The sequence below is a fragment of the Glycine soja genome, chromosome 9, assembly GCF_004193775.1.
Source record: "Glycine soja cultivar W05 chromosome 9, ASM419377v2, whole genome shotgun sequence".
Lineage (NCBI taxonomy): Eukaryota > Viridiplantae > Streptophyta > Magnoliopsida > Fabales > Fabaceae > Glycine > Glycine soja.
Window position 1 is genome coordinate 38,643,398 of NC_041010.1, and position 72,089 is coordinate 38,715,486.

The following is a 72,089-nucleotide window of genomic DNA, read 5'->3' on the forward strand; positions in this document are numbered from 1 at the left end:
ATAGTGTTATTCTTCTAATTAATCAATTGTTCCCTTAGCTGGGCTTTGAAATGATGCTTTAGAGACTCTAGTTTCAGTCTTAATTATGAAATTGGCTGCTCTGCTTAAACTTTCAATGGAGGCTACGGTGCTAAAGATAAACAAGTTTTGCACAGTTCGAAAGTTTTTATAATCTAAGATTTTTAATTAATGACTAAAATTCATTTATTTTTCTCTTTTTCATTTTTTTTCTTCACTTCCCCAATTTGACCTTCAACCTTTCCTCTGTCAGGCAACCAAACTTTCACTTCCCCTCTCGACCTTTAATATATTTTCTCTGGTGTGCCTTTTTAAGGTGTGTTTTTATAAAAAAATGATGTTGCATAATATTTAATGATGATTCAATTTTAAAAATTATGAAAATTATATTATTTTTAAAGGACAACACAGAGTAACTTAAAAAGGGACAACGAATTTAACTTCTGTGTTGTCCATTTCTTCCTATGTTGTCCATGTGTGATTGTCCTATAAAAATAACACTTATATTAATATTTAATGATAATATTTTAATTTTAAAAATTATCAAACTGTATAATTTTAAAGGAGGAACAATAAAAAAGTCTAATCCAAAGACAAAAAAAAGTCTAATCCAAAGACAATAGAGAAGTCAGATTCCTCAACCTTCCACATCGTAATGTAGTGGTTACCTTCCTAGTGCGACTAAACCTTCACTCTCTTTCTCTCTCTATTTTTTAGCTTTCGTTGTTTTCTCTAACCTCTTCCTTCACTCTCTTTCTCTCTCTATTTTTTAGCTTTCGTTGTTTTCTCTAACCTCTTGTAGGTTAACCTCTTATTCTTTGGTTTTAAGGGTCTCTAGATGTGAATGAGATTGAGGGTGTGTTAAAGTTTCACATTGCCGGAAACATGTTGGCACCACTCTCTCATGGTTTGAGCATTCATGTCCATCTCCTTCGCTGTGAAAATGTGTGAGAGCTAACCAGTTATAATTGAACCTCATCCATTCTTAGCAAGGTTTTATTTCGTCGTCGATGGCGGACATGAATGTGGCATTGACGGAGGCAGCGGAGGTACCGAGGAAGACATTCAATAGTGTGAGGCAAAAAAGAGAAAAGAAAAAGAATAAAAATATCTAACGACACATAGAAACTGGCGCACTGTGCAAGATCGCAAGCTAGTTTCCATCATCCAAAGTCTCTGTATTCTTGTATACTTGGTCATTATCCAAACTTCTGAGCCACTATTGCGATCATCAAAGCTAATAGTCTAGTCATTTTCAAAAGCTCCAAAGGGTTTAAGCTCTTGCCATTCCTAGCTGCTGTATGGGAATTTGAATCATTTAGGTCAAGTTTCTTTATATATTAATGATTAATATTGGTTCAAATTTTTAATAGGCTCATTTATTTTAATTATATTTTTATTTATTTATAAAACTCAAATATAAATGTTTTACATAAAAGTTTTGAGTCAGATTCCACTCAAATTAACATAATATAATATTGATAACAAAAATGTTAAAATTAGGGTGGTGTCATATTATGAACAATTGTAAACAATCGATTCACGTCAAACCTATAGGGTGTAACGGTAAACAAACCAATCTACATAGAGTCACGTTTAAAATATAAGTCTTCATAAGCTTGTAATAACATGAGTTTGTCTGCAAATCATTAGTATATATGTATAGAGAAAAATATATATTAGTGGTCTAATTAATTAGTCATATTTTTTAAAAATTATATTATTAATATAAAATATTCATCAACTTTGTTTAAAATATTTGAATATGAAATCTTGCTTACGAATTTATTATCACTTAGAAGCCAGACCAATAACTTATTAATTATTCGTATACAATTTGAATCAATTTAATTAAATGATTTTCTCCTCTAAAATATTTTTTTTATTGAGTATAAACGAGTTACTCTATCATCATGCAGATTAAACTTATTTTGGATTTTATAAACTTTTATAAATTTGCAATTAAATAGACACATATTTTATCTTATTCGGACTTAATCACGAGTTGTGTAAACACATTTATTAATTCATTTGGTTCTGACCTGTGAGTCAGTGATATATATATATATATATATATATATATATATATATATATATATATATATATATATATAAATTAAGAATCATTAATTTAATTTATAATTAACTTAATAATTCTATTAATTACAAATATCAGTTAATAACTTAACAGACGAATCAAAATTTTTAATTTGTAAAGTTAGAAGATCAAATATTATAATTAAAAATTAAGAAGATCAAATTCATGGAGTTGAAAAACTAAAAGGATCAAAATTATAATTTGATGTTAAAAATAAAGTGTTTTTTCATAATATATAGAAAATTTTGAAATAATTCACCACATTTTATTTCAAATAATAATTAAAGATACATATGAAAGACAAAATTTATTATTATTATTAGGATTACTTTTACTTATTATATTTTTTAACTTACTTTATCTTGTTATATAAAATATAATATAAATTACATAGCATCTATGATGTTTTAATGGTTAATTTAATTATTTTTCATAAATAAATATCAACTTACTATATTATATGCATAAAAGTTAAAAAAATAAAAAATAATTAGTTGAAATTAATTGCTGACATTGAGGCAAATAATTTAAAATTATATTAATATACATTCTAATTTCTTACTTTACAGTATTTTTAATAAAATTATAATTAAAAATAAATATTTTTAAGTATATAGAACACTTCAAACGAATCATTATAATAGATTTGAAATATAATTATGGGTATAAATTAAAAGATAAATTATTATGTGAATATACTATTAATATATGTATATATTTGAATTGTTCTTTTCGATTTATAATATGAGTTATAACTTTTTTTTTTCTTACCTTTTAATTAATTAACAAAACTGTATGATACAGCATAAGATATTTTTGATACATATTTGTATAGGTATTGCATTAATAATATTAAATGATACATTAATATACTTATGTATAGATGTGGATAGATATAGATTTGGAATCTATTTTTCTTTTTAAAATATTTTTATACTTTATTTTAAATCTTATTTAAATAAAAAATCGTGTCATACTATATTAGAAAGTAACATTTATTAATATATTTATATACATATTACAATAATAGCATTAAATGCTACTTCATTTTTTTTATCAAGTCTAGTTTACATAAACTTATATGTTTAGATAGGTATTGAATTGCAGTAAAAAAAAATATAGGTATTGATTTCGACAACCAGAATAAAAAAAATAGATAGGTTTGAATTTTTATTTTCTAAAATAATTTTTATAAACTATTTCTTTGAAATTTATTTAAATAATAAACTTTTTTCAGACTATATAAGAGAGAAAAAATATATTTATTTATATATTTTTATAAATACTTATTTTTGAAAGGCTATTTTTTATTAAATAATCGAGATGGAACACAAAGTGTGTCCATAATGACCATATATTTGTATAAATATTACTTTAATAACATTAAATGCTAATAATATATGATTTTTAAAAATAATTAATTATAATGTATTTAAAATGATGATTATAGATAATAAAAAACCAAGAGTTAAATTATTACATGTGTAATTATGGAATTGATCTTAATATATATTTGAATTGTTCTTTATTAAGTTAATAGTTAAAAGACAACTTTTTTATTTATTGTGAAAATTAAAATTTATGACAAATTATATGGATATTTTTTCGAATTTGTTAAAATTTTACATAATATTTTTATCTTTTTAACGGGTATAGCTACAAAATATTAAATATAATGTGTTTCAACGACTTAAAAAAGTTAATGAGGACCTTGAAAAATTGAGGATATTATGTAAAATTTCAATAAATCACATAGAAATTGAAGAAAGGTTTTAGAGATTTACAATAATTTTCATATTATACTCAAACAACTAAGTGATAACGGTTACATATGAGTTATTTTTTATAATGAAAATAACCTTAAAAATCATGATTTAACAATTATTTATGCTTAATTATTAAAAATTGATATTTTTTTTATTCATGACTTACAAATATGAAAAGGAAGAATTAAAAGCCAAAAATATGAAAAAAACTCAGCCCAAGATGCGCTTAGCGCGCACCACGCCCTCATCACTAGAACATGCACCCCCGTTAAGCAAGAAGAGGTGTGCTCAGTGCAAAACCTCGCACTGACGCCAAGCGAGAAGAATCACGCTAAGCGTGAATACACAAACACACATGTTAAGCGAGCAACGCAGGCTTAGCGCGAGCGCACAGACTCAAGTCTACTCCAACAACTATAAAAAGGGAGTCAAGCTAAGGAGAAAAGACATACCAAGTCTCAAAACACTCTAATACACACCTAAAGTCTCATAACTCTCCTTTAGGGAATTCTTCATCCTTTTCCTTTATCTTCTATTCCATTTTTTCCATTCTTTTTCAAGTGTGAGGCCCCTTATGATTACGAGAGACTCAATTCTTAGTTAGGGTCTTACAGACTTAAAAAAAGCCAAAAAATGTATTGTATGTTTCATATCTATCAATGCAATCAGACGTTTTCTTTCCTATTATCTTTTCTTACTTTAATTTCATATATCATTCATTCTTGCATCATATTTAGGGGTTAGGTGCTCGACAAAGGGTAATCTTTAATAGAAATACAAAGAAGGTCTTACATGCATCAGTTTTAGGAATTAGTCGATCGACAGAGGATAATTTCTAATAGAACTAAAAGGAATGAATATCTTAATAAAATCATTACTAAACATAGAGTGATTACATTATGACCATGCATCAAAGCAAGCATCTATAATTAGGACTTCATGCATTTTATCTATTAAGTCTTTGCGATGAAAGATAAATAGGTAAAATAGACTTGTCGTTGTGAGACATCGAGGGCAAATATTCTAATAGATGTGGGTAGGGAAAATTCAACTAATTGGTAGAGAAAAGTATAAAATAATATATCTTAGGCAAATAAGGCATGGTAGATCCTAACATTCTCATATTATTGAATTCCCTATTATTTCTTTTTTCTTCTATTAATAACTATTATTTTATCTCCTGTTTTTTTTTTAACTCATCTTTTATACCTCATCTCATCTTCTACTTTTATAAAATGAAAATGATCCAACACACATAACAAAGTTTTTGTGAAAATCGACACTCGAACTTTCAAGTCTTTACTACTTGGACATCTTAATACATTTGCCACACAATCAACACTAAGTTAAATCATCTTAATTTAATTATTCTTTTGATTCTTATATTTGTGGCAATTTTTTGTTTTACTCCCAATAACTAATCTTTGATTATATTTGATAAATCATTTCAGTTAATTTTTAACTTTTTTATTAGTAAAACAAATTATTTAACTATTTGATAAATAATTTTTTTAAGTAACTTCTATCATTTTCTAAAACATTACTTGAAATAAAAATTTTAAAATGTTAACTTATAACTTTTTATATTTTATTTTTATCTTTAAAATATTTATTCAATTTCCTTATCACCCTTTTTAAATATATTATTTATATTTTTCAACTGCTAATTTTATCAAATACTTATTATTTTCAATTAAGTTAAAAGTTTTCAATGCTAACCTGTTTTTCAGTTTCTACATAAATTTTTAATTAAGTTTTTTGAATATAGCTTTATGTTTTAATACCTGTGCGAACTTTTAAAAAAAAAGTAGTCTTTATGTCTATATTTTGTGGTAATTCTACACTACTAGAAAACTAACAATAGAAACCGAAACATAAAAAAGTTTATCGTATAAAGACAAAAACATATAGTTTTTAAACATGAAACCTAAAAAAAAAAACGAATCTACAAGAACCAAATAACAATTAATTAAGCTTAAAATGGTTCATTCTTATTTTAAAGTTACGTGCAAATCATCCTTTAAATTTGTCCACTCCATTTTGGAGTCATTAATATTTAAAAACTTACATTTGTGTATCAGATCTGTGATACATTATAAATATGTACCAATACCACAAAATACTATTTTTTGCTTTCAAAAAAAAGAAAAACTATTTTCCATGATATGATAATTTGATTTAAAATACTGGTATAAAACACTCCATAGTTTAATAATCTCAATCTTATCATAAAGTGAGGCCATGATCAAGTTAGATTCAATTTAAAACAATTAATTCAACTTAAATATGAGTTCAGATTGGAGTAAAATCGAACCCAATCCATTACTCATTGATGGGTACGGAATATTAACGTTTAGTGCTTGAGCATTCCACAATAAATTAAAAAAAAATAATACTAGTTATTTTGTACTCTTGCCTTTCTGGTCCATAGCCATAGGTGGCGTAATGACTAAAATCCTTTTAATAAAATTCGAAAGTAAGAGAGGGAGTTGCAACAAATATGAATATGCATTGCCTCCTTTTTTCTTTTTTTTTTCAAAAGGGCGGGAAAGTTAGGTTTTTTTATTTTTTATTTTTAAATTTGAATACTTTTTAATTTTTGGTGAACCAAAACCAAAAGTTTGAATTTTCAATGAATGCATCACGTTAGTAGGTTACTTTACTTCCTTACTATAAATCCGTTAGACTAAGCTAATTACTTGTTTTTATCCTAATTTTTCAACAACCCCATCCCTATATGAATTAAAAAATATTAAATAGAACTCCTCAAGCAAAATAAATAAAAAGATAAAATTGTATTTTTTGTCCCTCAGTCTATATTTAATTTTGGATTTAGTCTTCCAACAATTCAATTCACGAATTGAGTCCTCCTATTTTGTAAAATCGTGCAATGTTGGTCCCGTATGTCATAATTGGATATTACGTTAATTGACACGTGTCATTTTTTTATTGGACGATGACTGACACATATTAAGTTTTGATTAGATGTCAACCCCATAAAAGATGAAATAGTGACACATGACAACATTATTCAATAAGAAAGTGACACGCAACCGTCAACGTCGTTTACTAACCGTCAACGTCCAATTGTGACGGTCTGGAGAATACCATTGCATAATTTTACAAAATAGGAGAATCCAATTCGTAAATTAAATCTGAAACTCAAAATAAATTGAAGGATAAAAATATAATTTTGCCTAAATAAAATAACAATCTACTGCTTTTCGTTTCAACATAATGAGTACGAGATTGGATTAATGATTTATTTAACACTTATTTAATGACAAGCTATGATACTGACCATAAATGTAAACTTTTAGTGTTTACATTGCAACTCTTATGATTTTCAGTTCATAATTGATCCATTGATAGTTCTTTTTATTGGTAAAATGTACTACGTACAGTAGTAAGTGTTTAGAATTTTCCCAGGAATTGTATTTTCCTAAAATCAAGCAAAATATAATCGTTGAAAATATTAATTTTGTTTGGTATATTATAAAGTTTGGAAGAATTTTATTATACATATATTTAACATTTTCTCAACTTCATAAAGATCTTAAATTCTTACTCTCGTTAATGATCAAGAAACATACCAGGAGTATTTTATAAATATTCTTTAAAATATTAATTTTCCATAAAAAACACTTTCAAGAAAATCATATCAATAAAAATCTAACCTTTTCAGTTTATGATTTATGAGAAACTGAAAAAATCTCAATATTAAGTACTCCCTAAATGATCTATTAAAACATAAAACGTGATCATACAAGTAGATCATATCTGAACACAATAAATTAGACTGTTGTTAGGTTCTATTCTAGCCAAAGATGGATTAAACACTTACTTTCACCGATTCATGCAAAATCTATTTTATCGAAGTTCATAAAAAAATTATTTTCCACGAAAATACAGTAGCAAGTAAACATAACAAATGTCCAACTCCACGTTTAAATGTTGAAAATAGCTTCTCCATCTCATTTTGTTTGATATTATAGTAGTTTTTTTTTGTTTCATTTTAATTAATTGTTATTTCATAATATTAATAAGATATTTTTTTCTTATTCATATAATCTCAATCCTTTATTCAGAATAAAATCTAAAATGTTGAAAATAGAAATCTAAAATATATTAACAAATACATAATTTTAATAAAATCTAAAATATTAATTAAATTTCTTAAGTTATTGGTCAAAATCTTAAATGTTAAAACAAAATAAACCAGAAGAAATTTTCTTCTTAATCAAAATAGTTTTTTCTTCTTCTCAAATGTTAGGCATAGGGGGATATGTACAATAGAGACCTTTTTTTATTCATATATGTTTTAATCATTTATTGTAGACTAAAAAAATAAAAATGGAATAGAATCAAATTAATATGAAAAAAGTGAAATGAAATTAAAAAACACATAATTTTTTTTAAAAAACCTAAAGTATGAATCGATTATCTTATTTTATTTGTCAAAATATATTAAATATTAAAAAAAAATAGGTTAGAAGAAATATTTTTTTCTTAAAATGATTTTTTCATAAATGTTAAGCACAGGGGGGGAATACTCCTCAAAAAAGGGGGGGATGTTGAAAAGGGAAAAGCGAAGGGGCAGAAATGCAAACCCCAAACAGCAAAGCGAGGGGAGTGAGGAAAAATTGTAGAAAATGGATAAAAGAATGAGAAGAGACAGATGGAGTCCACGTCAGGTATCTAAGCAAAGGGAAAGTGGTGAAATGAACGGCGCAGATGTTTCCATTTCAACCCAATCCTTCAATCGTGACCGTCATCATCAACTCATCACTCATCACCCTTGATTATTATAATTTTCCACCACACACACCTCATTTTACAAAACCACCCACCCCTCTCTCTCTCTCTGACTCAATTATATTAAGACTCTCTCTCTCCATCTCTTTCTCGATATATACCGTAAATCCAATCCAATTCCCAATTTTCGAATCTACCCTTTCTCTCTCTACGATGGAGCCTTCCTCGATCTCTCCACCGCCAGCTCCGCCTGCCACCGCCGTCCCCTTCCCCGCCGAACCCAACGACCACCTTCCACCACCCATTCCCGAACCACCTTCTAACCACCCACCCTACGCCGAGGTAAATTTCAGAAAACCCTTTTTTTTTTATCATTCCTCTGTTTTTTTTTTTCAAATCTAGTTAACTCACTCTCTCACCCTCACTGCGTTTGTTTTCTCTTTGTGTGGTGAAGATGATATACACGGCAATCGAGGCGCTGAAGGAGAAAGACGGTTCTAGCAAGAGGGCAATAGCGAAGTATATTGAGCAAGTGTATACGCAGCTTCCACCGAATCACTCAGACTTGTTGACTCAGCACTTGAATCACTTGAAGAGTAGGGGATTGCTCCAAATGGTAAAAAAATCTTACGCCCTTCCTAGATCTGTGCCCGTGTCTGTTCCTGGACCTGCACCCACACAAGGGACATCAGCAGTGCCGGCTGCTGTTGTTGCCATCACGACGACTCCGAGGCCCAGAGGTCGGCCTCGCAAGGCCCAAAATCCAGTTCAGAACTCGCCTCTGCCTCAGGACACTGTCAACGTGCAGGTTCAGCAGAATGCCGAGCCGGTCTGGGCTGCGCTTGGGCTTGCAGACGAGCCCGTGCAAGCGGAAGGCAGTGGCAAGAAGCGAGGTCGTCCGAAGAAGAGTGGCATCTTAGGAGCGGGCCTGACCAAGAGGGGCCGTCCTCCCGGCTCTGGAAAAAAGCCGGGCCGTCCTCCCAAGGCAACCACAACAGATGTTTCTGCTTCTGCTGGGCCCAAGAGACGTCCAGGCCGCCCGCCCAAGAATCAGTCGCAGCCCACTCTCATTCCCTTTGCTCCGGCTGTATCTGCCGCTTCCGTGGATACAGAGCACGTGGCAGCATCAGCTGAAACTGCGCCGGTTGATGCTGACGCGGCTCTCGGACCAAGAGCCCGTGGACGGCCGAAGAAATATGCTGACGAGATGATTGCTGCGGGCCGAGGCAGGGGACGGGGCCGTGGGCGCGGTGGCGGCGGAAGAGGACGAGGGAGAGGGCGTGGTGAATTGCCTGCACAGCCCAGAAAACCAGGGGCAAGGCCCGTGGGTCGTCCGAAAAAGGTAGTATACATATTTTCTCTGTTGACTACTAACAATTTGTTAATGTGTCTTTTTTTTTTTTTTTATCTGTGTGATTTTGGTGTGTGATTATGTTTTTTTTTTCATGTGTGCGTATGGATGCTTTAAACTATTTTGTACGTGACTGCTTTAAACTATGTACTAAAGATTGAGTGCATAAATAGCATTTATTGTTTTATTGATTATCCTATCCTCTGTGACTTTAATATACATCTCTTTAATTTTTATTTGGGGACATTACTTGGAGTGGAATTGTGATGCCTTATAAATATTAGTATATAAGTTTTCAAAAGTATATTGGGTTATGTAAATTACAAATGTTTTTTTTTTCAATTATTTTTTAAAAACTTTTATTAGATCCCCTTTGTCTGTTGTTACATTACTTATTTGCTATACCGTGGAGCATATGACTAAAACCATTGTGGCTTTATGTGTCAGTTTTTTTCCACATATAAAATGGTTTTATTCTATTTTTTGGGGTATCTTTGGTTTGAGTTGATGACGAGTGAATAGCTGAGAGTATTGTGGTAAATTCTGTTGAACATTATGTGAATTTTATGTTTAAACTGCCAGTTTAATTTGTGGAGTTATTGTGAACTGTGGAATTTATCATGAGTGAATTATGCACTTTGAATATAAGGCTTTTGTAGTAATAATGTCTGATGAATATGTGTGGAATTCTGTTTGAACTGTGAGGTTGTTTGTTTAGAAGGACTATTGTGATGTGCAGAATTTAAGACGAGTGTCTGACAAAAGTGATTTTATGTACATAAAATTTTATTGCAGGTCCTATTTTAAAATCTTTTTATGATTAAAATTGTTTTTGTTCTTAAGAGGCACACAATTTATGCGTTTTGTTGTTTTTCTTTATAAGCGTAATGTCTGTTTTACGAACTTATTGGTAGTATTATTTTGTTGCTGAAAGATTGATTGGGAAAATAGTTTTATTATGTCATACTTGTTCGACTTTAAAGTATCCAAAAATTGGGCTATGTATATTACAGTTGTTTTTGTTTTTAAATATTTCTTAAAAAAGATTTCATTGCATCTTTTATCTGTTTTAATAATGCTGACTGCATTATGTGGATCATATGTGATTAAAACAGTTTGGCTTTATGTGCCATTGATTTTTCAGAGAAAAAAAGGTTTTATTATAACTTTTAGCGAATTATGCACTTTGAAAATAGGAACTTTTGTAGTAATGTATGCTGAAAAGCTGAGTTTGTGTTTAAACTGAAAGTACACTGCTGAGCAAAAAAAAAAAGAACTGAAAGTACACTGCTGAGCAAAAAAAAAAAACTGAAAGTACACTTTGAAGGACAATTGTGATATGCAGAATTTGACATTGAGTATTTGAGAAAGAAACTTTATGGATTATATATAATTTTATTTCAAGTTATATCTTCATTAAAATTCTGATTCTTTGAGGCATCATTTATGCGTTCTGTTTTTCTTCTTTGTAAGCTTAAGGCATGATTATGAACTTATTAGCAGTAGTTTCTTTTTGTGTGTGTGGATACTTTAAAATCTTTTATACTTGGATACTTTGAAATATGTACTAGTTTGATTGTGAAAATAGTATTTATTATGTTCTCCTCTTTAACTTTAATATATATATTTTTTTCTTTTCCATTTTAGTTGGGGGATATTTACTTGGATTGGGTTATAAATTAAGAAAAATATATTGGGCAATGTAAGTTACAAATGTTTTTTTTTTTCATAATTTTTTTAATTATTTATTCAATCCTCTTTGTATGTTGTTATATTGCTTATTGCGTTACCCTGGACATGTGTAAAACAGAGTGACTTAATGTGCTTGAGTTTTTTCAAAGAAAAATGTTTTATTTTATTTGTTTTGGTATCCTTGGTTTGAGGTGATGTTAGGTTAATAACTGAAATTTTTGTGGTAATATCTGTTGAAAATATGTGAATATGTGAATTTTATGTTTAAACTGCAAGTTTAATATTTGTGATAATAGTTTGACATGTGGAAGTTAACATGAGTGAATTATGCACTTTGAAAATAAGAATTTTTATTGTGATGTCTGCTTAAAAGCTGTGAGTTAATGTTTAAATTGTTGAGTATACTTTGAAGGACTATTGTCATATGTAGAATTTAATGAGTGTCTGACAAAGAAATTTTATAGATCATACAAATTTTTATGTACAAATTCAATATTAAAATCTTTGTATAATTTAAAATCATTTTTATGAACTTTTGGGTAGAAAAATTTGTTTTTTTTTTTTTGGTATGTGTGTGTGTGGTGTGTTTGTTTATACTTGAAAATCTTTTGTACTTGGATACTTTACAATCTGTACTAGATTGATTGCAAAAATAGTATTTATTATATTATCCTCTTTGACTTTAATAAATCTTTTTCTTTTTCCATTTTTAGCTGGGGGATATTTACCAGGAAACAAATTATAATGCTTTGTAAATATTGGTTTATAAATTATAATTTCTGTTGAAAATACTTGAGTTTTATGTTTAAACTGCATGTTTAATTTGTAGACCTATTGTGACTTGTGAAATTTAACGAGTGAATTATGGACTTAGATAATAGGAGCTTTTGTTGTAAGCTGTGAGTTTATGTTTAAACAGTAAGTATACTTTGAAAGAATATTGGGGCATGCAGTATTTAACACGAGTTCCTGTAAAAGGATATTTATGGATTATATAAAATTATATGCACAAGTTCTATATTAAAATCCTTTTATGATTTAATTTTTTTTATTCCTAAGTATGTAATAAAGTTTTTAAAGCTATTACATCAATTTCTGTGTTTTTAGTCAATTTTTTTAAGCTTATTATTGCATGTCCTACTTTTTTTGCCTTTTTATTTTATAGAAACAGTTCTTATTCAGTTATTCACTTTTTCTTAACTGTTTTGGTATAGCTCCCCTGCATTGCCAATGGACCATATGAATAAAACCGTGGCTTTATGCACCGAAAGTTTAAAAAGAAATTAAAAGTTTTGTTTTCTTAGAAAAATCTCTTCAGTGAACTTTGTCTTTGGAATTGGAGGTGACAATAGTAAGTAAATGAAAATATTTTGTAGTAATGTCTGTTGCATACCTGCGAATTTTATGTTAAAACTACAAGTTAAAATTTTTGTAGGATTAATATTTTTTTAACAGCATGTAGGATTAATATTAATATGGCATGTAAAATTTATTTAGTGAATTATGCACTATAAAGTAAAAAGTATGTTCTGTTTTTTTTTTTTTTTTTTATGAAAGTATGCTCTGGTTATTTATCTGAGTTTGTGCATGTTTAAAATTGATTTTATTCTTAATTATACGGTGTATACTCAATGCAGTAACTATTGCGTTTTATGTTTAAATGTTTGAATTGTTTTATTACTTTTAGATGCCCTACCTTTTTTGTTTTGCTTTGTAAGTTTTATAGAAATGGAACTTTATGGATTATAGAAAAATATGTTCGAGCTCTATAACAATTTTTTTTTTTTTATAATTTTTAGTTTTCTTTTTGTTCCCAATATACTAATTATGTTACTACTTTTGCATTTCCTGTTAAAGTATTTGAATTTTCTTTATCATTTTTAGATTTCCTACTTTTTTTGGCTTGCATAATTTGACGGTCTCTCTATAATAACACTCATTTTCAAATTTGTCCTGTACATAAATTGTTTTCAAATTCAACCCTGTCGGTTGTTGCCGTTTTAAGTTTTAACACTAATAGATCAGTAAAGTTACTGTGAATGACAGGGATCAAATTGAAAGTGACTGTCATGTTTAAGGATTAAGGACCCTGAAATATAGTATTTTTGGTCTCTATTGTATACCACTTATTTTTAATTTGGGCCCCACACCACTGTTACAACCCCAACAAATGATGCTATAATAGTAATATCAATAGACAGGGAGGATGGAATTGGAAACTCTTTAACTAAATTGAAATATTGTTTGTATTAAAATCAAATTGAAAATGAGCATCACCAATAAGAACAAATAAATATATTTTAACTTTTTTCTTTCTCTTCCAAATTTTATACTATGTTCTTATTTGCATTTTCTATTGCATCTATTTTGGTGGGACAGGGTTCAACTTCTGCTAGTACTTCTCAAAATGCTGCAAATGAAGATCTCAGGAGGAAGCTTGAACACTTTGTAAGTTGAAATAGTCTTTGGTTTGAATTGTCAATTATTTATCATCACATTTTTTGAAGTTGTCATATTTGATCCTATGTTTCATGAATTTGCAGCAATCAAAAGTCAAGGAATCTCTTGCAGTGCTTAAGCCTCATTTTAACCATGAAAGTCCAGTCACTGCAATTGCTGCTATTCAAGAGCTAGAAGTACTGGGAACTATGGACCTCAATGTACCACTAAGGGATGAAACACTTCCACATCAAGTGGAGCTGCCACCACCACAGCCTCCAGTGCAGCAGCAGCAGCAGCCACCACAGCAGCAGCTGCAGCAGCCACCACAGCAGCCACCACAGCAACACCTAGCACCACAACAACTGCCGCCACAGCCACCGATATTTCAGCAAACATATCCTCCATTTCATCTGCCGCAGTTCCACCATCACCAGCCTTCGCTGCAGTTCCAGCAACAGCAGCAGCAGCCGCCACAGCCACCGCCACAGCTATTCCAGCACCAGGCACAGCCTCCTTCCCACCAACAGTTTCATCCTTAGGAATCAGGCCCAGGCTAGGAAGAATTACATGGTCCTCAATTTGATAATATGATGCTAGGAAGAATTACATGGTCTTCGATTTGGTTATGAACAATCTGAAACAAGTGTTTTAACAAGGCACATGAGGGGTAACATATTTGTAAAGCGAGTAGGCAGTAGCAGAACTGATTTTTCGTCAAGTGAATCGATTGTCCATTTAGTTTGTTGTTGTGCACTATTCTAGATTGATCCCTGAAGTAATTTTTAGATTTTAGAGTACTGATAATTCTGTTATTGAAGTAATATTTGTTTGACTTTGGCAGCTTTAGATTATTAGTCATATTGTTCATGTTGGTCTATTTTGTTGTTTTTAACCCCTCTTTGTTTTACCCCTCCGTTTTTTGTTCATTGTGTGATGGAATTTTTCTGGTTCTTGTTTGATAGAATTTTTATGCTTTGGCTGAGACTTAACCTTGGAGCAAAAAATATGCCTAGATAGATTGGTAAACTTCGTCAAAGTTAAGGTTAGATAAAAAAAATAAAAATTCAAGCTTTAGGGAAGATACGAGTTCAATGAAAGCACATCATTTGTTATTTCAAGTTTAATCATTTTTCATATATTTCTATTTAAAATCAAAATAACTATTTAATTTTTACAAAAAAATAAGGCTATATATATATATTTTATATTTAGCAAATACTTCTTAATTTGTGTGTATTAATTTTAAACATTGTTTTAGAATAAAAATATTTAATATTTGAAGTTTAGTCATATTTAAAATTATTTATTTATTTTCAAAAGTATATTTAGTGAGATCAAATTTAATTTCTTTTCTACAAACTTAATGTGCATTGTCATCTGATATATACTATTAATTATTAATTTCTTCATCAATAGAAAGTTGTGAATTGTAAATGGTCCATATAAACAACAATCTTTGATTCATATGTAGTGAAGTTGTCCTTGAGATTCTTTACCCTTAATTTGTTCGATAAGTATATTTCAAATTCCATTTTCTGCACTAATAGGGTCTAACTTGGTTAGTTAAGGAAAGTATATGAGTATTGTAAACTCTTTAATATTGTGTTCATTTCTTACTCTTAAAAAAATATCTATTTGTGCAATGTTCTTCCTTTTATCTCTTCAAATGCCTTCTACTTTTTCCGAAACCAATTTCATTCTCTAATGATATAGCACCTGTTTGTTTGGGCGAATTTTATAAATTTGATTTTCAATTATGTTTTTAAGGCACTTTTCAATTATGTTAGTTTTACAAAATTCTGTTAGTAGCATTGTATATTGACATTGCAGATTTTTGAATGATAAAATCATACTAAATTATGACGACAGAGTAGCTGGTGTGGTGTCTCAGTGCCAGAGCATTTTGTACATGATCCTTTATTTTTGGTCCAAACAGAGTGCAAAAATATACTGACCATAGTCCATTGAACAAGGTCGGTCATTTTATTTCACGATTTTGAAAATCCTCCATTAATTTTTTATTTTACAAAGTCCATGGATATTCTCCTGCGTGCAAAATGATGGTGAAAAAAGAGAGTAGAAAATGACTAAAACTATTTTTTTTAAAAAAATTAGACATTAATAGAGGACTTGTAACTTTAAGGATTAAAATATCCAACTCATAATCTCGAGGACTATAGGTCTTTATAAAAAAAAATTAGAAAAGATTGCGAGATTTATATTAATTGCATACTCTCCTTTTATTTGTTTTATAGTGATTCATAAGAAACTTCTTCATAACACTCTCCCTTAAATCTAATAGGCCAATTGTGACTTTCCTTCAATCTTCATCCTAAGCTTAAATTTGATTCTCAACTCTTACATCACATATTTTACTTTTATTTATTGTATAGATTTGTATTTCTTTTTTTAACATCGGTTTTGATACATATAAAAGTGTTGTGTAAAATATAAATCTAGTTATTATAAAATTACGTTTTTCCAAGGTTCCATTAATTTATTTGGTCTATCTGTGTCATTACATAGTTCTATGTTAAATATGTCTAGTCCTTATTTATAAAATATAACAAACTTTAGTTTTAGTCTTTTGAAAATTTTGTTAGTTTTGATTGATATCATTTTTAAACGATTTCTTATACACGTATATCAAGAACCATTCTCATATGGCATGTGAGGTAGCTTATCTACAAGCATGTCACATCACCGCAAAATAATAATAAAAATTGTTTTAATCTTTTGAAATATATAAAGATCAAAACTAACAATTTTTATTTTTTTTTTGTAATAATTTGTCTGTCATCCAATGTTAGGCACTTTGACACTATACTAATGTCATCAATTTAGGGGTGATTGGCTGTTCATATTATCTCTGTTTGCATCCGCATGTTTACTTTATTAGTTTCACACTTCTTATTATATTTCAAAAAAATTCATTTCAAAATATAAATTTATATTTTAAAATGAACTTTTTAAAAATGTAATGAAAGATGCATAATACAATAGCCTATTAAGTTTAAGTTTGAATCTAGAATATCGGTCCAAGATAGGTCCATTATGTCAATATAAAACACTCATAATCATCAAGGTTTTAAAAACGTACCTTATCACAATTTTGGCTCCAACCAAATTTAATATAATTTTTTATAAAAATCAATAAATTTATTATATATAATCATTTATGATTAAATTTTATATTATTAATATACCATCATTATAATTAAAATAGTTATAATAAATCTGAATATGATTTACTGTTCGTTTTTATTACATATTTTAATTACAATATAATTTAAATATTTAAAAGTATTTATTTACTGTATATTATAAATTTTATTTGCATAAAATAAATATTTATTCTGTGTGCAGTGTACCACAGGTTAAAATATTTGTTATTATAATTTTATTAACATGAGCTATGCGTTGAAGAGATTTTAATTCCTTAAATATAGGATCAAAGTAATTCCTTTATCATATTTTATTCTTTTGTAAAAAAATCACATTTTATATTATTTTTACTGATTACTGTAGTAATTCCTTTATCATATTTTATTCTGTTGTTTTTGATAACTAAAATGAAGTTAGTGGGAAGTTCACCTATGCTAAACAATTCACTGAGGATTGAGTTAGTTCATCTTTTGAGCAACTTATGTTGGGCCAATCTAAATGAGCTGGATTAACTCCTTTTAACACATAAAAGGAAGCAAATGATCGAGATGAAAGGTATCAAAAGAAATTGAAAATTAAATGTCAATTTTGAATAAATAATTTTATATTGAATAAAACTAGACAAATTTAATAACATATAAGCAAAAAAAGATTATACGTCTAATGCATTGAGATCGATTTTAGGTTTTATGTAGTATTTAATCCACAAATATTAATTACACTTACCTATCGGCTATCGACAGAGGCAGCGAATATGGTTGGAAAAAAAAAGAGTCATTCAACTCAAGAAGTTTTTTTTTTTATGCCTATGAATTTTATTTGCATCTAGCAATGACCGTGGTGGGAATGTACCAAATACTACCTTGATTGTGTTGCTTTTTTTTTTTTTTTCTAATTATATTTAATGGTGCGCGCTAAAAGTCAAAGGTAATATTATTGAAAAAATTCTAAGTTGCATATAACAAGTAATTCTCAATTTGTGGAGTCAACCTATTCAATTGCTTAGAATATAATTTTATCTTCTTTGTGTGGCTTGGTGCTGAAGATAAAGAACGGATATAAGTTGTAATTATTTTTTTAAAGCTAATTAAAATTATTAATATTATAATTAAAAACTAGTATTTAGGCAACAACCGGGAAAAATAATAAATAACAATCTTTCTAACAAATTAGAACATCCCTGATATATATATAACCATAATATGGTATCTGTGCAAGATTGACTACCATTATCATTGTTGGGCTGATGCTAGGTGTATCTACCATTATTGCTGGTGCACCCAACATTTTTTAAAAATGTCAAAATTATCCCTGTCCTTCCTTCTCATTTTAAAAGCTGTTTTTTTTTATCTTTTTTTAAAAAAAAATTGTCCCAACCATTTTTGTGCAGCGCTTCTTCTTCATTTTCTCTCTTGGGTCCGTAGTGCTTTGCCGTATTTTCTTTGTTTTCTTGCTATCGGTTAGCTTCAGTGAAGGTGAGGTGTCAATGTTCATTGTTGCAGTGGTTGGTTCATCGTCGGCGACATACGAGGTATGCATTTGTGCTGGGTGTGCATGAGGGTGGTCCATAAATCGTACGAATTAAGTTGATCCGTAAGGTTGATACTGATCAAATTGATCCATATGTTGGTATTAAGTATACGGATCAAGTTGATCCTTAAGCTTCTTGCGGATCAAGTTGATCCGCAACAAGCTTACGGATCAAGTTGATCTGTATGCTTCTTGCGGATCAAAACACATTACGAATCATCTCATTCCATTAGCGGATCATCTAAATCCTAAACTACCTCTACTGTAGATGACCTAAATCCCTATGCAGATCAACTACATCCCTACAAACTACACTACACCAACAAACATGGAAGCACAAACGCAAGGGAGAAGAACAATGGAAGAAGAGGCTTACCTCGACGTCGATGGAGCAGCATGAACAGAAGAAGAACGCGCACAGTCGAGGTGAAGAGCACCACCAACACGCCACCAACAATGTTGAACAACAACGCACAGTAGAAGAACAGGCTCAACAAGCACGCTGACAGCCAAAGAACGCACAGAAGAGGAAGTTGTAGTCGCAAAAGGAAGAAGAAGCGAAAAAGACACAGCACGAACGGAAAAAGAAACTGTTGGGTGCACAAATTTTTTTTAAAAATATGGCAGAGATATTTAAGTCTTTTCCCAATAAGTGTTGGGTGCACCAGTAAAAATGCTGAGTGCACCTAGCATCAGCCTCATCGTTGGTTAACATTTTCATTATTTTTTGGGGTGCCAAGCTAGGTTGACACGTGACATTACAACTAGAAATTTATAATATAAACAAATTTTTGTTAACCATGATATCAATGAAGTTGTTCTGCAAAAAGTAATAATAAATCTACTTTGGAGACCTTGAGGCACACATATATTAATTAGGATTTAAACTCTTGACTATTTAATTAAAATACAAAGTCAGTATTACTCACTGTTTTGAAAATCGGACGAGCCAGTTCGACCAAAAATTGGTCATGTGTTTGTTTCAACACTTCCTAAAAATTGATACGTCCTTAAACTGATTCAAAATTGGTCGAAAATCGATGGGTTAACTAATTTCTCTTAAGACTGTTCTTTTTTAAAAAAAAACTTTCAAAACGACGTAATTTTGGTTTAAAAAAAGAAATATTATAACTTATGACACTTTTAAGTAAAATTTACTTTTTATTGTTATCAATTTAATACATATTATGTTATTTTTTGTTCAATATTAATGAAACATTGTATTAAAAAAATATTTTATTAAAATCGATTCGATCTAGATTGAAACATTCATTCTTGAACTAATGTTTTTATGGGTTCAATTTTAAAAAATATTACCATCACTTGTGTCAACAAATGTTTGGTACATATTTTTTTTATCAGTAATATAAACATAGATAAAATAAGGCAATTGAATAACCTAAAAATTGTTAAAAATATAAAAATTAAGCACTTCTAAATTATTGTATTACTTTTACTTAACATTATTTCATCATATATATTATATTATGTAGATAGACAGAAAGAAAATAAATAGTACTATACGTTTTGGAAATATAACAGTTTACAATGTTTTATTGAAGATAAATCGATGAAAAACTAAAATAAGAAAGTAAGCTCTAGAAATAAAATATAATTTTTCAAGTTTTTATTTAAATTGTATTTTATTTTCTCTTCTTTATTTTCTACTCGAACAAATAAATTATTATAATATTTTTACATCATATCATAAAACTTAAGTGATTAAATACAAAATGTATCTTGTTAACTTGTGTCTTTATTCTAAGGATACTGATTAAATGATTAAAAAAATATATTTTATTAAATATCATATGAAAGTGCATCTAAAAATTGCAAGAGAATACGTTTTTATGCATTTTAATAAAAAATATTTTATCTTTCTTTTTCTTAACCTGTATCATAAAGAATTTGAGCTATTTTATTGTTTTGCATTGCTTCTAAAAAAATAATTAAGAAATGAAAGTAACACAACACATTCAATTTGATTAAAGGCGAGTAGTTGTTTTCCCAAGAAAAAATAAATAAAAGAAGTGAAAATAACACAATTCCAATTCAATTAGGGTTTCCAATTTCCATGGAACCCCAATCTCTCCCTTCTCTTACCTCCTCGACCTCGACGACAAAGATATTATTATTAATAACAACAACAACAACTCTCTCTCTTCCCTTAAACGACGACAGGGTCCGAAAACATGTTGCGACTTTGCAATACTATTCAAAGCTTTTAGTTCAATTTTTGAAAATCTCGTTGTTCATATTTGATTAAATTTTCATTTTTCATTTGTAATAAGGTTTTTCATTAATCTATTTTATGTTTTTTTTTAGTTTCAAGAATTTAATAAATTAATTAGCACACCAATTCAAAAAGAGAAATTGCTGTAAGCAAACAGAACTTAAAAGGAAAGAAAAAACATTTCACAGTTAGAATTAATCATAGCCGAAATCATTAGTTAATTTTTGCAAGGAGTGATGACAATGGCACGGAGTTTAATTAATTTTGGAAGAATAGTTTTTTTTGTTAAATATTTTGGAAGAATAGTTGACAACCAGTATGAGTAGATTGGAAAGAACACCTATTGAATTAATTGTACCAATTTTTTTTATGAATTCAAATAGAATACTTTCTAGCCAGGTTTCAGATATGGGCAATTAGTGATTAATTTCACATTTAAAATTGTCCACGCATATCATAGTTGGCGTGAAAAGAACATGTGCCATGACAGTGTCTAGAATTAAACAACATATTTAAATATGAATTATGAAAGCTGACATATAGGGCAATGAATTTAATTATTATTCACTATCCCTTCTCGCCAAATTTACTGCTATTAAATGTTTCATGAAGCGCTCTCATCAATTATATGTATATCTAGACTTGACCAAGAGTAATAATAATATTATTAATGTTTTTTTCACACAAATATTAAATAATACTATTTGTTGCATTTTTTTATATTTATTAAATATAATTAATAATTATTTTGATAATATTATTAAATATAATATTGATGACATATATTATATTTAATATATCTTAAAAATGTCATTTTTGATTAATCATTTATAATAAACTCTAAATATATAAAGTTTCATTTTTAACATATTTTTTCACATTCATACAAAAATTCGTGCGTTGCACAAATATCATATGTAGTACTAGTACATATAAAAACGAAGTTCTATACTTTTACATAAGTTCTCTCTCTTTATAACTCTATCACACTAGATAAATATGACACACACACACCCATATATATATATATATATATATGCATAGTTGAATATTTCAAAATTAAAGACATGTGTGAACCCAATTCCTCCTTATTCTTCGTTATGCAATGTTTAGATGAATGGTCACGTAATGTCTAATTCGAGGACAAAAAATCATCAAAAGCGGATCATTTTATTGGGTATTGAATGAAGGACACGAATCTTTACTTAAAAAAATTTTCATTCAGCTTGTGTTTGCTGAAATTGAAAATGAAAAGAGAGAAAAGAGAGGAAGGATTTTATTATTTGAAGTTGATCAATCAAATCCATATGAGAAATAACAGCCTAATATATATGGGAATACTTGCATATTTAACATTGCTTGAACTGCTGAGAGAGTAGACGTTAGCATGTTGCCTGGTTTGACTTTCCAAAAACACTAAAATGTTGATTGGTTTCTGAAGATAAGGGGAAAAAAATTTAAATGAATATTTCCCTTGAATAAAATTTATTTTTTATTGAAAAAGATCTCTCCAACATGGTATCAATTTGGATCTCATACATAGAATTAAATTAGATTTAAATATGTTTTCATTCTCTTAATTTTGGACTCTCAAATTTTAAAATTGATCATTTTAATTCATGTAATTTGAAAAAAAAAATATAATTTAATTCCTCAGTCTAAACACAATTAAATACTTGGCTTACATGTGAATTACAAGTCAGTTACATAACAATCTACTTTGATTTTGATTTTTTATTATCAAACAAGATTTTTAACCTGTACAATGCATAATATAATTAAATAGTTTGGATGTCTTTATTTGATTTTTTTTATTTAACTGTAAAATGAACATAGACATCTACTAATTTGACATACTTGAGTAAAAGGACTAAACATTTTTTAACATTATAGAAACTAAAAAAACAATTTTAAAATTAAAGAACAAAAATATATTCAAACTATTAAATTATTATTTTGATAAAACAAATAGTTAAGAGGCTGAGAAGCTCCCTCATAAACCCTCTTAATCAGGGAACCATAAGGTAGACAAAAGACAGAAGGCTAAAGACACACCTTTATATGTATTGGTGTTTATCCTGATCAACTACTTTTTCCATCTAACCCTGATTTTTGGATAAAAAGGATGCATCATCCCAACTAAAATTAACTTATCAAAGCTAAAAAGTTTGAGATGAGTTGAGCTGGGTGGTAATGATTTTTAGTGATCCAGAAGAAGTAAACCTTTGAAAAGCTCATGTGTGTTGCAATTGGGTCCCTATCATTTTTATATATAATAAAAGTATGGGGTAAGGATTACAAGAAGTCATTGTCCTTCATGAGTAAAGACTTGTTAGATGCAGACATGCCATGCCATGGCCAATAGAATCAATGGTCAACATTAAAGCAGCAACATAGGAGAATAAGAGCTTACATCTACCTCGATCTATGACTTTTCTTCCAATCTCCTACTCATTTTTTTTTCTTCCTCTTTAAGTTAATGCACCTCTTGTTGCCCTTTGCTGCGGGGTTCATCTTATTCCTAGATAATTAGCATTTCTAATTCTTTTTTACCATAAATTAATATTTTTAGTTTAGTTGATCGAATTCTTTGTATCCCAGAGTTCACTGATAAAAAAAATCTTTAGTCACAAGTTAGGGATTCTGGTTCAACTTTTAGAGATTTATATTTCTGTTAGGTTAAAAGAATAAAACCTTTATATTAATACACATAATTGGAATCCCAATCCCTTCCTCTTTACTTGTAAAGTTGAAACTTTTTTTTTTTTTTTTGGGTGTGCAGATTGTAAATTGAACATTGAAACTTTATTCGCCTAAAATAGGTGGTGAAACTTTTTTTATTAGAGTGTAACAAATAGGTCATAAATAAATCAACATATATAACAAATCCTTTGTTAATTCAACTACATGAAATAATTTGTTAGTTATAAGAAGTGACTCAAGTAATAAATAAATTTGAATACAATTAATGATTGAAAATTTTCAACAAATGTACGAAATTCAAGCTCGCAAAAATCAAATTATTTTCTAAAGGGGCAGAATTAATAATTAATACAAGATCAGAAATTAGTCTCACACGAAAAATGTGTGAAAAAACTATGAAGAACAATGAAACATCATTTATGAACAACAATTTGTTTTGGTATAAGAGAAATTTACCCTTCAATGTGTTGAGAAGTCTTTAAAACAATTACAATACATCCAAGTTTATATCCCTGTGCAAGCTTAAGGCTTATTCTTTTCACCATAAGCAAAAAGAAAAAGTGAACCGATTATATGTTGTCCTTTTATATAAAGTGAACCAATTACAATACATCCAATATATAATGTGAATGTTTTGTAAAAATTTGTTGTCCTTTTATTGTTTAACTATTGCAATAACAAAATCTTATCCTAATAAGTTAGGCCGATTATATGGACATGACACCATATGACCAAAAAAAAAATAATCAAATTTTAAGGAATATTATTTAGTATGACATCTTTGATTTTTTCTAACATATTTTTTTAGGTGACACTTGATTTGAGTATTTTTTTTATTCTCAAAGAAAATAAAAAAAAAGAGTAAATATGCTTGCTTAAAATTTAGAAAATAATTTTTCTAAAATATTTTAAAAAACAGGCTCAAAACTAAAAATAACCTATAATGTTTTTAATTTTTTTTTGAAAAAGTAAAAACAGGATGGCACTTAGAGTACTTTCTTCTCAATACATAATTTTATAAATCTTGAAAATGAAAATTATTTTTAGAAAATAAACACTCACACCAAGTGTTACTTTCTCTTTCTCTTTCTCAATGTCATATATAATTTTTTGAATATATGCTATATCAATCTTTTCTCATATATAGTCATTTTGTATTTTGTCATTTCTTGTATCATAACATATTTATTTTAATATTTTTATTTTTGTTATTCTTATTTTTCTTTTATGATGTTCCTTTAAAATCTAATATTCACTATGATATAGTATAATTGGATGTATAACTATACAATAAAATTTTTCTTTGAGCTTGATAAATATTTTGTGATATAGATAACCTCCAATATTTTTCTCCATTTAAGTCATCTCACTTGATCCTATGTGACTTTTTAACTACTTTAAAAAAATATGTATGATGAGATGATTTTGATTAATTAAGAATGCAAATTATATATGCATAAAAATTAAGTTCTTATTTTTTAGTTTAATTTTTATATGTTGTATAGGATTTTTTATATTATCAATTAATTAAATTTCACTTTGGACATTATATTAATATAATGTGATATGATTGATAAGAAAAATTAGTCTCCTAAATACCTCATTTTTTAAAAAAATCACGACGTTTAAGCGGTTAAAATTAATAATCTTAACAATATAACAATATATACTTGAATGATAACGTAAGAATTTTATCTAGTGTCAATATATTTAAATTTATTATTTCAGCCAAAACAATATTAAAATTTATTTCTTTAAAACTTGTTTATTCAATATATTTCATATGTTGACAACTTTAGAGCTTCGCTTGATTTAAAGATTTGTAAATTTCAACACAAAATTAGCCATTTAAATGAGCAAAACAAAAATACTAATAAACTTTTGTAACTTTAATCCAAACATAGAGTAATTAAAACTCAAGTTGTGTTAAAACTCATGGCACCACCATTTTAATGTGGAGGACTAGACTAACTAGAGGGTGAGAAGAAAGAAAGAACCAACAAGTGGGGTGTTTCATTGGTTGTTGTGTTTCCCACCAAGTTCACCTTTTTCTGGGACCTTGAAATCCTTCTGCTCCTCTACTCAAGTGGGCCCCTACTACTCCTTCCACTTGTTGCTTCTCCCTCTGTCTTTGTGCTCCGCTCAGAAAAGATCCTTCTTTCTCAATCTGGGGTTGCTCAGTGATTCTCGTTTTTACCTCTTTCTGCTTCCTAAAGTAGATGACGACGATGATGATGTGTGGAGTGGTGTACTAGAACAGAACATCCGAAATTGGTGTAGTTGAGGCTGCACATGTTTGTTTCTGTTCTCTGTTCTCGTGTATTTCTGTGTTGTCTCACAACAGTGTCTTTCTGTTGTCGTCTGGGGTGTAAAGGAAACTGCTCCATTTCAATCCAACTCATCTCCGGATCGCCTTGATTGGGCAAAGGTTCAAAAGGGTGTTATTGTTTTGATTGAAACTTGATTCTTTTGGTATTTATTTTGGTTGTAAGAGCTTTTTTGCCAAACAAAAAAAGAAGCTTCTTCTTCTTCTATGAGAAAGTGATTTGGATTTCATGCTTGGTCCAATATCATTATGGAGGAGTTTCCACTTCTCTAGCATTCAGTACCGTTGCTCAGTGGAAAGACATGAAGAACCTTCTTAAGAAGCTTCATATCATGTCTAACCAATCAGAGAATGAACAAGGGTCTTCTTCATCATCTTCAAAGGGAGGAAACAAGTCCAATCTAGGTTCATCTTCATCTTCCAAGAAGAAGGTTGTGCGCTCAACGTCCCCTCAAAGTTCTGAGCAAAAGCCCTTTTCCGGGCTCTCCAGTTGGTTGAATTCTCTGAGGGGTGAGAGAATGGAGCCATCTGATGCAGTGAGCAGTGGTGGTGGTTTGGATGCTGTGTTTTCAGATTCAGCTAGGCTTGATTCAGGGTCTAGTGGTTCAAGGGATCCTGAAGTGGAGGAAGAGTATCAGATACAACTGGCTTTGGAGCTTAGTGCAAAGGAGGATCCTGAGGCCGTGCAAATTGAAGCTGTTAAGCAGATCAGTTTGGGATCTTGTGACCCTGGTTACACACCAGCTGAAGTTGTGGCCTACCGGTATTGGGTAAGTCACTTTATTCACATTCTTCTTGTGTTATCATGGTGCTGCTGGAAGAAAAGATATTGGAAGTCATATCATAAGTTTGGTTATCAGGTCATTCATTCTTAGAGAAATATGAGACTTCTATAATTTTTTTTAAAGAATTTCAGATGTGTAGACTGGTACTACTTCATTGGCATTGTTTGGAGCATGGAGTTTTATGTAAGAGTATAGATCTTAGCCTGCAGATGACGAGAAAAGAAAAATGGAAGGAAGGGTATGGGAATATGAGATTGTGTTTATATCACATGTGCATTCATGTGGGGTTTTTCCTTTGACCTTTCTTACCCATGTGGAATGACAGGGATAGCAAATCATCAAAGTCGGTAGAATTTGGACATTGTTAAATATATTAATGGCATTCTGAACTATGCTTTTTGGGGTTGAAATTTTCAAAATCATTCAGCATCAGCTATATATATTGAGAAGTGATGCAGTCAAGGCTAGATGCATTGCATCCTTGCATTTCAGACTAATCTGGCGTACCTCCTGGATATAAATGATGGTTTAAAGTATAATAAATTGATTGGAATATTGATATGAAGATAAGAGAAGTTTGTTTGCCTTTGGACTTTAGAGTTAAGGTTATGTTTAAATACTTAGACCAAAATACGGTTCTTTCTTTAAATGGAAGTTTAAGGTCTTTGGCCCTTAAATGTTGTTTTACATTTTAATATTCTGAAATCACTTTGATAAAATGATGAGACATATTGTTATAAATTTAATATAAACCATTTACAGGTATTCATCTAACAACTTAAGCTTTCAGGATAATTGGTTCATGACGTAGTCTCATAGCTTATATTTGTCTACCTAGAGTTTGATTTGCTGCCCCCATAAGATGAATTTCTGCACCAAGTAGGTTAGCTTGTGCATTATCAATGCATCAACCCCAAAGAGTTCATGCGTGACGGGTGTGATAGATATGTAATAAATCATTTGTGTCTTCCCCAAATAATGTAAGCTTTTGGGATAATAGGTGCATGGAACATTAATCAGAAAAAATAATATTAAATTATTATTTGGATTAAGCAGAAGATTTTTCTATGTAGGCTTTGTCTTGCTGACTTGCTCTAAAGAGATTTGTCTGCTGTAACTTCCTCCCTTAATACATAATTTGTAAATAGGTCTTATCTTGTTCGAAATGCCTCTTAAATTTCTCTTGTATAGTGTCTAATCTTTTATCATTTGGTCATACAAAATGTTAGTATATATTGTTGCTAGCCTGGTATACTTTGCTGGGGTGGTTTCCTTAGGGTGTATGTTTTTTGAATTATTATTAAAGTGTTATTGTAACCTTTTTATGAGATCTTTTTGTAGTCTTGGTTTTCCCAATTTCCCTTTATAGAGATAACCCTGGATCTTTTTTACTTCTGTTTTTCTATGTTTGGCTTCAAATGCAGTTTTTGGTTCTATACATAGAGGGTTTATGATTTAGTATTTACTTAGATTGCTATGTATTATTTGGATTGCTTTAGATGATGCATGCATTAAACGGTTTTGGTATAAAATGAACTTATTCCTATATGTCATCTCATCTGGTTAGTCGGCCCTACTTTATCCTACTTATATTCCTTTCTAACTTATCTCATATCGTAGATTTATCCGTGCTTCACAGAATTACAATGCTCTTGGTTATGATGACAAGACCTTGGATGGTTTCTATGATCTGTATGGGAGCTTAACTGAGTCAACCCCTGCAAGAATGCCTTCCCTTGTAGATCTGCAACTGCAAGGAACACCAATCGCAGGTAGTGGTACATGGGAAGCTGTCTTGGTCAATAGGGCTGCTGATTCTAATTTGTTGAAACTTGTGCAAAAGGTCCAGGAGTTGACTGGCAAATCAAGTCCAGATTTTGTAGTTATAGATAGCAATTTGGTGCGCAAGCTTGCAATATTTGTGGCTGACTATATGGGTGGACCCGTTGGGGATCCTGAAAGCATGACAAGAGCGTGGAGGAGTCTTAGTTACAGTCTGAAAGCAACCCTTGGTAGCATGATTTTGCCACTTGGTTCTCTAACTATTGGATTGGCTCGGCATCGTGCGTTGTTATTTAAGGTATTTATCCGCCATTTTCTTTTGTGTATTGAATTTCAATTAAGAATGCTTCCATGCATTAGTTGATAGAAGGCTCTAATGAGAAATTGTTGTTAGGTTTACACCAAAAAAAATTGTTAGAATATATCAAGATTCAAGAGAAAGATCAATCCCGGGTGAACTATTACAATCTCTGATATTTTTGTTGTATTCTCTTAATTCTTAGTTCTTCAAAACTTTACTGTGCATTTAATTTAAGATATAACAACAAAAGCCTTTTTCCATTGGATGGGGTTGTGTACATGGATCAAGCAAACCACTGTATGTAAGATGACATTGAATTTTTATAGCCATGTTTGGATTACTGTTACTTTTCCATTAGAGGGTGCTGAAAGTACTATTGGAGAAGGATATCCTTTGTATCTTTTTGTCTGAACGTAATTTTGGAAGGTTTGCAATGGTAATTCAAACATGCACTATGTTTGTCATCGTTTTCAATTCTCTGATTTATTTTCCAAGAATTCCTGGCACAGTAAAAATAGTTGCTTCATAACAAATGTAGGTTCTAGCTGATAGTTTGGGCATCCCATGTCGGTTGGTGAAGGGGCTGCAATATACAGGCTCCAATGATGTGGCGATAAACTTTGTCAAGATTGATGATGGAAGGTAACTTTGATTGAAGTATTTTTTTAATGATGGCAAGTAGGCAGAATTTGTTTATTGATAATTCTCCATTGAGATATTAATTGTTTTACTTATTCTTTGTCATCAAGTTTCTATTGGGCAGAGTACACATGAAAATGGTGTTTCTCAATGCTTCTTTTGTGTCTTATTGGCCAAGGATAGAAGCTGTATTTTACCGTGTCTTTGTTATTGGTTTGCCTTTGGTGTTGTAGCTTTTTGTTGAAGTTTCAAATAAATAGTCTTTTAAAGGTGCTAGTAGTTAAACATTATCCCACTCTTTTTTGTATCTGTTTTAACTTAAAGAGCTGCAAAGACTTGTTCGTTAACTACAAGATGTGCTTGATTTGAATTTCAGGGAGTACATTGTTGACCTAATGGCAGATCCTGGAACACTTATTCCTTCTGATGCAACTGGATCACAAATAGACTACGATGAGTCTTTGTATGTTGCCAGTCCTTCATCAAGAGACCTTGATTCCTCTCATGTAGCATCATCCAGCAGTGGTGTTGGAAGTTCATATGAAGAAACTTCAGATTTGGGGATGTTGGACAAAGGAAACAGGTCAAAACATTTTTCCCATACAGGGAAAGAATATGATGTAAGCAGGTCCTCCACAGGAAAGGAAGAATCAATGAGACCCTTGAATGAATTTAAAAGTCCTTACAATGTTGAGAAGATCACGGGGCAGGAAGCTCCTGGCAGACCTAATCATCCACATGTACATGCAAGATCTCCTTCTTGGACTGAAGGGATAAGTTCTCCTGCAGTACGTAGAATGAAAGTCAAAGATGTTTCTCTATACATGATTGATGCTGCCAAGGAGAACCCTCACTTAGCCCAGAAACTTCATGATGTTTTACTTGAAAGTGGTGTGGTTGCTCCTCCAAATCTATTTTCTGAAATTTATGATGAGGAATTAAGTTCCTCAACTGAGGCCAACTTACTAACTGAAGAAAAAGATGAACATGAACAGGGAAGTGGACGGCAAGAAGCTGAGATAGATGGTAATGTTAGTCCTGCTCAATTTTTTCCTCCTAGAGCTCTTCCCAAGGCAAGTTCTAGCAGTCAGCTGGAGCATTTGAAACCTGTAGAAGGTTTAGGAATCAACCTTCCTCTTCATACAGGAGAAGCAGCTGGACAGCAAATACCAACTCAGGTAAAATATGGGCAAAATGTCCCAGTTGCTGCCGCTGCCGCTGCTGCTGCTGCTGTTGTTGCATCTTCTATGGTAGTTGCAGTGGCAAAATCAAGCATTGACTCAAACATAGAGCTTCCAGTAGCAGCAGCTGCTACCGCTACTGCTGCAGCTGTAGTAACTGCTGCTGTCAGTAGACAGTATGAACAGGGCAGTCGAAGTGATGGAGATACAGACAGTGCTGGCTATGACCTGAAGGGTAGTGGTGATGGAGAGCATATAGCTTTAGGAGCAAATTCAGAAGGGGACAGAAGATCTGATAGGTCAGTAGTAAGTAATGATAGCACAAAATCTGATTCTGCATTAGATGATCATGAAGTTGCTGAGGTTGACATTCCATGGGAAGAAATCACGCTCGGTGAGCGTATCGGACTTGGTATTAACTGTACTTTGCTCTACAAGATTTGTTTACATTCTTTTCTTAGATGGCAGTTACTATTTGTCTGGTTTTGCTAATGAACTATGAAGGACTTACTTGCATTTGGGTGGCACATGTTTGACATGCAGGGTCGTATGGTGAGGTATATCGTGGTGAATGGCATGGAACTGTGAGTTTCTTATATTCTTGAACCTAATTAACTGTGTTATTCTCACTAAGCTGTATGTTATGCATCTTTATTATTATCTTTATGTTGAAATGAAATGTACAGTGTTAAGATTTATTAGTGCTGCAATTGCACCTGTGTATGTGCTACAAATTATAAAATGTAATTCTCTTTATTACTTGAATGCGTGCCAAGAGTTCTTGGGCTTTAGTTTCATTTTGATCTGAATGAAATAGTCATCTGTGTTATTGCAATATTCACTGCTACCTTACTTTGCCCCTCCCATTTTATTTTTGTCAGTATTGTTATGATATATTTTCTGTTATATTGTAGATTATAGATTCTTACATTTGCTGCACATTTATGCTCTTTGGTGTGTAGGAAATTGCTGTAAAAAGGTTTCTAGATCAAGATATATCTGGTGAATCACTTGAAGAATTTAAAACTGAGGTACAGGCCATCTCTACTTCCCCCACTGTATTTCTTTTGCAATTTACTCATTTTTGCAGTGTTCTTGTGGTTTATGTTTTCAGTTGCCTCCATTAATGTGATTTGTGTGCTTCATCTTCATAATCACATAAAATATGGCTGCAATCTTTTTTGTTTAGATTTGGCTTTCAAAAATTAGGAGGGGGGTTATATTAATCTATTTACTTTAGAGCATGCTTCATATGTGCTATATATGGGCTATTTCAGACTCAGGATTTCATGCTAAAGTTTCTTTTACTTGTTCTCTTGTTAATGATGTTCTTTGGTGTATCTGGTTTGGAGAGAATGCACATATTCTCACGAGATTTCTTTGCCTTTAAATTTGTTATAGGATTCTATGCATTGTTATTTAAGGCCTGCCCCTCTGAAGTGAAGAGTGCCTTTCATTTTTTAACCTCTTGGGCTATTTTTTATGGGATCTTGGCAAGTGTATTAGTCCTTGCAAGTAATAATTAAAAAGGGTTAAGTCCAAGTATCGTTCTCAGAGATTGAGGGGTGACTTGCAATTCAAAAGATAATTCTAATGGGAAGTTAGGAACCATGGAAAAAAAAGGTTTGGAATTGGATTGTTTGAATGAAATAGTAATTAAAATTAAAGAGTAACAATAAAGATTTATTTTTAGGTTTTCTTTTAGAATTAAGAAAACAAAAACACCCCAAGAAATTGGGTATAATTCAAATGAAAAAAATGTTGGGATTAAGTTTCATTCAATGTCATATAGAATTTCTAATATGAGTATTAATTCAATTTAGTTTCTACTTTGTTTATCAGATTTGCTAATTTATTAGATCTGTAATTAAGAACCCTAATTTTTGGGTGAAATTAAAAATGAATAATCTTTTTGTGTAGAACTTCCTAAAGATAGCGAACATCCAATGACTATTCCTAGCCTAAAGGATTACAAGATTCATGTTTTTAAGTGCTTTCATGAAACAAATTTCCATTTATCAAATAGATTAAATCATCCTAAGATTGATCAAGTCTTGAGCGTTAAGCAGAGAGAACACAAACACAATGATAAAGAAATCGTAGTATATTAATATCCCAAATTAGAGATCCATAGATTGCATTGAAATTCACCTAACCCTGACAAAATGTGGTTTAGCTTGACACTGGGGAAATAAAAGCAAAAATAAGAAAGTGATAAAGAAAAACTCCGAACATCCTTGAAGAAATGAGTTTCCACCCTTTTCGTCCCATAGAACTTTTAGAGAGATAGATAGACTGCCCCCAACAGTGATTGAAAAAGATCAAGATATCTCTATTTCTCTTTCTTTAATCCTATTTATATGTGGGCTAGATGTTCAAGCTCAATGCTTTTAAATGCACTATTCTTGTGTGTTTTGGGCTGTGCTTTTGCTATATTTTCTTGATCCATTAAAGATCCAATTTCCCTTTATTTCCTAAAATAGAAACATAAAGAAAAATATAAGAAAATAAAGAAAGTTCCCAAATAAATTTAACAGAAAATAAACAGATTATCTCTTTCACTCTAATATTCTAAAATTCATTTTCTTGAGGACAAACTAAGTTAAAATTCAACCTAAGTAGCTTAAATTCCTTTAAAAATAGAAGGAAAAAAAAACAGATAATCCTTCTATATTTTAGTTCTAAATAGGATTCTGTTTTGAACAGAAGATGCTAAAATCCAAAAATGACTCTGAGACGTCTTTCATCTCAAAGATATGCTGGATTATTATGTTTAGCATATCTTTATTAGAAATTAGAATGATGTGCTGAAATTCTTCTGTTTATTAGAAATTAGAATTAGAATGATATGGGCAACAAGGACTGAACTCATGACCACTCACAGGCTTTCATAACATGTCATGAATTAATTATCCAAACAGTTTAAGCTGTTAGGTAAAAGGCTCATGAATGCTTTTATGTCTAATATTGATCATTTCAAAATATTATCAGATGTAATTCTGGTTTTATTTCTGCAAAATATTGTGGTTTTAGTTGTTTACTTATTTTGTTGGCCCACCCTCTAATATTTGTATTTATATGGTTCCTTATTGAAATTGTGTAGTGATTCTTGCTGTCAATGCTGCATATACTTGTGCATACCAATAAATTTAGATGATTGAAAAGCTTATTTAACCCATTATATTATATAAATTAGAAACCAGAAAACTTATGATATTAACTTCCAATAGGTCAGAATAATGAAAAGATTGAGGCATCCAAATGTTGTTCTCTTCATGGGAGCTGTAACTCGACCTCCAAATCTTTCGATTGTTACTGAATTTCTTCCCAGGTAACTTGAAATTCTTCATTTCCCAGTTCTTCAGATGAATTATGAGCTGTAGATTGGCATTTTTTTTCCGGTAGTTGATATTTCCTTCCATTGACATCGTAGTTTATGAAAAGGTTCTTACTACTCTAGAAGACAAAATAATGATGCTACTACCAAATATACTTTCCAAATTGGTTTATTAAATGATGTGGCCATGTGGCATGTATCCCAAATGCTAATTGGAAAGTAATAATTAGGAACCTGCTAAGATTTTTTCATTAAATAAATGCATTTAGTGATTTATTTATTTTTTGATAATTCCCAAATGCATCTTCTAATAGATGAATATTCTAGACGTGAGCAGACAAAGTTGGATATAACTATAAGCATGCAGTTACCATTTACATTTTACATCTAATTGATTTAAACCTAAATTGTTTTCTGATGCTTGTATGATTAATAAAATCATATTCAGACGAAGTAAGAATCTAAAATGTTATGTTTTGTGTACTATTTACATCATTAATTTGGACCCCCTACAACTTCCCTATGGTATTTATTTTATGCAATTAGTTAATCTTTTGTATGGGTTTTTGTTTTTCCTTTTTGACTCTTCAAATACTGAGATGTAGACCATCTTATGCAGAGGAAGTTTGTATAGATTACTTCACAGACCAAACAGTCAATTAGATGAGCGAAGGCGTTTGAAGATGGCCCTCGATACTGTAAGATTCTATTGTCTTTTAATGCAACACGGATGTATTGTATTCATAAAGTTATTGCTATAACTAACCAGTGAATCCCATTTGATATAACTTGTTTCTTTGAATCTTCAGGCTCGAGGAATGAACTATTTGCACAACTGCACTCCTGTGGTAGTGCATCGTGATTTGAAGTCCCCAAATCTTCTGGTTGACAAAAATTGGGTTGTGAAGGTGCAATCTGATCTCATGATTAAAATTTATTGATAGCATGGGGGATGCTATGCGTTCACATGATGATGTTTTTTCTGTCTGTTGAATAGGTATGTGATTTTGGCTTATCACGTATGAAGCATAGCACATTCCTTTCTTCCAGATCAACTGCAGGAACAGTAAGCTATCTTAAAACTCTGCCCATTGCAACTTATTTATTCTTTAATCCTCTTACTTGCATGGCTGTTCACAATGTTACATGTTTAATTGAAGTCATGCTATATACACGTATGTATAACATTCAAATGTATACACTTGCTATTTTATTTAAAACGGTTTTGGAGGCCTGGAACTTTTTGCTCTATCATTTAGTATATGCTTTGTCTAGTAAATTAAGCCTTTGGGGCACACAATGCCTATCTTCAGGCCTAGGATTATTTTGTGCACAACTGCACATGTTGTAGTATCGATTTCAAACATGGTTCAAGGAAGTATGTGTTGATAATCTTTAGAGAGAAGTCCGCATATATACAATTCTTTGAAGAAGAAAAAAACTGAAAAAAAATGCAACTATAAAATTTGCATGATACTGTCAGTTGCCATCACTGCATAAGGCAGGTAATAATAACTTTATTCAAGTGATGCTAGATGCTGCTTAATATTTGATCTGAAGGTAGTCATGCAACTGCATACCTGGTTGTGTCTTTTTCCACCTTTCTCTCTTATATGCTTAACCATAGTTTTGTTCTTTATTTAGGCAGGTTCAGATTATGAAAAAAAATGTTGATTTCCCCATTTCATGAACAAAATAATTGTGTAAAGTCTTACAGACAAGCAAAAACTGAGATAATTTAATAGTTTGCATTCATAAATCATTGAAAATTAGGGAAAATTGCATTTAATCAACACAGACCATATCTATAAAAACACAGAATTTAATAGTTTGTATTTCTTAGAATGTGGGTTTGGACTTAATCCCAAAAGCTAACTCCATTAAATGGGCCACCCACCGTGTCATCCACGCACCAAGCCCAATAGTACTGGGCGTGAGAAGGTGTGTTGAGAAAAACTCAAATCCCACATAGGCTAGAGATAAGACAACAATAGAATATATAATTGGGAGGCAACCCTCACCCAATGAGCTAACTTTTGGGGTTGAGTTAGACCTGGCCCAAACCCACATTCTAAGAATACTCATTCACATTTAATTCTTGCATTGTCATTCTATTTGTGTCCATTCACTTATGAATAAAAGCTTCCAACTAACATTTTGCATATTATGTTTCAGGCTGAGTGGATGGCTCCTGAGGTGTTGAGAAATGAACCTTCAAATGAGAAGTAATTTTTTTACTCTTGGTTGTCATTATTTATTTATTATTATTATTATTATTATTATTATTATTATTATTATTATTATTATTATTATTATTATTATTATTATGGGTAGGAGGTGCAGTTGCAATCTTTCCCTTCTTTCAACTCCTCCTCTACTTAATATTGCCATAAAATGACATGCTGCACATCCGCAAATCTCATGTGGATATTTCTCCTATTAAGTGTGGCTGTGTGTAGGCTTGCTCAGAAAAAAGTAACTATTATTTTTTGTATAATTATGTGGATAATTTCTCATTAAAAATGCTTGTTGGAGTTCTTGGTGACTCTAGGAGTGTCTTTCCACCCTGTTTCCGTTTCACAGATTTGATTAAAAGGTTTCCTGAGAAAAATGAAGCTAAAATGTTGTGGTATTGTGATTTTTGTTACATACAGTCTACTTAGTCAAAGCAGAAGGCCTGCATTTTCAAGGGTATTTGTGTGTCCTTTCATATGTTATGGAATATGGCGGGCTTTATAAATGTCCTGTTTGATACTCAGCATGGAGGTTTTTTAGGAGTGTCCAAGTTTTATTTGTCTTGTTAGGCTTAAAATTTTCTTAGCTTCCCCAACTCCTCCCCAAAAAGATTGTTGTGGAGTTGTAGTTACCTTTCCTCACTAATAAAATCATCTTTAATCAACACAAAAAAATTATCATCTGCAGTTTCAGGGAAATAAAACAAATTGGGATTTTGTTTTCATTTGAAATATTGTTCTTTGGCGTGATCTCCTGTCTCATACTTCTGTTCACATTGGCTTTGCCACTTTTTAAACCCTTCCTGGTTTTATGATGCTAATTAGTTGTGATACAATATAAAGGTGTGATGTTTATAGCTTTGGGGTCATATTATGGGAGCTCTCTACTATGCAGCAACCATGGGGAGGAATGAATCCGATGCAAGTTGTTGGTGCTGTGGGCTTCCAGCATCGACGTCTTGACATTCCAGATGATATGGACCCTACAATTGCTGATATTATCAGGAAATGCTGGCAAACGTGAGTATACTTTTTCTTTATTTTATTCTTTCATTCTAAAAATGTCTGTAAATATGTTTATTTTTGGTGAAATTCTTTTCATGTCAGCATTTGCAATATATTTTGGATTGCTGAAAGGTCTGTCTCAAACAAAATAGTCTGATCCTCCTAGTAGGAAAATTTGTTTATGGCAGTATATTATGAAATTAATTATGGTTCTTACTAACTTTATTGACAAGTGACAGCAACCAGCTGGTGTGGGAATCATTAAAGTTGGCTTTTTTGCATAATGCATTATCATAGTTGCTTTGTCTTACTTATAATCACAATTCCCTATTATTTTTGCTTGACTTTAACAAATAGACCTTTACTGAGAAATAGGGGAAAGAAAGACAACCGTGAGCACTATATCCTTAGTGACTGTAGAAGTGTAAGCTATTAATCTTGTACATCAATAAGGTTTTATTATTTGAAAACAATGAGTGCTAAGACTGGAGCAGCAATTTATGTTAATTCCATAATTGTGTCCCTCCTTAAATGCATTGTCGTCACTCTTCTTAAATATTGCATTACTTAAAACTAGCACTCTCAATATGCCAAGTCTGTCAATTTCCCTTGTCCTATCCAACAATTATGATTTGCTCGGAGACCAACTGATGAACTACCTGAATGCTAGATTATTTAATTGAACCAGATTGAATATGCTGCTGGTGCCAAACACTTTGTGAAATTATTAGTCATCCCAGTTTTTTTTTTACCGTAGATGTACTTAATGGGAGCTGCATCATTGTATAAGGTTAAATGATAAAAAGTAGTAGGCATGATATGATTCAAATTTTTCTGTACAAATAATAGTCACAGAACACAGCCAAGTGATCCTGCAAAGGATCTGCCTGAAAAAATTTATTTTTTGCCTGACTGGATGTTTCTCTTTTTGTATTATAGAGATCCAAATTTGAGACCTACATTTGCTGAAATATTGGCGGCTCTGAAGCCATTGCAGAAGTCAGTTATTGGTTCTCAAGTGCCTCGACCAAGTGTGTCGGGGAAGCATGAGAAGGGTCAGTCATTGCATGTTGTAGAAGACTCGGCAAGATAGGATACAATTATACAACTAACCAAATCTTTGCTTGTTTTGCTGCTGAAAGGTGGAGAACAAGTTGCCAAGTTGTATAGTATTTTTGGAATGAAAAAAAAAGTGAGTGGTTGAAGCCATCACCTAACTTACATTATTGTCCAAGTTGTGATTCTTTCCAGTCTTTGTTCCTTTCCTTTTACTTTGTTTTCTCTTTCCAGTCAGGTTGTACCATTTGTTTGAATTCTTTTGTAATTGTTGTAATATCAATTCTAAATTTTGATGTCCATAAATAGTTAGGAAATTTTGCAGCTGTAACTTAACAGCTGAAGAAAAAGATGGACTATGAGTGAAAAATGTCTGTTCCTGTAAATAGTGACCTTGTAAGTTGTGCAAATGCCTTAAATTTCATGTGCCTAGTTGGACTCTTCCAACGGTTCCCCTTCACACACTGCTTAACCTAATATGTGAAAGTACAAAACTTACATGCAATTTTTTTGTGTGTGTTGTTTTTCAATCAGAATTGAAGTTTTACTTCGGTAACATATGTATACAAATTATTGATGTGGAATTCTAATTCTAATTGAAGAATAAAACCAAAAAAATCTAGGAAATTGTATTAAAGTTTTTTCTATGTAAAAGTAGTGTCAATCGTCTTAGGACAGCAAATTCCAAAAAAATGTACAAATTTTCAAACATGTGAACATTTCTTGCAATAAGAAAGCTTATTTGAGAGCCATTTAAAACAAATCTTCCATAACATATGGTTGGTATGTGGTGAAATGATACACAACAGTATGTTAACTAAACCGTAACTTTTGCCTCAGTGCGGTTGTTAGGGACTATCACCCATTCGTTAATATAAATGATTAAGATTCAGTTTTGAGTCGTTAGTATTTGTTGGCGTTGCGCATTATTTATGTTTGGTTAATCACAGCTACTTAGAAACGAAGTTATTGCCATCTTTGAATAATGAACAGCACGCGTCGAGTGTTAATAGTGCAATATTTGTTGTCAACAACTATTATTCAATTTTCTTTTATGTGCATGATTTCTTTCAAGACCTAAGTGGCATTTAACCGAGTTTTGATTTTTCTAGCAAAATCTTTTCATATACACAGGTACGAATTGAACTATAATTAACACATTTGAGGGATTCAATCATCCATTAGCATGCATGTTAAGTTTTGTTGGTGAGAATATTGTTTCTCCAAAAAAAAAAAAAGTTTTGTTGATGAAAAATGTTATGAACACATTTTCTAAGATCCTTTCTAATATATTCTTTATTTGAAAATTACAAAAGTGTAAGTCTTATTCTTTATTTATTTATGATTATAGTTTTTAATAAATTTAAATCAATAAGAGAATGTGTTAAAGAGTGTTACTAACTCTTCTTAGTGAATAAGGAGTATTATTTTTTTTTACCATGTTGTTAGTACGAAATATCGGTCGACTTTATTAATAATTAGTCTTTATCGAAGAATCTGATTGATAAAGGAATCAAACCCAACACCACTGATTGATTGATCAATAGTAATCTAAGTAATTATTACATAAATGATTATTATTCATCTTTAGTCAACAAAAATCCATTGAGTAATTCTCAGTCTAATATTTCTGTTACTAATGACTATTACTCGTCTTTAATTGGTTAATATAAGTGGTCACAATGTGAATGATTATATCTTATTTTTAAGTGATTAATAATAGTTTTAATTTTTTTTTTAAAATCACTACTAAGTTAAATTAAATGGTCTTTCTAATTATAGTCCTCGATCATTTTAACTTTTTTGACCCTTTAAATTAAAGTAAAGACTCTGTATTATTTGCATTCCTTGTTCTGTATTATTCCCTTCCTTTCCCTTTTATCGTTTCCATTCCTTATGTTTGTATCTCTTTGGACCTATACTTCAGAAGCATTGTACTTGTATATATATATATATATATATATATATATATATATATATATATATATATATATATATATATATATATATATATTATAAGCACATAAGCACTAAGCTGACACATTAATTTTACACTTATTGATACATATTCACAACTGGAATTGATCCAAACTTCACATATAATTCACATAGTAACTGCCATTTTTCTTTCAAGATCCTCTCTCAATGAATCTATTCTGGCTACAAGGGGTGGTAGTAGCATTTCAGTAACCATATTGTTGCTTATTTGGGAGTCCTTAGCAATTTTGGTGATGAAAGCAAACGGAGTCAGTGCATACAGAAAAGGAAAAGACCAAACCACATTATTGGTGAATACAACCATCATTAACAATTGCATCACTTAACATAAAAACTTCTTAAGTGAATGTTGATAATAATAAGGATCTTTGCAGTTGGACATTAATCTATTTATATGGACCGAAATTTTTATAGTAAAGGAAAAAAAAAATAAGGAGTTTAAAATTTGAGCCCATCATTAAAGGATATGTACTTCCTCATTTTTACAATATTATCATGATTACTATTTTGATTTTTGGGAACCTTCAAGGCCTTATTATTGTGTGAGATAGCATATACATGATCAAAGTCATGATGATGTAAACAAGAAACTGAAATGGAAAAACAAAAGCAAAGCAAATAAATACTTGAACATTTAGAAAGAAAAAAAAGGTTAAAGACTACGTATAAATGAAAATTACCTGATATTCCAGAGCCCAATAGAAAAAATACCTGCAATTCAAAACTTACATTAGCACGTGAACGAGGAGGGAGACACAACAACATTCAAATGGGATTTGGACTTTAGTTCTTCAGAAACAAATTAAATTTACAATTATGAGAAAATCAGACTATGCATGAAACTTAAGATCTATTTTAAGAATATAAACAAAAAAAATACGCTTCCTACATTACACTTTGACTGGTAGAAGAAAACGTAAGCAGGACATTTCCCTAAATGAACAATTTTTTTAGTTATATTGGAGCTCATAACATCATCATTGGTGCCATGCTACCATGTAAGCCACCAACTCATTGACACATGAACTAAGGTACATAAACCATTCAATACAACTTAAACTAATCTATATCAATTAGTGAGATACTGCGATTGCAATAAGAACCTCAGAAAATCAAATACATTTTCTCAGCAGTGGGAAAGGTATACACTATACACCAATATGCTCTTAATTGAGGAGAGAGTGCATAAAAAGCCTTAAGGCCAAAAGAAACTGATGAATCACAGTTCAGAAGCAATCGCGTGTCTGCAGGCTGATTTGGTGCTAATTTGCAATATCAAGAAAGGCATCTTCTTTCAAAAGTTTCTATTAAGCATAGCAAATAAAACTTGAAAAAAAAATCATGATTCCCAGATAACTCATCTATATTCATGGAATTTCAGAGCTGATAATTTTTATTACACATGCAATTTTCTTCCTCCAATATAATCTGATATGGCAAAAAAGAAAATTGAATTGCTGAAACTTCATCCCATCCATGTGTAATCTCTGAAAGACCTTTAAATGTTGTGCCAACATATATACTGCAGCAAATGTGACTGGCTATCATGCAATGAAATCAAGCATCAGCTCCACATTTCATTTTACTATGGTCAATTTGTCATTGAAAATTAAAAGGGACATCAACTTGGTAGAAACAAGATAAAGTGAAGGTAAACTTAAGGAGAAGAAAAGGGGGGAAATATCACTTAAATGAAGCATTGAAAGCACATAACATTCTACACGTATATTGAGGGCAGCAAGGCATTTTTTTTCTCATAACATAGAAGTGTTAAGAAGACATTCTTTAACACACTTTTTGCTTGGTTAAATTTTTTTGAAAACTACAAAATTAAGAGAAAAATTTGTTGAATAAGACACCAAACCCAAAATATTCCATAATTTTTAATAAATTTTAAGCAATAAAAAAGAGTGTATTCAAAATAGTATGTTATAGTCATTTCTCATAACATTAACATGTTGTCGCAAGGCGGGTGCTTACAATTATTCCCAACCAAGATCCCAGCACGTCATCTTCTATGCATAAAGGAGTAGATACAAATGTACTTTGACATGTTGAGTGAAAGTATTAAAGGGGCAAGCTGAAAGCAGCAGAATTATCTGCACCCCACGTACACCAGAAATGATTTAATGTATAATTCCAAATAATGTTATTGAAAAAGATGAAAGAAAATCCCAACAGAGTTCAACTATTAAATGAAAATGTCATGTTAAACACAAGTTGGATGACTAATTCTACATTCATAAAGGCAGCAAAAAACATTGTAACACTCAATAAGTGTGTTTTTAAGTGGAATATAAAAGTGGGTCTCACCTATACGGTCCTTTTCAATAGGGAAAGATGGTAAAAAAATTTGGTGATAGAAAGATGGTAAATGTTAGAGTGAAATTGCTAAAAAAAATGTTACCAAGAGACCAATTTTCTTATGATTAAATAATAAACATGCATGCATGAATGGTTAACAAGGATGAGAGGGAAACCCCACTTGGTTTTTCTTATTGCAAACAAGGTATCAACATTTCCAAAATTGTAAAGGTAAGGGGTGTTTACCGACTGCATTGAAAAAATATCCGATCAAATTATTTTGGTTTTGTTTATTTATCATTCAACCATTTAATTTAAAATTTTAATATAATCCGATCCAATTTGAATCAGTTCAGATTACATCGATTTTATTCTTACTTTTTATTTTTTTAGAAAATATTAAATAAGAAATAAGATATATATAATAATAAATAATTTAAAATATCATATATTTCATTTATGTGTCATTATATAACTAATAGTATTATATTTATCCATCTGAACTCAAATGGGTAGTAAAAAATATTCTTTAAGTAAATGTATCTTTCATATATAGGTATAAGTTATATGATAGTTTTATAAATATATACAAAATAAAAATAAAAATAGGAGTAATATTATAAATTTATGAATAAAAATACATGTACATGTGTGCAAGGATCGGATTAGATTGGTTTTCAAATTCAAATCCAAAATTCGACCTAATTCAATAAAGAAATTTGATTTTTCAATTTGTTGATTCGTTTGATTTTCGATTTATTTGGTTATCGATTTATTGATCAGTTTTTTCAGTCGATATTAAATTGGATCAGTTTATGAACTAGTAAAGGCTGAACGCTGGTTCCATTTAACAATAGGATAGTCAATGTGTTTGACCAAACAAGTGGTGTGAAGAAGAGCTACAGAAGCGGGATGCCACTGAAGGATAGGAAGTAACAATGTGAGTAAAAGAATGCTATGGCGGATTATTAGCCATTGAGCAGTGTGGAACATCACTTTCTAATCTATGGTGTAGATGCCAAAAAAAAAAAAAAAACTTGTGGGTGATTAGTAGTGATAACAGAAACGTGTTAGATTAATCTAAACTCTAAAGGGTACTCAATCTTTTAACATTCGTACTACAATTTATATAAATTTTATTAAAAAGTACACAATTTATATTACAATTTTATTGCTATCCCATATCCCTGTTTAGAATTAATTAATTCTCACTAAATTAACATGACGAACCAACCTGCATTGAATTCTTATTGTTTTGAATCCATATCTTTACTAATAATGATTTTTTTAATAATAAAATATGATCTCACAAATTTAAAGATAAGATTATTTTGTTAAACTTTTTGTACATCTTGAAACAATTTTTTTATCGTATCACACCTTCAAGAAACATTTTTTTCACATCTCACAAATTTTCACTATTTAGCCAATATTTATATTTTCTCACTTCTTTTCACCAAAAGTATGTCTATTATTGATGTTTTCTTACTTGGTCTTGGGGACATTTTTATGGTGGCCCTTGTATTAATATGAATTCCTTAAAGTTATGTCATTTTTTTCACTAGCTAACTCGATATTTATATAATAATTCAAATTAAACCTGAAATTTATCTTAAGAGTTTGTTTGTTTTATATCAAGAATTAATTTTTCACATCATACACACTTTTCACTGTAAAATATGTGGTTGACATTAATTTAAGAATATATCTAAATTATGTTTAACAATTTAAAATTAATTTTACTCAATTAATTTTTACTAATTTTAATTTTTTTATACGTAAAATTTAATCTAAAATGCAATTATGAACATTGTAATAATCTTATGGCTAAATTTTTAATAATAATAATCTCTACTGATTAATGTTTCGCTCTCCTCTCTCTCACTCCATGGACAACCAGCAGAAGGCCATCAGCAGAAAAAGGCAAAAAGGAAAAAAAGAAAACCGCAAGGAAAGTCATTTAATAAAACTCTATTTTTTTTTTATCATTATCTGACACAAACAAAATGTGAACCTAATATCTGTACATAAAAAGGGATAAATAATATAATTCGTCAGTTCTGAAAAAATTACCACGACATCATATATCAAAGAAAAACTAAAAGGAAAGTGGGGAAATCAGGAAGAATCAACAACTGAGTTGATCAAAGATACTTGCAAAATAGCAAAAATTCATCATGCAAGCTATAATCATGAACAACAATATTTAGCTTGTTTAGTAGCAGTAACTTCATCAGCTATATGAATCTCTTTTCCACTAGGAAGATTTAATGCTGCACCATTCATTTTGGTTTCCAAACTTTTCTGGCTTATGATGTCATGGATCTTAGTGATCATTTCCAAAATGCTTCATCAACGTTCAGATTCTGCAAAGCAGAGGTTTCCATGAAACATAATCCTTCTGTTTCTGCAAACCCTTTTCCTTTTTCTCTCTCAACTTGCCTTGATTGATCCAAATCAGATTTGTTTCTCACCAAAACAACCACCATGTCTTCTCCTCCAAACTCTCTCAATTCATGTAACCATTTTCCTACATTCACAAAAGTTGCTCTCTTGGTTATGTCATACACTAGCATTGCCCCCAAGGCACCTCTGTAGTATGAGCTTGTGATAGCCCTAAACCTACCGCAAAATTGTTCACATATATATGTTTGAGAATGAAATGTAAGATCAAATGATAGGAGTATATTACTAAGACTTTTCATACTCCAAATTAAGCAATGGCCACAATTGAGAGATAAACAATATTATAAAATAATAATTAAACAAAAATCTACTTGGTGGATATAGACTATAGAGCTTAAAATGATAGAAATAGAACACTCCTTTTCAAACTTTATCCCTTAAAATCATGTATGAATTATGTATTGAAAGTTGAAACTCTTAAAATTGAAACCCTTCTATTAGAAAGGAAAAGTCTTATGTATTGCAATTTAAATTTGAATTAGTGTAAAATTCTATACATTGTTAGAATAACTAAACTAGTTCACCCCAAAAACATAATATTTTTCTGTTTTTAAAATAAATTGTATGTGATTATTAATTTACAAACCCGGTATTTAATTGAAACAAAATATCGGCGAGCATATAATATGCAATATAATATTTGCTAGTCCTTTCTTCAGCTAAGCAAGAAAGTTTGTGGTTAAATTAGATTCTGATGAAGGCAAACTATTTGCTGTGATTTTTACAGTATGAACCGTACAAGATTTTGGTCTGCAAATGATGAATTTGGGTGTAGGTGAGAGACTGTCTGGTGTGCCAGGACAATTAGAAACAAACTATTGATCATGGGGTTGGTGACCAATGAAAAACCTTCAAAGTATCACATGCATATGCATTTCTTCGACCTATTGATGCCACTTGATTTTGTTCTTACTCGATCACCATCATTTTCATCCCTCTTTATTATTAAGCTTAGCCTGAACGTGTCCAATCCTTGTCATGGACCCACATCATCACTCATTAACCTTTGCACTATTTTATTAAGATTACATTGCATTAAAAAAACTCTCTTGAATATGAGTCCTACTTTTTAAACTCACTGATTTATATTTGGAAAATATTAATGTTAGTACATCTACACTTACTTTAGTTTAAAGAGATGAAAAAAAAAATAATCACGGGTGAAGTAACAGAATAGAAGAGGAAAAAAAAAAGAGTTATAGAGGCAAACATAATTTTTTAATGTATAAAAATATCATTGTTCTTTTTTTCATTCCCATCATTCAAATCGATCAAACGAAGCACGATACACTACACTGGCAAAGTCACTTTTCAATTATGCTACAGAGGAGCTAAACATTTTTAGCTCAAGTTCCTTAAGTAATTCTTCATAAAGTTTTCACCGGTCTTATTTGTTCTGATATTTTTCACTGTGTAGTGTCTCCCTTATGTTTTCTAATTCCAACTCTGTCCAAAATTTGATGCAAATTTTCCAAGTCACGTGGAGGTTTAGTAATAGTCTATTCAAATATATTTAATGTGCAATGGGGTATATTATTATATTAAGTGAGCTAAAGTGCATGTCAACATATCCAAACACTTTTTTTTATGAGAGCAGAAAATCAGGGAAGTTGGTAAGAATTAGGTCAAAGCGTTTTACAGGCTAAATACTAATAATGATTAATGCCTAAGATTTTAAAAGCATTTATAATAATTATTGCTTAGTAAAAATTTAATAGATTTTATAAGATGTGAGATTAAGATTTAAAGAAGGAAACAATTATTTTTAGGTGGAATTTGATATATTATTGGTTAGTGAATATTGAGTGAAACTAAACTTAATTATCAGTTTAATTCGTAAAAAGCTTTAGTAAAAAATATGAATTTGAAAGTTTTTTATGAATTAAAATTGAGGAGTACGTTGACATATATAAAAAAATTGAGGAGTTGACCAAATTTATTAATTTTAAAAATAGATAAAATCAATTTATTTGAAAATAACTTAAAAGACTAAAACTAGATATAGTTCTAGAAGATAAACAATGCAATTAAGCTTAATTTTTATTATTTTTAAAGTGAAAATCATTTTTTAGGAACAAGTGGCAATCAATTTAAAACTAAAGCTTTTAAAATGATTTTTTTTAAATAGAATAAATGGGTTGATTGGACTTAAATATTTTGTGAACGTGTCAGTGATATTATGATTAATTAAGTTCAAATCTTAAACCAAATCTTACACCACACTCAATGATCAGTCTACAGTGTTCATTTTACGAGCATTTTTTTCTTCTTTATAAATCATAAACAAATATAAATCCTGCGTCGTGCTTGGAATTCAATGCATGATAATCTCAGTGTATATATGTATCAAATGGATTTAGGTCCACGGGAAAGGATTTCCAGATATGCTTTCAACCCCAAAACCAAATCTATATTCAATTAATATACTATGTCGACTTAGTAGTTACTAATAAATAGATTACATAATTTGTACTCTCTCCGCCGTCCCATAATAATAATAATAATAATCGTTGGGAAAAAATAATTTATCCTAAAAAAATTCATTTTAATTTTTTAATATATCATTAATTATTTTTGACCACTTATATTTCTTATAGTATTAATGATATATGCTATAAAAATAAAAAATAAATTAATGATGATAAAATTAATTTTATAAAATTAGTATTCTTTTTTATTTATTTATTGATTTTTCTTTGGTTTATATGAAATAATTTAATATGACGATTATAATGGGACCAAGGGAGTAAATCTTAAATTCAAATCTCATTATCATTGTTGTAAAAAATCAAAAAATTAAGCTCAAAATTAATGTTTTTTTCTTCCTAAATACACTATTATAATTGAAAAAAATGCTATAAATATTTTTGTCTCTTTATATTTTTCTATACCTTTTATCCCCGAGCAAAAGGCAAAGAGGCATAGCAAGCTAACAAAAATGCAGCCAAAAGAAAAGGGGGTGGGACATGATATTGTGGGGGAAGTAGAGGCATCAAAAGTTGTACAAGATTGAAAGTCTAAATAATCAAGTCAAATTAATTTAATTGATTAAATTCCTCTAGACGAAGCAAACCCAAAACCAAAGGACACCGACATTGAAATTGAAAATGCCAGTTAGAGAACAAAAGCGTCAAACTTTTCATTTAAAAAAAAAAGAAGATGAAATGAAATGAAACCAACACCAATTAATGACGTCAAGACAAAAAAAAAAATACCAAAGTACCATGCAACTGAGTTCTGTCGTGCTTTCTGCAGCTTCAAAAGGGTCTTCTTTTAATGTGTTTCTTAGCTCAAGAATTAGGTAATTTGGTTAACCATCAAAACAAGACTTGAATAATAGAATTTCTTAATAATATTTGTACTGTTTTCTAATCAGAATTAAATTTGTACTCGGATACTTCACATAGACATAATAAAGACATGCATTAAAGGTTTGGATATTGGTGAAGTGAAATTTGAATTCTTATGGAAAAATAAGAGAGACCATATATACCTACAGAATTGTATTTAAAATAATTAATAAATAATCGAATTTTGTTTTGGACCTTCAATAAAAATTTTATTATTTTGAATCTTTAATATATTAAAATTTTTATTTTAAGTTATTGACATAAATATTCAAAATAAATGTTTTAATATATTATAGACTTAAAATAATGAAAAAATTTATTATAAACCTAAAATAAAATCTGATTATTTATTAGAAACTTTAATGATATTTAAGCCTTTTAAGTTTTATCCTAACCACTAAAACACTACCTAGCTAGCTAGCTTTAATTTGCTGAGATATCAAGAAGACAAATTATAAAGAAAGGGACAAACAAGACATATTGATTCATTAGGGAGTAGTAGTTAAAAAAGAAATAAAGAATTGAGAAGGAGCATGAATTCGAATCATGATGAGTTTAGTTACCTCTCTTGGCCGGCAGTGTCCCATATCTGTGCTTTGATGAGCTTGTCCCTGACCTTGATGTTTCTGTATGCAAATTCCACACCTCTGCTTGGCTTGAAATCCAACCTGAATTCATCTTTTGGAAACCTTGATATCAGATTTGACTTCCCAACTCCTGACTCCCCAATCAGAACAACCTTGAACAAGTAATCACAGTGCTCATCAAATGCATCAGCCACAGCCATGTATAATATATATATGAAAATTTGTCTCTCAACCCTTCCTCATCCCTTTCAAATAGGAGAGAGTCAAATTAATCAAAAGAAACAAAGCTATTTGAGTTGAGCGTGGCATGAATTTGTGTTGTGCTGATTTTATTTGCTATTTGTTTTTGGATTTGAGCGTGAAAGTTCACATAATTAAAATGGTATTTTGCAATTTGAGCATGACATGATTTAGTTCTTGAAGATCATATTTTATTTGTTATTTGTTTTTCTGATTTGAACGTGGCGTGAATTTGTGTTGTGTTGATTTTTGTGTTGAACGTCAAAGTACAAATAATTAAAATGGTGTGTAGCAATTTCTTGTGGCTAAAGCCACGAGAAATTATCTAATATTTAATAATCAGTTTATAGAATGAACTTTTGGCCATTTTTATCTGCAAGAAAATAAACGCGAATAAAATGATAATAAAATTATTGTCACATTTTTGTTTAATGGCATAAATAAATGACAAACACTAAAATCTTAATAGAAAAAAATGTTAAGAGACCTTAATCAGTCAAAAATTTATTTAGGAACAAAAATTCAAATTGAAAAAGTTTAGGGATTAGTCTTAATTAACCCTTAATTTTATTGTGATTTTCTTAATTTGGAATCTTTTCATTGATTTTGGAGTGAGGGTACATGTGTGAGTTCTAAATTGACTAGAAATAGCGTTAATGTACAATGTGTTGGGATTATTTTTACGGAGAGAAATAATAAATTATTTTTTATGGCGAATTTAAAGTTATAAATAGTCACTTTTTTTATGGTATCATCATAATTTTGTTGGATATAATTAATTAATTCTTATATGTTATCTAAACAAATTAGTAACCTTTATAAGACTTGGATAATCCTTAATTTACAAATCGATTTTGAAATGTTAAATTAAATCTTAATTAAATCCAAATTTTAAAATAATGTTAGAGTATATGATAGATTTATTGTTGGGTCTCCTACACTGCCATGCTTTTGGCCTATAGACCTGGGTGTGAGATGTGTTAAAAAGCCATCTTAAATATGTTTAGCCTTATATCGACTAAAGATATTACCTATGTAATCTCATATATTAATGCTTGGTCGAGTACTTCTAACTTTACTAGTCAATTTGTTAAAATTGAGTTAGTCCTAAGTACAAATTTTAACAAATACACTCTCAAAACAGTTAGATTTGTAAGACATATATGTCTACTTACTAATATTTCAAAACAAAATCTATAAGAAAATCCAGCACAAAACAATTATGATGATAAATTAAATGAGGACGAAATAAAATCTTCTACTTATTGATACCATGCATCTGTTTCATTGGCAAATCCAACCAATTTTTTCGAAGATACTATAAATTACCCACATTTGATCAAATATAAATATACAACTTATTATTTTTTTTTAAAAAAAAAATAAGGCCCATAATAACTTTCAAAGGCATCTTATTTGAAATCCTATCATACACCAGCATCATAAGAAAGTATATATAGTTGTCTTGGTAGTTTAATTTGTCACTAAAAATGGGTTAGAGTACGCAGACATAATAATTTTATTTTCTGTAAAAGGATACAGTAAGTTTCAAGTTGGTGGCAAGTAAAAAAGTGAAAAACTTTTTGCCCTAAGTTTCCAAAAGTAGCACTTGATTCTTCTGATAGTTTTGTTCAGTTCAGTTACCTTTAAAAGCGAATAGATATCAGTCCCTGCATCCCCTGCTACACTCACTGGGTATATGTGGAATAGATGCAGTAAGAACTGGGGACTGAACTTGTACGGATTAATAGTTAAGTGAGGAAGACGAACACAATGATGCGGTGAATGAATTAACCATCTTTACAAATATATTGCTGTCATATAATTAATTATGCACTAGAAAACAACCCGTGAGACGTGAGTGGTCATTTTCTAAAGATATTTTCAATTAGTTAACCAAAAGATATATTTTTTTTTTCATTCAAAGAAATTTAATATTATCTAAGGACAATAGATTATATGATATGATCTCTCATTAATTTACGGCCGTTAAATGGGATGATATAAAATTTTATAAATACTAAAATGATTTACTTATCTATAAAGACCCTCTCAATTCAAATTGTTAGATCCTTCTATTCTCTCTCTCTAGTCTCTATTCTCTATGTACATTATTTTATCAACAAGTATTAATTAATAATTTATTAATTTTTGTTAACAAAAAAATGAATATGTCATCTTTTTTTTTTTCTTTCATTCTTTCTTAATCATCAAATTAGCTTATATCTCTGGCTAGTCTCTATGTACATAAGTATGTATACACATCAAGACCACGTGACTGATTAATGGCGGTTGACACTGACAAAACTAACCTCAGAAGCTATATGCAATCTAACCCACTAAATTTGCCTAGTAGTGGGGTTTGAATATCATGGCTAATAAAGGGCCATTGTACGAAAATAAAAGGCTATAGAATCTTTTTCATTTTAAAGTTTATAATTATTTTAAGTGTAAAGTGGAAAAAGTTTGGCTAAAGAGAGGCATTCTATTACTTGATTAGTTATTTGCTAACAACACATGCTTTTTGCGATTCAGAATTGAGAGTAAAGTCCAATAGTTTATTTTTGCAAAATTGATTATTTGAACCATATGCATAACGCTAAATATGATCAGCAAGCACTGACTCGTTGATTCAATCACATAATGCAGCAATGCTATGATGCATGAGTGGGGTTATAAGGACTTAAGGGGAAGTCCTCTTCTTCTGCTATTGTAAATCAATGAAGCTAGCTTCATACATTATTTGGTCCTGGATGGATATTTGAGTATTACTTAATTCCTTTTGTAGCCCCGATACTCAAAAATGACCAACGTACCGGTTGAACACCGATATTGTCCAAATACGTATTCAGGAAGTATTGATTTTTTTTTTTATAAAAAAAATAACAGATACGTCTTGGATTCGGCTAGGATACAACTTAGGTTGGGGGACACAGCTCAAGCCGTATTGGGATATGGCTCTAATATGGCTTGAGCTATTTTTTGAATTTTTAATTTTAATATTTTTAAAATTAAAAAAATGCTAAAAGTGTAGGAATTAGGAAAAAAGAACATTACTTCCCTCCGAAATATGCATATTTGCATACATATATAATTTTTTTAACAATTTTTTATTAACGTATCAAAATATATCGTATCTTTAATTTTAAAATATTTGCGGTATCATTGTATCCGTATCGTGTCATGTAATTAGGCTTTATAGCTTAATCCTATCTCACTGACAGATAATAATAATACATTTTTTCGATTTGGATTCCAGAAACAACAGGAGTATCAATGTTATATTGTACATGGACAAACATTCATGTGCTTTTATCACAATTCAACAAACATAACACCATGATCACTTGTGACATGTAAATGATGCCAAGAATAACAATTTTTTCATAAGTAGCAAAGGTAAAGTTTACACTCACAAATAAAAGCGTTATAAGTTTATAATGCATAATAATATATTGTGGACTCAAAGTGTCTTTAATTAGATTCATTTTTTTCTACTTTCACACAGGTAGAAATAGTACACAAGAAACAAAAGGCACGTTTAAATTGTTCGATCTTTTTATGGTCATACTTGTTTATAGAACAAGTAAATTGTGTTTTTAAACAAATGCAACAAAACTTGTTCGGGTATATTGTTTTTAGAGTAGTTGTTGAAACTAGTTTGTGAAATTGCACTTGAAAACTGTACGTGCGTCGGTGTCCCTCACTTTTTATCAAGGTAAGATACTGTATAATCAAAATTTATTACTCTCATCACATTATATTATATATACCAAATTTTTTTGTTTTAACTTCTTGTATCAACAAAACATCTATTCAATTGAATACTACGTACAAGAATCTCACTTTAAATGCGTCTGCTTCTTTTCCCTTCTAAGCATTGATGTGATTTCTTCAATGTCATAAACTGCACCTCAAACTTTACTTACTCCACTAGAACTACATTAATACACCGCATATGCGTACTGCAGCACCGTTTCAATGTTTATCACAAAAGAACAAAAAAACACTCCAACCTAAACTCATAGCTAGCTGTTCCAACATCCGAATCTGTCACATCTTATTCCTATTTCCATGTCTTAAAAAAATCAAATTCTAAGATCAATCTCCTTACATTCTTCATTAAAGTTCCCCCCTTCACCCTATTCTCAGCTCTCATGATCAGAGCCCACATGCAGACATTAACCATCGAATTAATCACTTAAATAATTCTCCTTTTGGTTCAACCATCATAGTCCAAATGAAGTTAAAGGCAAAATGCAACACCTTCATTCAAAGTCAGTGTCATATTACAGCACCAATTCCTTGAAACATCGCATCATCTAACAACTAACAATAAAAGCAGTGCCATTTTTCCAACAAAACAACAAAATCAAAACACATTCCCATCATTTTACAAACATAGCATATATGTGTTTCAGCTGATCATATTACTCCTTCATAGGAAGGAACTCAAAAAACTGGCCAGGGGTGGTCAAGTTGTTGGCATTATTCATTGCTGAAGTTGATATCTCTGTCTCATTATCCTTCATCATGTTGTCACTGCTTCCATCACCAGTACTCCTTAATGGGAAAAGTTGAAGGGTTTGAGACTCATCCACACAGTTATCATCTTCACTAGTACTACTGCTACTACTTAAGTAGATAACACTGTTTTCTCTCTGCAGGGGTGAAATAAAAAAGCTGAGATCATGTGTCTTAATAATGAGGTTTGGGTCCATTTTTCTTCTTCTTGTTGTTGTTACTGTGGTTGTAGTAGTGGTCATGCTGCTACTAGCTGCAGAGGCATTAGGAGTGGTGTTTATGAGATGGGTGACAGGTGCAGAAGGAGAAGGACAAGGTAACTGCATCACATGATGCCACGTTGCATTCCTTTCGAAAAGGTTCCTTCTTTGTTGTAGTTCCCCTTCATCTAATAGGAGCCATCCATCTGTTCTACTCTCTGCAGCCGCTACTGCTTTTGCTGTCCTTTGTGTTGAAACAGATTCCTGTGTATTTGAATATTGAAGCCATGTAATGTAACAAACATGAAATTGAAAACCAAAATATATATCTACTATTTGCATGTTTGATTTTCAGAACAAAAAATTCTTTTGAGATAAAAGTAATTTTATCAAAAAATTAGAATTTTTTTTTGTTTTAATTTTGCTTTTATTTACTGAATTTATGCGCATACAATATTTTTAAATTCACTCCATACACACTATGTCTAAAATGAAAAACAGAAAACAAAAGGAGAAAAAAGAAGTATTGGATAAGACATTTCAATTGTGCACCCCAAGTTCCTAGAAAAATATACATGTATATGACACAATGTATATAAACACAACCAGTGAAAAAATTATATTATAGTAATAATGTTAAAGTAATTTTTGCACGCATTTCGATATGAACTTTATTATTAAAAGTTGTTGATTCAAATTAATTTCTAGTCATTCAATTAAAAGGTGCATGCATGGTCTAAAGAAGTCAAATAAAAGTAGGGTTAAGGATGTCTTTTCCATCACAAAAGGTGCTCTCAGTTGCATAGAATATTATATTGGGATGCCCTTGAAACTACTGACCTAAATGACATGAATGAGCACAACACAAGCCCCAAAAGCAGAGCTAAGTTGCATAACAGCAGAGCCGACAGAAAGGAAGGAATTCCAGCTTTTAAGCCATTTTCATTTCCCAACATACGAAGCTTTTGTTGGGTACTTTCCCTATACCTAGTGCAGATCTTTCCATAATATACATGTTTCCCATATCAACTTGATCTCTAGTAATCATATGCCAATAACTAATGACCACTTAATGGATCATGCTTATGAACTTTTTGCTATTAAGCAAATCCCAAGTAAAAAAAACAGGCTAGGGTAGATATTATTAATTAATTAGTCCATGAACAAATACAAATAGAAAAAGCAGGACATTAGAAATGGAATATTATTAGACCTCTGCCATAGTACTGCAGTTTGTTGAGGGTGTCCAGTTCTTGGTCCGTTCAACTTCAAACACTGTCCTACTTGCAGCTGTAGACAGAAAGAAAAACAAAACAACACACTTAATTGATATCTCAAGCAACAATCAGAATAAGTAAAAAAAAAAAAAAGAAGAAGAAAAAGCTACACATAACATATAACTAATTACAGATCTCTAACAAACAAAACTGAATGGTTTGAATAAAATGATTATGGATTAGTTAATTAATTATGAATGGCATCATGAGGGTGTGTCATGATGCATGCATGTCACCTAAATCTTTCTTCTCTGGAGGTTCAGCATCTGATTCCATTTGGCGGCGGCGCTTTTGCCTCTCCCTGGCTTTGTGATTCTGAAACCAATAGAACACATTCTTCCCTTCAATGTTACCAAACCTTCTAAGCTGTGCAGTGATGTGTTGGATTTGCTCAGCAGATGGTGTCCTTGTTCCTCTTCTGTACAATTCTTCAAGGGCTCTTAGTTGCTCTGGGCTTGGATTCCACCTTGAGCTCACCACAACTGGTGTTGCACCATTGAACTCTCTCTTGTTTTTTTCTGCCACTGCCCCCAAAAGAAATAAACAGCTTTTTAATTTCTTTGTACACACATATATATAACTCTTTGAAAAGATAAAGTAGCAAAAAATGCATATAAACAGCTACTACTACTAAGGAAAGAGAAAACAATTAACACACACACACACACATAAATTAAACATAAACATACCAAGATGGTGATAACGATATTGTGAAAGGAAATCATTCCCATGGATGTGAGATAAGCTAGGAGTGGTTGTTGTCGTCATTGGCCTTGGCATGAGAGGCTTGAGTTTCCTTCCTGTACTGAGTGAATGTTCAACCATGTTGATCTCACCACCTTCATAACCCATCATCCACATTTTGGTAGCCAATGAGAGCAAAAAGGCTAGGGTTTTTGGTGTATCCTTTTATGTGTGTGTGATCACCAGGGTGATAGGAGAAAAAAGGTTATATATATATATATATATATAGCACAGAACGAAGCTACCTAGGTACTAGCTTTATCAGCTTATATATATATATACTAAAACAATGAAAGGGGTGTGTTAAATATATAGGCATATATATAAAAGTGGGAGTGCTTTAAATAGATTTGTTTATCTGTCTCTATCGTCCTTCCCTTGTCACTTGGCAATGGGAGTTGAAATGATAGAGTATATACTAGAATGGTGTTGAAGTTGATAAAAAAAGAAGAAGAAGAAGCAAAAACAAAGAAAAGGAAGAGTGTGTAGTGTGAAGAGTAGAGGTAGCATGCAAGCAGTAGGTTTGTGAAGAGAGTGGTGGACCAGATAGATTGAAAAATGGTAAGTCCTAGCTACATGAAATGAAAAGTAGACAAAGTTTATATATATATATATGGATGGTAATAAAGCAAGCTAGCAATAATACATGAATATTTTATCAATATCTATTTTTGTATTTATATTTTTTTTCTCTCACGTTATAAATTTTCATATATATTTATATTTTTTTTCTCTCACTAGGTGTGTTAGGTAGCATATCAAATGTCCATGTAATATTATTTAAAGCAAAAAATGTTGTTGTTGAAAGATTAGTCGGTTGAGAGTGGTGGTGTTGGTGCAACATGGGACAAAAGTGAAGGGTGTGTTTAGACGACTTTAGAGAGAGAGAGAGAAAGATTGTTAAATAAATAAATAAAAAAAGGAAAAAAGAGAGTGTGGAAGAAGAGACCCAGAGGAGGAAAGGAAGCGTGGAATTCTGGTCTATGTTTGGGGAGAAGAGAATGTAAAAGGACGTAACGATCATGAGGGGCATGATGAGGCTCATCGCTTGACCCTTTTTTTTCCACCATTCTCATTTATTGGTCTCCTCATGTCTCGTGCCTTTCACACTAATTCTCAATCCAAACTGCCCCTCTCTCTCTCTGCTTTTCCTTACCCTTTTTCTTTGTCTAATATGCTGTCCACCCTCTCCCTCTCTCTCTGCACATCCACTGTACGGATTTTTGTCTCTACTCTTTAGATTTTCACCTTCACAATCACACATGCTGATGTCTCTACCCTTTTTACATAAAATTATTATTATTATTATTATTATTATATGGAATTTGTTAATAACTTAATACAAGTATATAACGTATAGCATGATGTTAAATTGTGATCGCGGTTGTATTGCGGGTGATTCATAATTACCGTCACGGTGCGGTTACAAAAAGTCAAAATATCTTAATTTTACGGCGGGCAATTGTGATTACTGTTTAAAATGGTGATACATAGTAACGGTACAAACAAATGTATGTTTGGATTACATTTTGTAAACTTAATTTTGATAGTGTGTTTGGAATCAATGTTAATTAGCAACGTGAAATTAATTCAGTACTAGATTACACACGCGGTTAAATGTGGTTTTACTACACAGAAATATGTTTGATTTTCCTTTTCGATTTTACTAGAAATGTTTGGTTTCATATCTCTGGCATGATTTTAAGAACCTAATACCTTTTAGCTTTTACATTCTAATTAAACATGATTCCTTTTGTTCACACTATGTTATTATGTTTCTGATGGCAAATTAACCATGTTACTGTAGCTTCTTGGGATAGCTTTTGATTATAATGAAAATGAAATGGATTCATGAAAGGAAAAATCTAATTATGTTATATTTCTCCATTCCTGTTTAGCGAGTCTATGGTAATTGCTAAACATATATATTTCCAATGAGTGTTTTTTTTGTTGTCAAGCCAATGAGTACTTGGTTTGTATTCCATGGACCGTCCTTACCTATGGCCTAAATAAAGCTATTTTAGCAGTATGTATTCACAGATATGAAATGTTCGTTTATTGTGTCGATTTAGAAAACATATTTAGCTTAATTTTTAATTTGTTAATATAAATAGCTAATTATATATAGTAGAAAGAATCTATACAAAGAATTACTGATGGACGTAACATAATTAAGGATAACAAAACCTATTTTAGTAATTACACATCTAATTTTTTTTTATCAATAGTATCCAAATAACATTTTCTATAAAAAAAACATTTTCCTGATATATGTTATCCTTAAACAAAAATAATGTTAAATACTTCAAATTCTATTAATCAATTTTATATAAAATCAATTCTAAAAATTCACTTTAATTCAAAATTGATTTTATCAATTCACATCCAAAACATTAGATTTCATTTTATAAACCGAGTTTGTAATAGTAATTCTATTATTTTTTTCATTTTTAAACTGATAAATAAGGCAAATTAAATTACAATTGAACTCAACGGAAAATTAAACAAGAGGTTTTCTTTTTCCTTTCAATTTTACTTTTTGAATTGATATTAGAAGACTCTAACTGAAAATCAAACATAGTCTAATTCTCGAGACATCTATAGTTTGATCCTTTTGACTTTTTAGTTGTTTATGTAATTTTAATTACTAAAATAAGAAATACTAGATGTAACAATATAACATAGTACTAAAATCCTTTTGGAACTTGTAAGATGGACCTAGCAAGCTAATGAATTTACGTACAACCATGCGGCAAATTTATTGTAGGGGGTTGTTTTAAAAACAATTTATTAAATAGGGTCTGTTTTAAAACAAATTGCAAGGGGAGTCTGTTATTTACGTGGGTGCCGCTATTGTTACTGGCGTGAAGCTTGTACGACGATGCCGCCATTGACAGCAGTGGGACGGGGTCTGACTAGAAGAGATGAAGAAGCTCATAGGCTGACTAGGAGAGATGAAGGCATACCGTCATTGGTGTTGGCGGGAGAGAGGAGAGAGACCCACCATTGGTAGACCCGTCATTGGCACTGGCGGGACATGCCAACGTGGGCAGTCCCACTAATGGATCCTGCGGCACACTAATTTACAAAATTAAAATCTAATTTACAAAATTAATACACTTAAATTTGGGAGAAACAGAAGAAGAAACAGAATGACGGGACTCAAACTTAAATTTGGGAGAAACAAGAAGAACCAATTCACAAAAATCCAAAACCTGGAACCAAAAAAATCACACCCAAAAAAGATATCACGAAAAAGACTCAAACTTTGGGAGAAACAGAAGAAGAAAGAGGTGAAAAACCTTGATGGGTTGGGAGCCATATTTGGAGGCCACAAGCTGAGGGGTGTACGAAGTTGCATTAGCAGCACGAGCCAGGGCTCTGGCCTCAGCTTGAATGTCATCAGCACGGTTCTCAGGAAACGCAAGCACCTTGATGGATCCATCTCTCGGTGAAGGAGGTGAACTTGTTGGTTGTGGTGTTGCCTCAACCAAAGATGAAGGATCCTTGAATTGATGGATATTACGGGGATAGGTCTATATTGGGGGAAGGGAGTTGAAATTAGAATGTATGGTTAATGTTAGATTGTGATATTTCAGGGAGGGAACTATGTGTAAGTATCGTTAAGTGTTACATGTGTTATCTTCACTCCAATTTTTATTTTCTTTTTGTTGAATCTTTACTGCTAATTGTCCTGTCCATCTACGATTTATCTAGAGATAATTAAATTATATAATATTAGCAAGCTTTCGTTTACTATACGGATATTTTTAAACTAATAAAATTTTAAAATTATAAATAAATAAAAATTTCAATGTTATAAAATAACATTGAAATTAAACATCTTATTGAGGAAGCATAAAATATAATAGGAAATATATTTATTTTTAATATTATTTTATTTTACTAGATGTAAATAAATTACAGATATAATTTTTTTAAAATTAAACAATAATTATAAAAATATTTTTTAAAACCTTTATTGAATTATGGAAATGAATGACCAATTGGTTTAATAAACATATGTGATTTTATTTTAAAAAAAAACTCGAATAACTCAATTACTTTAATAAAATATATAACTCTCATGTTAATGTAACTGTCAAAGACTCATCCAAATACCAATCATGAAAGTATGCATGAAATACTAAACTTGATTGACTTTTACCATTTCAAGAAGAAAAAAATTATGCATTCATTATCCTTCAGTTAGAAATTATTATCATTTATTATAAATTTGTTAACTTTAATAAAAATATTTTAGAAGTTATATTAATCATTGAACGAAAGTATAAAATTATACTGTACCATTACGTCCGTGCCAATGGTAGGTCTCTCTCCTTTCTCCCTGTCCCGTTACTGCCAATGGCGGCATCGCCGTTTCCGCCATTGCCAGTGACATTACAAGCTTCACGCCAGTAACAATGGCGACACCCACATAAATAACAGACCCTCCTTGCAATTTATTTTAAAACAGATCCTATTTAATAAATTGTTTTTAAAACAACCCCTACGATAAATTTGCCACAACCATGCATTAGGAATCTTATTTTCCATGGTCCTGACCTATTTAGTTGATATATTATTTGAGGGGTTGTTCATGTCCTCATTGTGTCTCTCCTTGCCTCTGCTTCTGTCTTTGTACATAGCCTTTCAGATTAATGGTCCTTTTCAAATAAACTATGTTGAATTATTGATACAAAAATCTTACACAAAAAGTTATACAACAGAGATAGCTAGAAAGATAATCATTCCTTTGTCATTAGAGAAACTGCATTTATACAAGAAATTTATACAAAAGGTTATAAATAAAAAAGAAATATAAGACAACTGATATAATAAAAAAGATAAAATATAATATTATGAAAAATATTGTATAAATTTATTAAATGAATGAGTGACCTCTTATCATTATAAAGGAAAGCCTAGGTTGAGTTAATAACTAGTTAAGGTACTGGAACTCCTCGTTGGCTGATATAGCATTTGAAAACTATATACTATAATTATTGATTAATTATTTCCTAGCTTTAATTTTCTGGTGGGTGGAGGGCCTACCTTCCTGCAAAATTTTGAATCTCCTCTATTTGTATGTGTTATTTATAAGATGTGGATGCAGAAACTGTAAAATGGTTTTTTCACGCAAAACAAAATACAAGCCTCCAGCAATCTTCCACCAAAATGTGATCATTGATCAAATCTGTAATATTGTGAGATTTTCCTCCTACTGCAGCAATAAAAGCTCTAATCAGTTGACTAGGAAAACAATAAATAACTTGATGGGCCCGGTGAAATATGATGAGGGATTTTCTTTTAACAAATTTCTAAATAACCTAATTTTAAACTTTTAAATATGTTTGTTTCAATTATTATAAACTCTCAAATATTTGGATAGAAAATAATTTGAGAATTTTTTTAAAGAACAAATTTGATAAAGAAACCAAATCTTCTTAATTTTAATAATAAAAATAATCAAATAGTATGAAAAATTAAATATATAGCATCGTAATATAATTTATTTCCACATTTTTGGAATATATATTTGATATCTTTTATATATGGGATATGATCTTTTTACACCAGTTTTACACCAAATCTAAATCACTCCATTTAAATAATGTAAATGTTGAAATGAATTCACTTAAAAAATTAAAAATTTTAATTAACAAATCATGAGGTATAATTTTATTATTTCTATTTAAATTAATTGATAAAATCATTAATAATAATTCTAGATGATATTTTTCATAATATTTATCGATCTTATTTTCAAAATGAAATTTTGAATTCCATAAAAAAAATATTTATCAGATTTTGAATTACATACAAAAAAACTGTATTTTTTTTGTTTACTTTCATGTTTTCTAAACCAATTATTTCTGCTTATAACTTACTTTTGCTTCTTTTTTTCGATTTATTTTAATGTTGTTTGTATTCATTGGAATGCCAATGACAAACTTATTATAATGTATTTGTATTGTATGTTCTTTTAAACAACTTGTTATTTTCCAAGAATTAAGAAAAATATGGCTAAAACAGACCTTTATCTATTGCTCATCTTTATAGGTCAATTAATAAAGATATACATATTAAAAAAGAAACAAAACAGGAGGTGCTAATACATATGTTTAACCATCAAAAAATAATATAACCCTTCCTGAACCCACGTCTAGGACCAGGAGCACACTAGATTGTTAGAGGCATCTAAGAATATACAACAAGCTTACATATAAATAGATCCCACTGCAACACCTCACACCCTGCATTACCATATCTTGTAATATGATTAAATAGACATTTATATGTTCATAGGCCGATCTAGTAGTGGGGTTAAGAATAATATGTATGAGTCCTAAATTTAAATCTCGGATGTGTAAAAAAAAAACCTTTATCTATTTCCTTAATGTTGTTAGTGCATGAGCATGATTACAAGTCAAATGATTAGTATTCCAATTATTATTACTGCATGATTACAAGTAAAAGATTCAATGTTTTTAAAAATTACGGTAAAAAAAAGTAAGAAAAAAAATTACAATTCATTGATAAAGTTTATTTCTCATTATGCCTAACAACATGTAACAACACCTCAAGGTTAAAGCAGGATCTTAAATGGTATGAAATTTGATGCAAAGCCTTTAATTTATAGGCCTTACACATAGGAAAAATATCATAGAAAATACTATCTAGTGTTATTATTAATGACTTTTTATCAATTAGTTTAATAAAAAATAATAAAATCATATGTCGTGTTTTACTAATTAGAATTTTTTAATTTTTTAAATGAATTAATTTTAACCTTTAAATTATTTAAATTGAGTGGTTGAGATTTAATGTAAAACATTAGTTTTACACACTGTATAAATGAATCGTTAAATTAAAATAGAATGTTTAGATTAAAATATATTAAATTTAAATAAAATTTGATACAATCATAAAACCTCTAAAAAAATCACAAAACAAAAAATGAAAAAAAAAACAAATATCTAAATTATCATGTCAAAATTCTCAACATATCACCAACATGAGTAGCACCCATCACCACTCCTCTTTATCATGAATATCATTTTCGTTATCAACTTATTTAAGAAAAGATTATTTATCATTGTTTCTCTCTGTGTGTGCGCATGTGTGCTTGTGCGTATGTGTACGCGTGTGTGTTAAAAGATTTTTATGATTAAAATTTTGTAATTTTGTAGTTTAGATTTTAATGAATTTATAAAATATGAATTCATAAAATTTAAAAGGACATTATGAATTTTTAAGATTTTAAAGAACTCCGTGAATTTTTAAAAAATATTTAAAACTATTGATAAAAATCCATGAATTTTATCTACCTAACACTTTAAATAAAATTCATCTTATACTAAGAATCATAAACCTATTACTTAATAAATTAATTTCTCTTAACATATTTACAAATACAATAAATTCATTCCACTTCAATTATCAATCCTGTTAGGTGTATAAAAACTATAAATTCACTCCTAACATTAGTCATTCCCACAATATATTTATCCATTTATATAGTTATACCTAACTCAATTTTTCACATTTATTAAAACTATATATTTCTCATATTCATATATATTCACGTTCATTTATATGTATAAGTACGAAGTCAAGATGATTTCCAAATTCAAAGAATTGGGAAAATCTCCCATATTACACATTTCAGGATTTTTATTATTTAAAAATCGTAATTAAATATTCAAAAACTCTTAAAATCATTTAAAATTCTAATTAAAAACAAACACATGCTGAGGAATTAAAAAAAAAAAGAGGCGGGTCCTTCAAAATTAGACATAATGAGACATAATGATTGTTATTAAAAGTTTACTAGCTAAATTTACATAGATATTTAGATTGTGTATCATATTTATCTGTGCTTATGTAGTGTGCTTCTGTAGGGATTGGCATGCTTGCATTGTTTTCACGAAAATTCAGGTGACACTTTTCTAGGTTTTTTGAGATTTTTCTTTCTTTCTTTCTTAAAGAGTATTTTTAATAATAATTTTTGAACTGAATTTTTAAACTCAAAAATCTTTGTTCATCAAATTTATTATTATTATATTTAAGAATTTCTCATGCTAAGGTTCAATTTTAAGTAAAAGACTTTCAAGAATCCGTTTCTTTTCAAAAAATATTATTTTTTACATAAGTAAAATTTAAGAATTCAAATTAAATTCTATTACTATATAGACCCATAAAAAATAATCCAAGAATCCAAAAGATACTCTAAGAGTGTGTTTGGATGAGAAAATTTAAAATTCTAAAGAATTTTAAATACTGAGAATTTCAAATGTTTCAATTTAAATTCCTTCATTTATAAAATTTTGTGTTTGGTCCCTCGAAATTCAGGAACATGCATTGATATTTTCAAAAGGAAATTTTCTACTTTTATCCAAAATCTTTCATATGTTACTGTAGAATATAGCATAGAGCAAACAAAATCACTAACTCCCTCCTTCAATTTCGGAAACTACTTGACAGCAGATTTACAAAACTCACTTGGCAGCAGTTATAACTATATACCATGAAATGCAAATAGCAAAGGTACCACAAGAGTGACAGTTCCATCAAAGAGTAAGCAACACTCACTGACAAGCCACAGCCGCAGAGGCTGAGCGCAGCAAGACTAGTCCAGTGGTGGCCAGAACCGGCAACGGCGACATCTCCAACGTTTAGCAGCGTCGAGGACGGCAAATCGGAGCGCAACAAGCGTATCAAAATACCAGTGCCGTCGCTTTGCTGACCGGAGGCAACAGCCTTGGCCATTGTGACCGCCTTGAGAGGCTCCCTTCGCTTAACAACCTTCATTCCCAAGTCCACCACACTCTCATCATCGTCCCTCGGCTTCAACTCAACCACGACCGTGTCCTGCAGCATCGATAGCGCCACCATCAGCTTCTTTTTCTTCTTCCTTTCCGATGCAGTCACCAGAAACCACCGTCGACAGCTGATTAAGTGCGGAGGTTTTCGGGAGAGTTGTTGCAAGAAAGAGAATAGTGAGAGAAAGAAGGAGCCAGAGAAAGTGTGGTATCCTAACACACAAAAGAATTTGAAATGCTAATATTTAAGTTAACTAAAATCTCTGATCAAAATACTCAAATTTCAATTTCTTTTTAAATTTTTATCCAAACATCTTATTTAATTGAAAAGTAATTAAAATCCTTTAAAAAATTGAATTACCCTATTAAATTTTTCCATCCAAACATTCTCTAAGAGTATTCTAATGATGCCACAAGAAAAAGGTTAATTATAATTTTTTGTCTATGAACCTTTTTTGAGATTTTTATTTTTAGTCTTTGAACAAAATTTTGAACCATCTTAGTCAATTTAATGATTATTAAAAAAATTTGTAATTTAAAACTCCCATAGATTGTTTCACCCTAAATTGAATAATTGAAGCTCTTGGCTTTGTCAAAATGATATATAAAGCTATTGTTTTTCTTTCAATATAAAACCATTCAATTCAAACGAATAACAAGCACCAACACCAGTGAAAGATAAAAATGAGATGTGAGAAAACAAATTTAAAAGAATGATTAACAAGAATTGGTTCATAGAGAGCTTCAACCTTTGCCATTGTGAAAGAAAGTGACTAGAAATTTGAAATAAACACCAGGAGTCCAATACCAAATAAGACTGCACTACCAACTCCAAAAATCCTATTTAGTACAATCGCAGGACGCAACCCCAACAATAACAAAACAACATGAAATTAAAGGTGGGAAGATTCAGTTTAAAGAACAACAAGAAAAAGAGTCAAATAAACATTAAAATTGGAAAGTGCCATTTTCACCTTCCACAACCATCAAGGTTTGTAAGGGTGTGTGCCGAGGTGAAAGGGATCTTGCAACATTTGGAAGTCACGTTTGGGTTTTTTCTTTTATTTAATACCAAGGTGTAACTTTTTTTTTATAAAATAAGGGGAGTGTTTTCTCAATTATTATTTATGGTAGGATAAGTCATGTTACTACTTTTGTCATGGAAGCAGTCATTTTTTTTTAATTGAAGTCCTGAATTATCAGCTATTTTTTATGACTTTAGTGACTTTAGAGTTATAAAGTTTTTTTTTTTTTATATTTACGACTTAAAAGTTGTGAACATTTTTAAGGTTAAATTATTTATTCAGTTCCTATAATTTTAAGATTCTTACTTTTTAATCTGTTTATTTTAAAGTGATTTTTTTAGTTCTTATATTCTCTTTTAGTCATAGTTTAAAAGTGGTCTTTTTTATCTTTATAGTTTATATTTTAATTCTTTTTTAATTCTTATAGTTTGAAAGAAATATTTTTTTTTACTTATTTTAGTTTAATTTAATATTATATTTTTTTGAATATTTTCATATTTCATATTTTATATTTTTTTACTAATGTTAAGGAATTTGATTTGTTTTGTAAATGAAAAAAATAATATAAAATACTTAAATCAAATAATGAAAAGCAACAAAATACATTAATATAAAATGAATAATAAAAATTAAAAATAAACATAATACATTAATTTAGTAACACCTAATGTTATTTCTATCTTTTATGTTTTTCTTTAATTTGAATTGTTTATTTTAGATTAATGTATTATTTTTTTATTTTAACAACAATTTTTATTACTAAATTATTATTTATTGTTAATATTAAATTCATTTACTAAGTTTATTTTGCATGATTTTTTTCATTTAAAAAACAAATAAAATTCCTTAATATTAGTCAAAAATATAAAATATAAAAATATATTAAATAAAAAAATATTAAATAATATAATATTAAAAAAATATTAAATAAAATCATGCAAAAATATATACAAAATATTAAATAGAACTAAAAAAGTAAAAAATATTTATTTATTAAATAATCAAATAAAAAATTGTTTGCAATTTGTTTAAAAAAATACTTACAATTTTTTTTAAAAAAAAATTAATGTAAAAAAGTAAAAAAAAAATGACATTTACGACTTCAAAGTTGTAAATGTAAACAAAAAAATTTACAATTTAAAAGTCATAAAAGGTAAAAAAAATTACAACTTTAAAGTCGTAAATTAAAAAAAAAATTAAAGTTGTAAAAAGTATAATTTGCTTTATTTTGATTAATTTTGAATTAGGATTTAAGTACGATAGAAGAGGTTAACCCAACTAATCCATTAGGTGGAAGAACCTTAAGGTTTAAGTATTACATCGATTAATTTATTCTACTCAATATGAGACTCCTAACTTGTCATCTCCTTTAAGGACTAACGTTCACAACTTTCACTTTATTGACACTAACCTTTTTTCCTTAAATGGCTTCACCCATCAGTTATATTATCAAGCCTACGCCATGTGTTCACTCTAATAGAATGAATTATAACCACTCTAAGAATATCTACAATGCAAAGTTGCTTATATGAGTTGTTTATCATAATTTTTTGGCTTTCCAATTTATATAAATTTAAGCATTTTAAACAAAAATTCACTCCAATGCTAAGATTGCTAAAGTGAGTGCTTAAATTAATTTTATGGGTCATACAATGCTTAAAAATATGTTATTTGTGGTATAATGTTATTAAGCAATGGTGCTTGTATAAGTAATTCTACATCATATGGTCTAGTGGGAAAAAACTTAAACAAGGCTACTTAAATTTAAACAACTCATGTAAGTAATCCATTGGAGATGCTCTAACAATCCTCTTCTAGATTCTATTATTTTGCGTATAAACATGACTTGAATCTCAATTCTACTTAGGTCTATTATTTTGGACTTCCTCATTCATGGATTTATAACTTCACCTGGTCATAACATTTTCCTACACTAGTATATCTTGCATTTCCACTATTGTATCCTCTATCTCCTGTTGTATTTCAAAAAATTCGTTCTAAAATCTAAATTTACATTCTGAAATGAACTTTTCAAAATATAATGAGATACAAAATGCAATAGTGAGAGTGTAGGAAATAAATATCTTTTTCCTAATATTATAACTACAAAAATGTTCATTGCAAACCATCAACTAAAATCTTAAATGGACCAAAGTATGCAAAATTAAGATGGTTTTATCATCTATATACATGACAGTTGAAAGCATCTATGTAACAATGTCTAACGGCCAATTATAAACAAGTCATGATAAGAATAAGTTGTACCAAAAAAGATACTTAAACACAATGGTTATCATTAACCATGTCAAAATTATTTTTTACTCCAATTAAACGATTCATTCAACATAAATCTTGTACAGAACCATGCATGTAACAAGTTTATTTCTAAAACATGTAACATTTTCGACATGGAGGCATGTTACAATAGCTGCTGACCTTTTGAATAACCTCATTAAACTTGATTTGGTGCAGATCATGCTGCTTACCTGCTCATGTTCTTTCTTTATTCTTTTCATGTCATGACGTAATTATATTAGAGATTTAAAGTCCTTTACCTTCAACTGTTGTAACTCTGAATTAAACTCGAATGATAAAAGAACCATAGATCATATGCAAGACCAGGCCTAGAATCACGAAGAGAGAAACACGCACACATAGTTTTACTTTGACAGTCAAAGGCAAATGTAAATATCAAATTAATACTACTAATTTATCAAACCTTTGTAATTACAAAGAAATTGTGTTTTCCTTTTAATGTGGCTTTTGCAATCTGTTTGAAAGCACATAGACTATACCGGATTAGCATGAAAACTTGAGAAAACAGGAACTTATATTTTTTTCTTGATAATTATGGTATTGATACGGAGTTATTCTTGTCAAAAATATCTATAAATTGTCGTTGGAAACCTTAAGCACATATAAATTAAGTATTTTCTTCTAACACAAATTATTACATCCTTAAGACAATCAAGATTTGAATCTAAACCCTTAGTTAACGGATATACATCCCTATCACTTGTGTCATCTGTTATTGATAACGTGAATGTAAATTATATCTAGTGATCTTGTGTATCTCTTAATATATGATTAATATACCTTTGTGACATTTCTCACGTATCTCCCTCACCCATCAACTTCGATCATGGTCATGATCAGAATCAACAATTCATTATACTTCTTTGTCTAACATCAATGTTATCTGTTATTCTAATCATGAGTTTTCTCATCCTGATTCTGCTCCATATCTACAAATTTTTTATTCTGGTTTTGAATTTCCTCCTTGAGTAAAATCGACAATTCCTTGTACTTGTCTTCCATTTCCAACCATCTTCTTTGCCTGACATCAATGTTATCTGCTATCCCGACTAGAAGTTTGCTCATAATGTTTGTACTAATCTGTCTTCAATTGATTTTTTGAAATATTTGTTCCTCAATTTTTCAATTAATACGATACTCCTTCCCCAAGTATCCAGGAATCTCAGAATCTATTGATCGGGGGATTCAAATTTTACGATTTATGGAACCAAATGATTGAGAGAAATCTAACATGTATGGAAATCATAAAGTTTTTCACAAAAGGATTTTAATTTATTTATTTTTGGTTTAATTAACCATTTAGTTCCTATAGTTTCAAAACTTATCCATTTTAGTCCTTATAGTTAAGAAATGACTTTTTTAGTGCATGTAATTTATCATTTAATTTTCGATAGGTCTCTACCGTTAAAATTGTTTAACATCGTTAAATTATTGTTGTCAGTCGTCCTTCCTCGAAACTCCCTCTCTTTCGGGAGGCCCTCGCGTTGCAACGGATACTACACTTCCACCCCCACCCTCACCGCCGACACCTGCTGCAAAATCGGCGTCGTCGTTAACCTCTCCGACACATGCAAAGACGAGAAATGGAGAAGAAGATTTTGATGACACGCTGTATGCTATAAGTTTAAATGGTAAACTACATGACTAAAAAAGTCACTTATTAATTATAGGGACTAAAATGGATAAGTTGAAAAATTATAGAGACTAAATGAATAATTAAATCTTTATTTTTAAATATTGTTGTAACAGTTAAAAAATCGTTAATGTATAATTGTTTTGTGATGACTTTTAAGGGTGATCATGTTAAATTATAAATTATAAATTATAAATAGTTAATTTTAAATTAAAAGAAACATCACATTAATTCGGAATTTAAAATATAAATAATTACTCAATTGGATAGATTATTTGGTAAAATACATTCAGATGAGTGAAGGATCTGAGTTTGATTTCCAAAAAATATATCCTTGAAGAAGATAAAAAATAAAATTAAGTGTGACTAAATCCTGACTTAAGATTAGTCTCACAATCAGTCCACTGAAATTTATGAGAATACCTCAAGATATCATCAAAATATCAAAGATCTTAGTTAAGGTCATACCTAATAAAAAAATATAAGTCACTAAATTAGTTTTTTAAACATAAAGAATCAAATTGAATATAACAAATAAAATAAAAAAACTAATTTAACCTTTAGGCTTTATGTGTGCTATGTGTTTATGAAGTTACTTTAAGTAAAATAAGTTTAAAAGATAAAGCAGAAGAAGTTTTGTCCTTGATGTATTGTAGAGGACCAAACGAGCCTTCCATTCCATGCATGAATAACAGCCGAAGCTGAAATTGGAGAAAACCAAACTTTGATTTCTCTCATAAACACAATCCATTGCTATTGCTTGCTGCCAACACATAAACATAACAAAATGTAGGCTAAGGTTTTCTGTCTCTCTTTCCATTCCCAATTTTCCATCTTTTCTTCAAAACTCCTCACATTCTCATCACTTTCACTCTCAGTCCCCATCCATTCAAAATGTTGACGATGCAGTTTCCCAATTCAATCGCATGTTGTGTATGCGTCATACCCCACCAATCATCGAATTTAACAAGATTTTAGATTCCTTTGCAAAGATGAAGCAGTATCCCCTTTCTCACCGATTGGAACTCAAGGGAATTGTTCCAAGCCTCGTTACTTTGATCATTCTCATTAATTGTTTCTGTCATATGGGTCAAATCACTTTCGACTTCTTTGTATGGCCAAGATTCTCAAGAGTGGTTACCAGCCAGACACCATAACGTTCACAACACTCGTCATAGGTCTCTGTCTTAAGGACAAGTCAACAAAGCACTGCACTTTCATGACAGGCTATTAGGACAAAGATTCAGCTTAATCAAGTTAGTTACAAGACTTTGATCAATGGAGTATGTAAGATAGGAGACACAAGAGCTGCCATCCAGTTGTTGAGAAAGATTTATGGACGATTGACTAAGCCTAACGAGCTAATGTTCAACGATATTATTGATGCCATGTGCAAAGATCAACTTGTAAATGAGGCTTATGGTTTATTTTCTGAAATGGCTGTCAAGGGTGCTACTGTTGTCACTTATAATTCTCTAACATATGGCTTCTGCATTGTGGGTAAGTTGAAAGAAGCAACTGGTTTGTTAAATGAAATGGTATCGAAAACCATCAACCCAAATGTTTATACACTGGTTGATGCATGATGTAAAAGAAAAAGAAGGAAAGGTGAAAGAAGCAAAAAATGTGTAAGCTGTGATGCTGAAAGCATGCGTGGGAACTGATGTTATTTACTTTAATGGATGAGTATGTCTTAGTTTATGAAGTGAAGAAGGCAAAATATGTATTCAATGCTATGTCCCTAGTGGGAGTGACTCCTAATGTTCAAAGTTCACAGTCACAATATCATGATTAACGGATTTTGCAAGATTAAAAGGGTGGATGAGGTATTGAATCTCTTTAAGGAAATGCATCAGAAAAATATGGTTCCTTGACATAGTAACTTGCAATTCTCTCGTTGATGGTTTGTGCAAATCAGAATCTCTTATGTTTGGGATCTTATTGATGAGATGCATGATAGAGGTCAATTGGCAAATGTAATCACCTACATTTCCTTAGTAGATGCATTATTCAACAAAATGAAAGATTAGGGAATTCGACCGAATGTGTAAACATTCATTATACTTCTTGATGGACTGTGCAAAGGAAAAAAGACTTAAGAATGCACAAGAGGTTTTTGAAAATCTTTTGGTTCATGGCTATCATCTAAATGTGTACACATATAATATTATGATCAATGGGCATTGTAAACAGGGCTTGCT

The 72,089-nt window shown here is 30.3% G+C and overlaps 3 protein-coding genes, 1 long non-coding RNA gene and 1 pseudogene across 6 annotated transcripts; 2 read left to right on the forward strand and 3 right to left on the reverse strand.

Moving 5' to 3' along the window:
* Positions 1–8,730: 8,730 nt before the first annotated feature.
* On the forward strand, positions 8,731–14,999 carry LOC114368785 (atrophin-1-like). Its single transcript, XM_028326039.1, has 4 exons — positions 8,731–8,979; positions 9,092–9,979; positions 14,060–14,128; positions 14,224–14,999. The coding sequence occupies exons 1-4, from the start codon at positions 8,851–8,853 to the stop codon at positions 14,659–14,661; spliced, it is 1,524 nt and encodes a 507-aa protein (XP_028181840.1). The 5' UTR covers positions 8,731–8,850; the 3' UTR covers positions 14,662–14,999.
* A 10,715-nt stretch (positions 15,000–25,714) lies between these two features.
* On the forward strand, positions 25,715–38,859 carry LOC114368786 (probable serine/threonine-protein kinase SIS8). Of its 3 annotated transcripts, none has more exons than XR_003657415.1 (13): positions 25,715–26,849; positions 28,504–28,944; positions 29,486–29,589; positions 29,963–31,179; positions 31,311–31,351; positions 31,730–31,798; positions 33,998–34,098; positions 34,724–34,802; positions 34,914–35,012; positions 35,102–35,170; positions 36,280–36,329; positions 37,234–37,358; positions 38,283–38,422. XR_003657415.1 is itself a non-coding variant. In XM_028326040.1 (13 exons), exons 1-13 carry the CDS (start codon positions 26,382–26,384, stop codon positions 38,434–38,436), a joined length of 3,069 nt encoding a protein of 1,022 aa, XP_028181841.1. In that variant the 5' UTR covers positions 25,717–26,381; the 3' UTR covers positions 38,437–38,859. The 3 variants fall into 3 exon arrangements, 2 of the variants coding, with proteins under 2 accessions (XP_028181841.1, XP_028181842.1); XM_028326040.1 differs by having other exon boundaries at positions 25,717–26,849; positions 37,182–37,358; positions 38,283–38,859; XM_028326041.1 differs by having other exon boundaries at positions 26,510–26,849; positions 28,485–28,944; positions 37,182–37,358; positions 38,283–38,569.
* Positions 38,860–44,891: 6,032 nt separating this feature from the next.
* LOC114367205 lies at positions 44,892–49,304 on the reverse strand (annotated as a pseudogene).
* A 4,281-nt stretch (positions 49,305–53,585) lies between these two features.
* On the reverse strand, positions 53,586–58,179 carry LOC114367431 (WUSCHEL-related homeobox 1-like). Its single transcript, XM_028324612.1, has 4 exons — positions 56,035–58,179; positions 55,582–55,869; positions 55,282–55,358; positions 53,586–54,332 (listed from the first exon to the last, which is right to left on the reverse strand). Exons 1-4 carry the CDS (start codon positions 56,204–56,206, stop codon positions 53,775–53,777), a joined length of 1,095 nt encoding a protein of 364 aa, XP_028180413.1. The 5' UTR covers positions 56,207–58,179; the 3' UTR covers positions 53,586–53,774.
* A 373-nt stretch (positions 58,180–58,552) lies between these two features.
* On the reverse strand, positions 58,553–59,695 carry LOC114425247. Its single transcript, XR_003669208.1, has 2 exons — positions 59,392–59,695; positions 58,553–59,167 (listed from the first exon to the last, which is right to left on the reverse strand). It is a non-coding gene; the product is annotated as an uncharacterized LOC114425247 (long non-coding RNA).
* Positions 59,696–72,089: the final 12,394 nt, after the last annotated feature.

What these genes read in the sequence shown, in the direction of transcription:
- LOC114367431 (XM_028324612.1), bottom strand. Translation starts at nt 56,206, where the DNA reads ATGTGGATGATGGGTTATGAAGGTGGTGAGATCAACATGGTTGAACAT. An exon ending in ATATCGTTATCACCATCTTG is followed by an intron (nt 55,870 to 56,034) that starts GTATGTTTATGT and finishes TTTTGGGGGCAG; the next exon opens with TGGCAGAAAAAAACAAGAGA. An exon ending in ACTGCAGTACTATGGCAGAG is followed by an intron (nt 54,333 to 55,281) that starts GTCTAATAATAT and finishes TCAAATACACAG; the next exon opens with GAATCTGTTTCAACACAAAG.
- LOC114368785 (XM_028326039.1), top strand. Translation starts at nt 8,851, where the DNA reads ATGGAGCCTTCCTCGATCTCTCCACCGCCAGCTCCGCCTGCCACCGCC. An exon ending in CCGTGGGTCGTCCGAAAAAG is followed by an intron (nt 9,980 to 14,059) that starts GTAGTATACATA and finishes TTGGTGGGACAG; the next exon opens with GGTTCAACTTCTGCTAGTAC. An exon ending in GGAGGAAGCTTGAACACTTT is followed by an intron (nt 14,129 to 14,223) that starts GTAAGTTGAAAT and finishes ATGAATTTGCAG; the next exon opens with CAATCAAAAGTCAAGGAATC.
- LOC114368786 (XM_028326040.1), top strand. Translation starts at nt 26,382, where the DNA reads ATGAAGAACCTTCTTAAGAAGCTTCATATCATGTCTAACCAATCAGAG. An exon ending in TGAAGATGGCCCTCGATACT is followed by an intron (nt 34,803 to 34,913) that starts GTAAGATTCTAT and finishes TTGAATCTTCAG; the next exon opens with GCTCGAGGAATGAACTATTT. An exon ending in AATGAACCTTCAAATGAGAA is followed by an intron (nt 36,330 to 37,181) that starts GTAATTTTTTTA and finishes TACAATATAAAG; the next exon opens with GTGTGATGTTTATAGCTTTG.